The following is a 72,089-nucleotide window of genomic DNA, read 5'->3' as shown; positions in this document are numbered from 1 at the left end:
TAAACTTATACTAAACAGTGTTGTTTAAATTGACTCAAATCATACATAAACAAACACGTATTTAGCCTCACGAAAACTAACGTTCGATGATATTAGAGGTACATTGATAACAGAGGTACATTAATTTCTGTTTAAATATAAAACAATACTACTTATTAAATGTATAATGCACGTTGATTTACTTACTGTTAACATAATGCTGTTAACATTTACCGACAGTTAACATAATGCAATGTCGTGTTTACAGGCCCGTGTGTCTTTCTATTTGGTCTATTTATTTGGTCACATGGTCTATGTATTCACCATGGAGTTGGCAGTGTGGCCATGTAACGGTATCAAATGTGCAGAGGAACGGACTGGAAGTATTTCTATTCCCTTTCTACTGTCTAAAAACGTAACAGATATTCTTTGTATGAATCATTGTTTAGCAGTATACAAGTCTTAGTTTAGTGATTCGTCCTGATATACATGTGCAATTCGTTAATGCCGACAGCTTACACCTTGTATTGATCATTATAATTGTTTAAGTACAGGAATCACTTTTGTCGTATGCTATTATCACTTATCAGGATGCGGACAATATAAAGTTTCCCATTGTTTTGGCGAAAATGTAGGTAAACACGTTTAGAGAATGGTTGAGGTGATATTTGTGTTCATCGTAACAGTCAAGGTTATCACTTCTGTAGATGATATTCAGCAGTTTATCAGATGAAAGGTAACCAGTCATATGAAGTGATAGCTTCTTTATTGCAATAGCTGCGATATGTCTGCGCGTGGAGATGCTATTCCGTGATGCACAACAGGATGCACAAGGTGGATGTATGCATGGAGGATAACTTGTCAGATATTTATGTACGTCATGAGACGTTAACATATATTTCACAACGGATGTCCCAAGGTTGTAATTAGGATTGTATCCAAGAGAAAATTACCATGGGGTATTAAAACATGACGAAGAAGGCACACCTACAATCGCCAAGCCGGATAAGGAATAGGGTCAACTATGAGAACCGACCTGCGCGTACTGGTCTTAGGAGGCGAGTGAATTGAATGAGTGGCCAGACACATTGCCTTGGTTGCTCGGCCATATCCCGAGCGCGTGAATTGTTGTTCATAACATCAAACCTTGGTCAAAACCCACAAGTCAAAATCACATACAACCTTTTTGCACTACAGTCGTATTATTCACAAAATAGCTTAGAATTTCCCATGGCATTTCTGCTATTTCACATTGAAACATAGGCCGCATGTGATATATCCTTTGGGGCATGGCTCATTTAAATTTACCTCGGTTCGTTCCGGGTATCCGTTGATACAATTCTAAAATCTTTCGATGCCGCTTTAGCTGTGATCTCCTTAGCAAGCTGCTCAGGTTGAGATTCAAGTGCACATTAATCCACTGAATATGGTGATGTAATCCAATCCCTAAGTAACTCTGAACGTCCTCACCAACCTTATCCAATCCCACCGTCTTTTGTACTCCATGGAAACTATATCACCTTCCTGTTCGACTGTAAACATCACTAAGGTAGATGTCTAATTATTTCGTCTCTGACTCGTAAGACTTCTTTCAGAAGAACAGCTCTGTCTTCAACCAAATCCTTATAGTCAGGCATGACGTCTCTGGACACTTCACTAACATCTCCAGAGACGAACGTACCAGAGTTTTTTAAGGAAGTACATACAAGATTCACTCATCACTAGAAACCTCTTCAGAAACAGCGTCTGAGATCTATATTTCACCTGATGAAACATGATGCCTCACAATGGAAAGCACATAGTTTATATCTTCAAAGTGATATACATGACTTACACGCGACTACCTTGTCCTTGATTCAGTCACAGTTACTCCCTAGTATTGACGTGACATGTGTACTTGAATCGAATCAATGTTTCTGTTGGGCATGTTTCTGAAGTACCCGATGTTCCATCATACGCTTAAAAAGAAGCTGTTATCCAATGTCAGTTTAAAGTGAAATGTTTGTCTCGAGAGTGTAACTGACCCCGTGTATTTTGTTTGTACAGACATGTTTTAAAACGTTTTCCTCGGCTATAAAGAACCATCATCGTTATCCTTAGTTGGACCGCATGTCAAGTGGTTCCCCAAGTGTGAGTTCCCGACAGTCCCGCATAGGACTGGTTTACTTTGAGACCAGAGGATACTAGTAAAACGACACTTAGACAAAGGCGTCTCAGTACATTAATTTTTCTAGACAATAGTGGCAATAGATTTAGATGCGCTTGCTTTACGTCAGAAGTTCATATAATAACAGGTAAGCACATTTCACCACCTACCGTACAGACCAGTTGTAACAGTCCATGAGGTAGGTGTTGCCATAACAGTTTACCGCAGGCGGCGAAGACCGAGTGGGCTTACTACACCAGGGACGGGGTGTGCTTGGCAGCGTAGTGACCCATGATAAAAAACACATGGCAAGCTTGCAAAATGACATGTGTGATTGGCCAGGGACACACAGACAAAATTTAATTCCGGTCATAGTTCCATCAGCAAAAAGTATCGATATGCATTTGAACTGCAAGATCACAATGCCAGATCACACCGTGCCCAGGTCATCAGCGATTATGTTTGACAAGTACGTTCCCAGATATGTCCTAGTGGATCATCTGTCGGATGTTCGAGAGCGGAGAGTGGAAGGCAAATTCACGAGCAAACAGCAGGATGTCTTAAATGCATGTCCCATGATTATGGAGAATCAGCATCCTCTGAAATATCTGTCTCACAGGCATAGTGGGATATATAAATTATCTGAGACGCTCTCTATACTAGCAGAGGTCACAAAGTTACTGTTAATATGACCTTGACACTCTCCTTAGTATGTGAGGTCTAAAGGCTACCTCCGTAATTCCTTGACACTTTCTCTACTATGGGAGATCTCATTGTTACCCAATATTACCTTGTTGCTCCCTCCAGTACATGAGGTCATAGGTTAACTCAGATATTAATTTGACCTTACCTATTACCATACGAGATCTCAATGTTAACTATATCTATCTACCTTGGCGCCCTCTTAGTATCTGAGATCTGATGGTTACCTTACATATCACCTTGACACTTTCTCTCGTATATGAGGTCTTAAGTTCCTTACATATATATGCATATCACCTTGGCACTCTCTCTGTTTTCTGTGGTCTTATGCTAGCTCACATGCTACCTGGACGCTCTTTCTGTTATCTAAGGTCTGAAGTTGACTTTACATTTCACCTTGACTTCGACTTATACGAAGTTTTTGCTATCATGAAAGTTTAGCAGACTCTAAATACTACATATAAAGCTTTCAATCTCTCTCTCTCTCCCTCTGTCTGTCTGTCTCTCTCTCTCTCTCTTTTATCTGAGGTCTTACATATCGCCTTGACGCTCAAGGGTCTTAAAGTACATATTACCTTGGTGCTTTCTCTTGTATCTGAGGTCTTAAGTTATCTTACATGTGGCCTTGATGCCCTCCCTGTTATCTGAGCCCGCAAAGTTTTTCTACATATTCCCACTGTTACGCTTTCACTAGTGTCCTGTATCAGATTCTGACAGGACATGGCATTTAACAGAAATATTCTTGGGGTTCCCAGTTACAGCTGTTACCTCTGACACCTATACCACAAACACTGACTACAAGGATCGTGTTCAGTTTACGTGGAGTAACACCGTACTCGACGGCATTGGTCAAATGGTCACGTCTTTTGTCTTTTGGCGTGGGATTTAGAAACAAACCAAACGCACTCTATAGCCTCTCATTTAGAGTGAAAGCGAAAACCGCCCAAGAAATTCAGCAAAACAATGGAACAATGATGAGGTCCTGTTATAAGATTAAGAGAGCTCCTGCTGACTGCAGGATCATATTCTAGTCAATTCCAAAGAATTGAACCACCGAGGTACCTAAATCATCAATATTGCATGTTATTGTGTTAATGCTATGCTTTTTCTGTGGGGTTGTTATGGTGAAATGAACACATTAGGAAGTCAAAATGAAACTATTTATGGAACGAACAAGCCTTCTCAGGTTTAAATACTTGGTGATGGTGAACATTATTTGCATTTTAAAGACTTGATTCTTTCTGACACATACATATTCTTAAAGCTGCGGTACTTACGCCTTTCACACATAGACGACTCGAGATTGAAACGTTTTCGTTGTGTAACAAAACTATATTACAATTACACGACAATAATAAATCAAAATGAAGCTTAGGTTTATATCTAAATGAAACACATGGAAAGAAGTTTGCGTATGTTCAAAGTTTATTGTATACTTAACTCATCTCTCTTAATGAGCGAAACCAAATGTGACTCAATGAAATTGTGCGTGTTGAATTAACACTACATCTAATCTGACGGCAATTATTTTATTTAATATAAGTATTAATTAGACCAATTATTTGTTACAATTTCACTGTGCACCAATCATCATTCACTGGTGTATTTTTGTGTTGGGATAACATATGGGTGTTTCCATTTCGACGTCAACTTATAAATTGTCGTTTTTAACAAAGGAAATCTGAAAAAAAACCCAATCATTATTATAAAGTTTGTTATTCAAAAAGTAATCCACGTGCAACGGAAGGAGATCGAGCTGTCTTCTTGGTTGTAGTTACTATGTTAGTAACATTCATGACCATTGTAATTCCACGCTCCCGAGGGAGCTATAAACCAGGTTGTCTGTAAACAGGTTGGCCAACGGGCCCATATAGACGTCATCAGGTGCTCAGGACGCCAGTATGGGTATCTTTGTGTGGTGCGTAGAGCTTTGTCTGTAGTATAAAGCCCTCACCTCACACCGAGACAGTCACAACGGTAATTTAGCTGGAATGTCAGTTTTCCGCGGGAAGAGATTGATTACTAGTGGAACTGATCGTAGGTGTGTTCAGTAGTGGAATCACATACAGAGTTGGACTAGCAGTGATTATCGTGTTATTACCGACTTATCCAGCTGTAGCATGCAAGTGCGTGCGTGCGTGTGTGTGTGTGTTTGTATGTGGATGGGTGTAGGTGCATGTGTGCGTGCATATTTAGACCAGCTGCATCTGTTTCAGCGAACACTTGAGACATGTTGATATCATTTACATTTGACACTTTCTAAAAGCAATTGTCTGTACCATCAAATGTCATCTTCTCTGCTTCGTGATTCCCTCCCTGCGCCGACTGTGCCAAGGCATCGTCATCTATTATTACTGTATCAGACCAAAAGACCCGATCATGTCTGTCACACAAAGATACTTATTATGTGTGTCAGACAGTCAGATCTCAAATTGCAAATTGTCTTTTTTATAAGATTCACTTCATTACTGCCAAACTAAAACATTAAACATTTAAAAATGTGAAGTGTGGTTCGTGTCCATTTCAGAAAAGGTTCAGCATCAGCAAAGCAAAATGTAATATTGATGATTTAGGCACCTCGGTGCACTATTCTTCTGAACTGTCTTGAATATGATCCTGCAGTCAGCAAGAGCTGTCTCGCTTTACAAAAGGACCGAAACATTGTTCCGTTGTTTTACTGAATTTCTTCTGTCTATGTTTGCTTTCATACAAAATGAGAGGTCATCGAGTGGTTTTGTTTTGCTTCTGAATCCCACGTTCGACAACATTCCCATTTGTCACATTCCCACAAACAGTGACTGGCCATTTGACCGACGTCCTACGCTGTCGATAATATTAACATTTTCTAGTCAATACAATCTTGACATGCTGCGCACCAGATCCATGTCGTTATGGTAATGGTGTCAGGGGACCATCTGTAACTGAGAACAGCTTGTGAGTTTACTCGAAATATACATGATTGAATCACAATATGTATGACCACATTTTACATGTTTGTATTTTTTACAAAAATAACAACTTAGAGTTACCTCCCTTGTTTCCAGTTCCTCGCTACGTACGCTACAACCGTTTTGAAAATAAATATTATGAAATATTCTAACAATAAAGACGGCAAAAAAGATGAATAATCTTCAACATTTTTACGGTAAAATTGGGCAACATATTTCTTTATGTTTCCTGCTTATTCGTGTCCCTCATTCCGTCTGAATCTGACAGGGGTAATGGAGGCGAAGAACGATTTGATATGCTACGAGGAGCGCTTACAATATTAAATCAAATATATTTTATATCAGTATTTATTAATCTTGGAGCAAAACCTTATCAGGAAATGCATGTCTACCCTTGATTGTGGCGATAATCTATTAACATTAAAAATATATATAAAAGCGAAGCGGGCGAAGTACCTTGCTAACGTTGCTTTGCTTGCATATAGGAAGACTGGTCATTTTCCTCTCTGGTGCGCAACACTTTTTGCGCTACAGTTTGCCAAAGTGTAACAGATATATGCAATTGAAGACGCGAGGCAAGAGCTTTGCACACTAAAGGGAAAATCATGACTTCTTTCTTTATATCACATGTACAATGTATCACATTTTACTGAATATTTATCGATCAGATGTGAATCGCTGTTCAGTGCCAACTTGCACTCGAACTCGGTGGGATATAACTGACATGGCGTGCGACATCTCCCTCCAATCAGTGTCAGCTTACAAACGTGTACAATGTATCACGTCCAGACCTTTGATCATGACACCCGGTGTCTAATGGTTAAATATCCATAATAACACAGTGTTTGCTAAATTTCAAAATCCTTTCACGTGCGTGAACGACACAACAAGTTCTGGTGATTAAACGTGAAGATGAAACGCTACCTCTGCATATAATCATTCACAAGAGGCAGGGGGTATTCAATTTGAAGATGGTATATCGGTGCATTCAGAGATGCCCAACCCCCTACAATGCATGGAATTACCTGCAGTTGTTACAGCGAACAATAGTGCACCGTATCGACCACGTCGTAATGTAACACACACCTTCGATGCCTTAATCACGTTTACACAATGATTACCCTCGACTGCAACTACGGTTCTAAACGGATTTACTTTTTTTGGTGCTGCGGAGTGATCTAATTCAGTGTTACTGAACAGCGTAATAATTGTTCAATTGTTCAGCTTCAGTTTTACACGTTTTTAAATATTCACGTCCGTGATGATTTTATGACTTTTTTGTTTCTGTATTACGTTGCATGAGTGCACATGTGCAGGTTAGAGCCCTCGAGACCACAAGTGTAAACTGCCGACCAAAGGGAAGCTGCATTGATGCTGGCTAGAAATGATGAAGTGACAAAGATAATATATTCGGTGATAGTGTATTTAATGTGTATTTTCATCATAATTGTCTCTATATTTTCTGTTACCATCAGTGTATGTTTTGTAGCTATGCACTCTTATGTCGAATTGTGGTGTGTTTGTGTAATAAGTGGAGAGATCCGGCTTGTGCGGAGTTATGCTGTGATGTCGCAAGCGCAACACACTGCATGCTGGGCACTTATTTGGGCACGTTTTGGCCTAGGGTTAGAGGTAGGGGTGTGGGTAGGGATGGGGATAGGGGTGTTGGTAGGGATGGAGTTCGGGGTATGGGTAGGGATGGAGGTAGGTGCGTGGGTAGGGATGGAGATCGGGGCGTGGGTAGGGATGGAGGTATGGGCGTGAGTAGGGATGGATGTAAGGGCGTGGGTAGGGATGGAAATACAGGGTGAGTAGGGATGGAGGTATGGGCGTGGGTGGGGATGGAGGTAGGGGCGTGGGTAGGGATCGAAATACGGTGTGAGTAGAGATGGGGGCAGGGGTGTTTTTAGGGGTGAACGTAAGAGTGTGTGTAGGAAGTTAGGTAGGCAGGTGAGGATTTAGGTAGGGAGGTGAGTCTAGGGAGGTGAGTTAGGGTTGAGGTAAGTAAAGGTTAAGGATGGAGGTAGAGCTGTGTGTGGGGAAGGGATGGAGTCAGGGTTAGAGAGAGAGGAAGAGAGGGAAGGGGAGTTGACGGGGAGACAGGGTTATGTACTACAGTCAATCTGTGCGTATCCGTGTCGACAACACGGCAACTAGCCTTTATATATACAGTCAACGTTTCCTGAAAGTTCGAGCACATACGACCATCGCCATCAACGAAGAATCTTCTCGGCCAGCCTCCCGGAAGTCAAGGAGGGGTAGGGTTAACTCTAAAGCACTTCCTTAAAGGCCTGAAGCCAGAATACTAAAAGTACCTATAATTTATGATACGAAATGTGACCCATAATAATTTTCACTTAAAACAATCCACGCTGCGACCAAATAATAATCATTACTTAATTAATAATACACAATTTACAGAAAACACACACTCGTAACAATATACCTTATTCAAAAGAAAATACGTAAGTTTATTAAGTTTACAACATGAAATAGAAATGTTCGAACGAATTGAAGCAAATTTGCATTAAATCGACCCTTGCGCCTTTCCCCGGATGAACATTATTTCAAACGAATCCCCGTATAGTTATTCCCTTGGAGCGCTCTTTACTAATATCCTACGCACAATTTGTGATTGAAACCAGTTCGGCGAATTTGTTCCAATATGCCAAGTGTTCATTTGCCAGGAAGTTCAAATCATAGATTTGAGGCAAGTCTTAAGGGATGATGAGTCTTTCATTGTCTCAACAGGGAGCTACAATGAGCATATATGCCTCCAATATATACAATATAGGCCAAAATATTGTCGAAAATGTATTATTATGCTTTTAAATATATTTCTAACATAGAGGCAAACGTTATCGAGATACGGATGTATTTTATTGGTTGTCATGTGAAAGAATTGGTGGATTTGAACCAGAGAAAGAGTTTCTTGAAATAGTCCTTGAATCGACGTTCTCGGAGATTGAATGATCTCGGGGAGTTTTGTCGACATCTACTTGATTGAATGGAAGGAAGGTACAAGGTGACACACTCACTGGCGACATGCTTCACATTTTGTCTTGTTCCCTCTTTGTCTCTGACGTGTGCTGTGCATAGACTGTCGGTTACCCCGTCCATGTCATTAATAGTTCATTACTGATTCTGATTGTTGCTGGTGGGAAACAATACTATTTACATTTGAGTGTATTTACTTACATACATGCTTTGTTTTTCTTTAGCGCTTCTGGGCCGCCGATCGTAAAATGTCGTCCTCGGTGTAAAGCCGTATGCATAATGTAAGGGGTATGCCAATTAAACAGCAAATAGCGTGAATACGTGCACGAGAAGAGGTATTCTGTGTTTTATCTTGGTCGAAATCATTACTGTATGGCAGTCCCTCAATTTGAGATCGGCGGTTGAAACATTTATACAGCTTTTAGCAAAATCAAACTGGAGCACTATATCAGCCAAACTACAGAGACAACACTCCGTACATGTCATTGAAGCGGTTGACAGATTTATCGATTTAGCTGTGGCTGTACGGATGTATTATTTTATCTTATATAGCACAGCTTACGAGTTTAGTTAAGCTGTGCTGTAGGAGGAAGGACAGATCAGTGAAGGCTCGTGTGTCCGTCTTTTAATCACCACCGCGTATTTCATCACCTTCAGGTAGGAAACAATTCACTGTGTATCACCGAGAATCGTGAGTTCGAAAGCAGGTTCGCAGCGTATCGGTTTCTCTGCACCATTAATGTAATCAAGGACCTTCCTCCCGTATGTAAATGATATGGCAAAATGAAGGTCTTAAAACTGAGAGACTGAGTGACCGCCCCACCCACCTACATTCAAACCGGGCTTGGCCTTGCGCTCACCCGAAAGAATGCAATATTCACTATTTCTTTACCTTTCCGCTGTATAATTACTTACGGTTTTCAATGTAGTTTCATCAATACGATGGATACAACAGACATTTGGTTTTATATGGTAATTTTGATACAGACTCTGAAACTAACAAACGGTTTATCTCCTCTGTTCATCCATTTATGCAGTTTTCCAAAAACATTTAACATGACAGATGAAATTATTCATGAAGGTCAGCAATTAAATACCCTATTTTATTCAAAGAGCGAACATGCTGTGCCAGTGCATTCTCTTACTTTATTGGCAATTGATTACTTGTAAACAGCTTCGGCAAATATGAACATGTTCTGGAGAGGCATTTATATAAGCCCAGTTAACTTGTTTGCCAATCCTTTTTCGTTCTCTTGAAATATGATTTGTTTAAAACCAATATGATGTCTATTACCTGTGGTATTAAAACACATTTGATGTATTTGAATCTGTATCCCTACATTGCCTATGCGAGGAAGATCGGAAACTTTACAGAGGAAAATAAGTATAAACAGTTTCTACACATGCTTGTGTGTATTTCTTATTCAACAATGAAGTTTCGTTCGTTTCCTTAAAACAGCGTCGGTCCACATTTTTTCTCGGGCAGTTAAAATACATTAATATTGTACATGCAACACAGTGGTCACTGCTCCCTTGCTGTAAGCCGTGTTTGGTGCTATAAACCTACAAATGTCATCATTCACATGATATAACTTATAATTAGTGGTAACACACCACTCAGACTAACCGACAAAGGTTCCTATTTGGCATTTCTCCTGTCTGGAGTAAGTGCTCAGCATTGTTAATTAAAGTCTGACGTGACAAATGTATTACATGTTATATAATATAAGCGGGAAAATGCAACGAGACATATTATCAGCTAAGTTACAAAAACAAACATCGATCAAAGGATTGACCGGTAACAAGCTACCTGATGTATGACTTTTGTCTTGGACAACGGTTTTGTCAAGATTTAGTGTTTATGCCTGTAGATTTACTCATCTATACTGAATATACACCCAGTCGTGTCTCTGTAAAAACAACGTCCTTCCTTTGGAGGACTAACCGCCAATAAGTATTTCTCATTGTTGGCTAACTAAATTGCCTTTGTTAATAATGGCGGACAGGTGTGTTATCTTTTGTGATTAATGAGACTACACACCAATGTGAAATACCTAAACGATATCTCACTTTTTCGCATATTAAACTGTCAAAATACACAAGACATTGGGTTATTATTCTTAACTTGCTACAGATGAATGGCATATCGTTGCTTTATGTGGATATTGATGGATCACTAATGTGTTGAATGTCTTAGTGAAGAGCGTCATAATTGAGCAGGGACAGGGAAACAAAGCTTTTGATTCCGTTTTCAGATAATATTAGACTGAAATAATATTACCCACTAACCAAACTCCAAACCTCCAAAACGAATAAAGCAGACTATTACAAACACGACGAAACAGAAACTAAACTGTGACAAGGGACAAGTGACAAGTTTATTTTTATTTGGGACCACGTGACCAATAGTGCTAGTGTATAAACAACTGCACACAGTGCACATACCAGTATGTGATTCATTTACAACGAGATCAAATTGACAGAAATTAAGTTTTGTGTCCGTGGATGCTAATAACTGACACATTTGCAAGCGATCGTGTTCTGATAATATTTAGGTACCCATATTACTGGTACATCAACAACTGCGCACAGTGCACATACCGGTGTATCATTTATTTATAACGATATCAAACGGGCAAGTTTCTTTTCAAATACGGCAGAGATTTAACAGGTTTTGTGTCAATAGATCCTAATAATTGATACATTTTTAAAATGAAGGGATTCCGATAATAATATTCAGGTGACTCATATCACTAGTACATAAACTATTCCGGTGTATCATTCGTTTATAACAATATCAAATTGGCAAGTTTCTTTTCAAATACAATGACAGAGATTTAATAAGTTTTGTTGCAGTGGATGCTAGTAATTGATACATTTTGTTGGAAGCGGTTTAGGTAAAAGCACTTCTTGCTTGTCTTATAATAAAGACACATGAATAGGAAGTGATGTTCGTCATCAATACAACCAAGGAAACATTTTGTACATGAGGGTTATCATGGGATTTGGATATTTCTAATTGAACTTTCAATTTCGGAGATGCACAGCGAAACTTACAATATACCCTCAACAGGTCCTTTTCGGGAAACAATTCCAGAAAATAATTCCCAACATCCAAAACAGATTTAAAACCAGTATAATGTGTACACTACTAACATCACAGAATGATGTTCCTGTGATCGCTGAACACAAATACAAACCTAACCTAATACTATAGCCACGTTTAAGCCCAGTGAATAACATATATCTTATCAAACTGGGCCCTCTAATTCGCGTATAATTCCACAAAACCAACTAGTGCAAACTGAAGATAACAACATAATGAGGAAATACCAAACAAAAACTAACAATAGTTCGGCGAAGAAGAAAAAAATGAAATGTTAATTTATGTCATTAAAATACAAAACCAAAACATAGAAATAACAAAACAATGACCAGTTCGTAGTTCCTCTATGACCACTGATTACACGATGCCATTTAGAAAGTGGTCAAATTCAACATGTGTCATATTTGGGATTTCACTTTCTTAGTAGAGTACAGATTGGTTGAGTCCCATCCGGGATTCCAAATGGAAGTGGAAGTCGCGGTGGCTGAGCGGGCGAGTTCGAATCCCGGATTTGACTCAACCAAAAAAGCACTAGAATCTGTACTCTACTAAGAAAGTGAAATCCCAAATATGACATATGTTCCATGACCACTTCTGGTAAATTTCCAAATTCAAAACCTATAGAATTTTCAGCATGCAACTGTGGGATTTTCATCGGTGCATTTTCATCAGATTCAACTGAAACTTGGTCCTGCGGTACACGCATGGTATACGCGCTATGTACACCAGGTGCACACCTGTTGCACACCCGTGTCCGTGTCACACGCGTTCTGAACGCGTTCAAGGGGAATGAACTTGTAGGCAGTGGTGTACCCATCCACCTACTTACCCAATTTCCACTCACTCACTCACTAACTCACGTCTTTTTCACTTTGGCTGATACTTAGACTCAAAAGAGGCTGATATTGTAAAGTGAGCCTCGTGGGTATGAGTATGTGTAATTCGGGTTGTGCTTCGTGGAACATCGTTTTCCTTTCTTTTCGTCTACCTATCAACCCGTGAAGGTCCCAGGGTAGAATAGGCCTTCAGCAACCCATGCTTGCCATAAAAAGCGACTCAGCTTGTCGTAAGAGGCGACTAACGGGATCGGGTGGTCAGACTCGCTGACTTGGTTGACGCATGTCATCGGTTCCCGATTGCGCAGATCGATGCTCATGTTGTTGATCACTGGATTGTCTGGTCCAGACTCGATTATTTACAGACCGCCGCCATATAGCTGTAATATTGCTGAGTGCGGCGTAAAACTCAACTCACTCACTCACTCGTCTACCTATCTAAAATAGACATATATTCACATTGATACACTCATGGAGAGACAGTTACTTCACATTCAGATTGCTGCGAATATCTGAAGACTGAGAGACTTGTTCTGACACATTTATACTTGATTGCTATAAGTGCAGAGGTGCGTCTTCTTCGGAAGCGAAAAACAAAACTAGATTATTTGGTTGGAATCCCAGCTGACCAGTATTTTGTGACGGTGTGTTAACATAGCTTCCATGCTCGTAAGCATCCCCGAACTAGTAAACGTCTCACACCTGTGTCACTTTCGGTGGTGAAAGGGGCCGTGGGGTTAAAACTTTCGCTCGTCACGCCGAAGATCTGGGTTCGCTTCTCCACATGGGCACGGCGTACAAAGCCCATTTCTGGTATCTGCTTCGTGATGTTACAGGAGTATTGCTGAAAACGTCTACACCACACTCACTCAATCACGAGTGAAATAAATGATAAAAATGATAATCAAATTAATACGATGATGTGGAACGGCAATCTGGGGTGTTTGTATGTCGACACTTAAAGCCCTGTGGAGATACTGAGGCATCTCAAGGTTGTCTCTATCTTTCTCAGAAAGGACAGAAGGCACAGAACAGATTCTTGATCTTTAAAGGCCTTCCAGTACTGCGACAGTCAATAAACTAAATACACTGGACAAAACAAGAAACGCAAAGGGGTAAAATTAAGGTATGCTGATGCTTAAATCAAAATGGGTTTACTCAATACATATTGATTGCACAAGTATATGATTTCACAGGAATATAGCAACATGTATCCCGATCCATGCAGAGTAATTACAGGTTTCAACGTTGGTGTCCGCCACGTCGTATCAAAGTCCCCATGCCCCCACAGCAGCAGCCATATCTCTGCATCTTCTGGGTATCAATGTCCTGTTTCGACGCTGTGGAATTCCCCATCCTTCATCAAATGCTCGACATAACTGTTGAAGTGTCTGAGCTTGCGGCCGTCGTGGTTGGACGTCTCTTGAGTTAGTCCCATAAATTTTCGATAGGGTAAAGATCAGGTGATTTTGAGGGAGCACGTTCACGTTGTTGTCAGCAAGAAAACTCTCTGTAGCACCATTGTCTTGTTGGAATGTCTCACGTCGGGCGTTGATAGAAGGAGTGAGTGAGTGATTTAGTTTATTTTTACGAAGCACTCAGCAATATTCCAGCTATATGGCGGCGGTCTGTAAATAATCGAGTCTGGACCAGACAATCCAGTGATCAACAACATGCGCCTCGACCTGCGCAATTGGGAACTCATGATATGCGTCAACCAAGTCAGCAAGTCTGACCACCCGATCCCGTTAGTCGCCTCTTAAGACAAGAATGGGTTGTTGGAGATAAGTGTGGTTGTCTCGTTTGGATAAATATCCGAGTTCCATCAAAGTCGGCTAAATGTCGGAAGAATTTCTAAAGTAAAGCAGGTGTTTCTCTTCTTCCGTGGTATATTGCGTCCTCAAGAGAACCACTTCTGCTTTATTGGGATTGACTGTATGCTAATATTACTGTTCCAGAACATGGATACGCACATCTACCGTGGACACAACCAGTAGCCAGAAATCCAACAATCTGAAAACAGGTACGTCATCATAACATTAGAAACAGTTTGCTTTACACACTGCTACATGAAACTGAATTGTGACCAAACATTGTTTGATATATCCTTTGTACTTCCCTTGTTTACTGACATGTGTATTCAAGTGAAGCATGTATGTAAGTTTCAGTTGCTAAATGTTTGCTCTTGTAGAACACAACGCTACAACGTGACACACATTGGAGGTTTTCGTGGTACAGATCTAGTATTTGAACAAGCGAATGTTGACAATGCTAAGTTGTACGAATGTTGTCGCATTTAATACATACCCTGACAAGATGTTTTTTATCTTTACATTTATTTTCATGTCGGTATTTGAAAGTTGATCACATGCTGTTTGGAGCTTGTATTTAAAGCATTCGCTCGTCTCCCCGAAGAAACGGGTTCGGATTCCTACATGGCTACAGTGTGTGGAGCTCATTTCTGGGTTCCCCGCCTTGATATTGCTTGAATACTGCTTAAAAGATGCGCCAAACTAAACTCACCAACTTACTGTTTTTTAATAGTTTTGCAGTGGGGTAAAACAGGTCAGAGAAAAATCTGAGTGGACGTCTTCATGCTTTATTACAGAGGTTTATGAAATGTAACTTTGGGAACGTGTCAACATGTATAAAGCGTAACACTAGAAACGTGTCGATGTTCAGGAGATGTAACACTGGACACGTGCCGAGGTGTATCTGACGTAAATCTGGATCCGTATAGAGGTGTATGCGGCTTAACACAGGATACGTGTCACGGTTTTTAGGGTGTAACACTGGGTATGCGTCAAGGTTTATAGGGCGTAACACTGGGTACATGTCACGGTTTATAGGGTGTAACACTGGGTATGTGTCATGGTTTATGGGATGTAACACTGGGTACGTGTCACGGTTTATAGGGTGTAACACTGGGTATGTGTCATGGTTTATAGTGTGTAACACTGGATACGTGTCACGGTTGACAGGATGTAACACTGCGTACGTGTCACGGTTTATAGGGCGTAACACTGGGTACGTGCCACGGTTTATGGGATGTAACACTGGTTACGTGTCAAGGTCTATAGGGTGTAACACTGGATACGTGTCACGGTTGATAGGATGTAACACTGGGTACGTGTCAAGGTTTATAGGGTGTAACGCTGGGTACGTGTCACGTTTTACAGGGTGAAACACTGGGTACGTGCCACGGTTTATAGGGTGTATCACCGGATACGTGTCTCGGTTTATAGTAACACTGGATACGTGTCACGGTTTATAGGGCGTAACACTGGGTACGTGTCATGGTTTATAGGGTGAAACACTGGATGCGTGTCAAGGTTTATAGGGTGTAACACTGGTTACGTGTCAAGGTTTATAGGGTGCAACACTGGGTACGTGTCACGGTTTATGGGGCGTAACACTGGGTACGAACCACGGTTTATGGGATGTAACACTGGTTACGTGTCAAGTTTTATAGGGTGTAACGCTGGGTACGTGCCACGCTTTATAAGGTGTAACACTGGGTACGTGTCAAGGTTTATAGGGTGAAACACTGGGTACGTGCCACGGTTTATAGGGTGTAACACCGGATACGTGTCTCGATTTATAGTGTGTAACACTGGATACGTGTCACGGTTTATAGGGTGAAACACTGAAGACGTGTCAAGGTTTATGGGATGTAACACTGGACATGCGTCAAGGTGTGTGAGTGTAACATTGTACATGTGTCGAAGTGTATGAGTGCAACACTGCTGGACACGTGCCAAGGTGCATGGGATGTAACACAAGACACGTGCCATGGTGCATGGGATGTAACACAAGACACGTGCCAAGGTGCATGGGATGTAACACAGGAAATGTGTCGAACTGTATGGGATGTAACACTGGAGACGTGTCGAGGTGTATGGGGCGCAACACTGGACACGAGGCAGTGTACATGGAGCGCAACACTGGACACGTGTCGAGGTGTATGGGGTGCAGTACTGGACAGGTGTCGAGGTGTATGGAGTGAACACTGGACACGAGGCAGGGTGTATGGGCGTAGTAATGCAGCACACATATGGGTTTAAAATAACATGTCAAAGGGAACCAAATGGACGCAAGCCAATATATCGGGAATAAGGCTATTCATGACGGTTATGAAAGAATGAAGAGTATATTACGCATGACGACTAAGGGGTGCACCATCTCAGATGTATCAAGTTTAATAGGTGCAGCAATGCGCATACATATTCACAGATATACCAGTGGAACCTATTAAGCCGCTTGTGTAAGAATGGTGCAATAGCTGACCAGAGAAGAATGCTGTGTTGAAATGACAACGTGTTAAGTTGAATAGGTTTAACAATCGACCCTTTAAACACGTGTTTGTTGTCATAAAGATATTCTAAGGTGTATGAGCGTCACTTGTAGACAGAGTGTTTTGATGAGCAGAATGTGATTGTTGAATACTGTCACCAAGAAAAGAGCAAATGATTTTATTGTGGGTGGTTGACTTATTAACAAATAATGTAGTTCATTATCTGTTCGACGTATATGTCCTGAGCTGTTACTTAGTCTAATTGAGGAACTGCTGTTTCTTAGAACAACAGAACCGCTATAGCTGTCCAGAGCAATTAACTAATTGCCAGAAACACATACACATCACCTTGATTCGAATTCTGGACAGGTTCTTTGCCTTACATCTTGCTGGAAAAGTACGCAAACAATCACTATACAAAGTACACGTGGTCCACCTTCGGTGTCTCGGGATCGCTGCAGAAAACGTACAGCAGCACGTGAGCATTGATCCATGAAAGAAAGGTTGGATATATTAACAGTGGGTGATATCATCGAACAGCTTCAATCATATGTACTTTCGACTTGTATTCAAACGTATATGCAAGATTCGTTTATTTGCTTTAAACTGTATCGTTGTTTCAAAGACAAATGAATGATGTTAATACTCCCTTCCAGAATGAGTCGGATTGGTGTTGGATTGAAAATTTCTGGAGATTCTTGAAAATTCGAAGTGAATTCCAAAAAAATTCTTTATGCATTCTGCATGCATTCAAGCTAGTTGGGTCAGTTCATGTAACATGGCTGATTGTTTTTAACATGTTTCAGGTACATTCGAAGTGGAAAAATATCGAACGGCATTTGAGGTGCATTAATTCTGCATTCTAAGTATTCTTACAGAAATCTAAGTATTCTTACTGCATTCGAAGTATTCTGAACGTATTCGAGGGAGAAAAGAAAAGACAAGCCACTTCAAAACCTGCCAGGATGTCTCGAATACGCCTCGAATGAGTCGGAATGTATGTCGACTGCTGAGGACTTCAGGTGGAATATTCTTCAAATGTTGTGGAATGTTTCAACTGAAGTTGGAATACAGCTGCAATATACCCCGAATACAGGCAGAACGTCGCGCATGCGCTTCAAATGAACCTTGACGTCACCAGACCACCATCGAATCGCATAAAAACGTGACCACCTGTCACAGAAACATCAGATAGCATTTGGGACCGGCATTCTGAAAAAATAGCTTGAAAAAATGTTCACTTTGCCATTCTCTCCCGAATACGGATCAAATGTTAAAAATATTTTTTCTGGCTGATTTTCCTTGATTCCTGTCAATTCGAAATATGTGCGAGGGGTTCTTAAAGTTGCCCCTTCACGAACGTATTTTGATAAGACCTAAATATCGAATGTACAATTCTGATTCAACAGACATACTGTGGGATAAAAGATACTTTACCTCATAGTTGATATCATACGCCACAAAATAGTCAATGTGTTCCTTGAAAACACACACCTGTATTAGCACCACATATCACAACATAACTGTATTAACAGTACTGCATACATCACAGCACAGTTGTATTACGGTCTTACATCACAACGCACCTGTATTAACTGCACGCCTGTATTGGCGTCTTTCACCACAGCACACCTGTATTGGCGTCTTACACAACAACGTACCTGTATTAACTGCACGCATCACAACACTCCTAATTTAACTGCATATATAACAACACATTTGTATTAACATGATACATCACAGCGCACCTGTATTAACGTCACACATCAAAACACACCTGTATTAACTTCACACATCACAACACACATGTATTAAAGTCACACATCACAACACACCTGTATTAACGTCACACATCACAACACACCTGTATTAAAGTCACACATCACAACAGACCTGTATTAAAGTCACACATCACACCACACCAGTATTAAAGTCACACATCACAACACACCTGTATTAACGTCACGTTAATGATACATATGTTTTCAATCAACATAGCCCAGCAAGATAGATACACAAAAATACAACATGTTGTTTTCTCCATTAGATTTAATATTCATCAAATTAATTTGCGTTACTCTGTCAAGCTGTCTATGTATCTCTTCATTCAATCAGCAGCATCAGGGTGAAATATCGAGTGGAATAAAGTAAAGTGGATTAAAGGCCGGCCTTATAAAGCACGACTGTTCGTTTATCAGGACACATATCAGAGCGTTAATCTAGTCATTATGCCACACATTGGAGAGTTGAATGACGACTGACTGGTCAAGTCATGACCTCTATTAGTTCTCAAAGACGATGTGATGGATGTATGAGGCGACAGTATTTCATCTAAATTTCTGAATTAATTTCCGCCTTGCTTCGAGAACAAAGCAGGAGAATAACTAGCCTAGTTGGCATGCGCAGACATTACCGAATGCAGTATTGCCGGGATGGTGTAAAGCTGAACGTGCATGTAAGTAGTTCATTTTATACTGATATTATATATCAATAGCTTAAAAATTCATTTCACAATCTTCTGTAAACATTTATCAAAACTTTGCAACGATTTAGCAAATTTATGATAATCTCAAAATGTATGATATTTCAAATTTTGAAATATGGTATATGAAGATATACATTTTGATGTGACATGACGAGACATGATGTGGGGTCCTTTCTGGTTTAATGATTGATGAAGGCTCAGTTAGTCCATGCCTGAAGCATACACCTTCAACATGTAACCAACTATCACCACATTTTCCACTTGCTATTATCTATTCATCTAGTCTCAGTGTCGGTTTACCACAACACATGTAACTGTGTACAGAGTCATGGCTGATGTGGTTTGTGACGAAGGCGCTGGAGGAGAAGTACCTTCGTCTTCAAGGTGACTGTTTGCCAATCGCATTGCGAAGGATTGGGGGAACATGTTCACCTTCAACATAATCGTACGCTTTTAGAGACGTGTACACCCTCAAACTGTCAATGGTGAATTGTCCTGGCTTATCCAGACTGATGGAATTAAACGTCTGTAATTGTTATGGCCTACCACGAAGACGGGTCGTCAAAAAAGCCGCTCGCCAAACAATAGGGATCTATCTGGCAAACTGCTCGTGTTCTATATATAACTGTATTTCATCTTTTAAACATCGCTCGAGATCTTCAACATATACCTTGAGCATATAACCTCACCATTTTCACTTTAACGCTGCATCGTTGTTGATAGTCACTGGTGGTTTCTCGTGACGTCACGTTGGGCACGTAGTGTTGTGAGAAACCTTGAGGACAGGATGCAGAAAGCTTGGGGACACAATATCCTCGACATGTTTAAACCCCAGAACACGCTCCTTGTCAAATGCATCAATGTGTTCGTACTACGGATCTGTACACACTGTCCCCGACGAGCTCCAACAACCGGTACTTGTTTTGTCCTTATAATGATGCGATTAAGGCAGGGAAACATTAAGCACCATCTTTAGACCTCTATATAGATAACGTATCAGGTTAGACCTTCCGTTCTTGGGTAGAGGCCCTTCAAAACAGAGAGGAGTCCGGCTGGTATCAGAACGAAAGGCACCACTTTTATGGTGCACTTGTTTCTGGAAGAAGCGTTATACTGAGATATATTCCAGCCCCCTCAGTTGAAGGTATATAAGTATGCAGTACCCTACTCATCCGATTCTAGAATTCCGATCAAAATTTAGCCATGAATGTTTCTGAGTTGTATTCCTTAGAGAATTTGAAAGTGAGCTGGTATACACAGCAATCCGTCTTTACATACTTCATACATACATATATACCTTCAGCTGAGGCGTTGGAATATATATTATTTGAACTTCAACAAATGTGGCCTCGTAATACCATGCTCACTATCAACCAACATTTAGCCTAAAAAGTTGGATAAAGTATGAATGGTAAAATATTTATACAAGAAATAGGCATCCCCATGGGTTGTAATTCCGCTCCCCTCAGAACAGGTCTGTCTGTGTATACTTTATTCATGATTCAGAATTTCTGATCCAGTTGACAAAATCAAAACTAGGTAACTCGGAACACCATGTTTCGGGGATCGTAAACTTCGTTAATGAATGCAACGGTTCGTTCATCACTTGTTTGATAGCGATGTTAGAGTCGACACCGAAATGTCGCATTCACTGCAATAGAGAAGTTGACTATTTGTAGGTTTTCGTTTATCATTACAACCTCTAGAGTGCCTCACAAACAAGTAACATAACTCTTGTTGGTTTCCAGCATCTAGTATTCCTGACGGGGCCAGACAGAGGTATATGTATGACCAGTGCCTCAACACAGAAAATGGAATTCAACCCCACATGAGGGGCAACTCGACACTTGTAAAGTTGTAGTCATCCCTGTTGTCATTCAGCCTTGTCCCTCTGAATATTTGTGGATAGATATAAGTATATGGAGCAGTTTGACTTGTTGGATTTTGTGTGTGTGTGTCTCACGAAGTATTATACCTCCTCTGAGAATATCAATTAATCTCGCCTTTGATTATTATCGCAATCGTTAGAATCGTCTACATCTACTCGACTTCATTGTGTCATATTAAATCAGCTGCTGCAGTTTAATAGTCCTGCACTCTCTCAACTCTCTGATCAGCGTGCGATGACCCAAACGCAACTGGAGCTATTTAATTATGCTTACATTCTTCGGTCGCTTGGAACGCCGTTGATTCGGGTAGGTGTCGTGCGTGCCTCGGGAATTGTAGCGAAGGCTGATGCTGCTGGTTGTTATACATTTAAACAGTTGAAAGAGAAATATTGCTTAGAATTGATTTCATCAATACAGGTGCACCGAGGTATGTCACTCTGTGCTACATAGTCAAGCTGTCCTTCTATTGATGATCATTTTCGATCCAACATCAAACTGATCGATGAGGCATTTAAGGCTATGGGGTATATCCACGCAGAATGATATAAAATAAAAGATTCCCACTGCACATCAGCAGATCACCCCCATCATATTATGAAATTGTTATGAGTATGATGCAAATCATATGAGTACTGACGAACTATATAGATTCATTTGTAGAGCACTGACTGGGTGATAAGTACAAAAGGCCTCGGGAACAAAATGCATGCTTCAACAAATCACTGCTGATAGCTGTGAGGTGAATTTGGGCTATCGTCTCATGGATTGGTAAGAATTGTTTTACGACACTTATGTGGCACTAATGTGAGTCGATCCCTCTGTGTTTTATCCTATTAATATCGTGGCAGGGTAACACGAAGTATCATCATTTAGCTTCCTTTGGTTTGGTTTGACACAGCCGGATCGAACCACCACCTTCCGCTCTCCTGTCGAACGGTCTATTCACTACATCAAAGATGGGGTCCTTCTGTTATCCACACTCTATAAATGTGAACTCTCGCGTCCAGTCCGAGACAGGTAACATCGTACTATCCCCCGTTGTGTTATCCTCACAAGTTTCAGATTACAGAAGTAAACACGATTGAATGCGACATCCACTCGACGCTGTGGGACCACTTGTCATTAATGAAAGGTCGATGTTTTAATCAGGCAATTGACTTGCTTTCCACGATGCTCTTCATGAGGGAACATTCCTCTTTCTTTAAAAGAATTTTTAATGAATCATCAGGTACGGTTTAGGGTCCACTGACGTCGAATGCTTCCTTTAAACTACAGTTGTTTTGCCCGGTATAAAGCATGTCCCAGTACCTGGTGAACTGAGACATTTGATTAAGCTGTATACATCTATGATGGACAATCCCCATGGTGGACATCGTCGCGAACATTGTCAGTGTATTTTGTAACGGGCCCAACTGAACATGACCTTATGGATACAGGTCATTCACCTATAACCATAAGGAGAATTAACGTTGATAGACAAACAGCCATGATAGATTATTAATGGCTGTCTTCTGTACATTCAAAACAGTTTTATACAAAAGAAAATCGAAAGAAAGTACGGAACCATTTAATAGAATTAAGAGAGAAACGTCTTTTCTAAAAATTCACATACCTATGTACGATGTATGTTTAACGCTTTCCAAGATTATGATTCAAAAGCAGACTTTAAAACAAAGTTTTAAGTATACATACGCTTGACTAGACCTACTAAAAGGTGAACGAATTGTGGCGTGTTGTTATTGTGTTTTGAACTGAACGTACCCAGAGTCTTCTAGAGACCTCTCATCAGGTTAATACGTTGTTGTCCCCGTTCATCACTGAAATGATTAGCACGTACAATATAGACACACTTAATGGACAGCAGGAGCATGATGCTGATCCCTTGAAGATTTAACGTTTGTTTTGTGATGGAGGATGTGTGTGTACTGAACAACAACGCAGTAACCATAACTGACTGGGCAGCATACTGATAAAAACCGTGAGAGAACAGGGGTGAAGAACAGAGCCGTGCAAAGCAAAGGTGTGGTGAAAAAGGGGATCATTAGGGGTAGTTTTTTTTCTTACTGATCAGTGATAGTGAAAGCTCTAATCCCTAAACAGATACACATACAGTCAAACCTGCCTCCTCGTGTAGCACACATGGGGCAGCGTAGCTCTGATCCCTAAACAGATATACAGTCAAACCTGCCTCCTCGTCTAGCACACATGAGGTAACGTAGCTCTAATACCTAAACAGATATACATACAGTCAAACCTGCTTCCTCGTGTAGCACACATGAGGCAACGTAGCTCTAATCCCTAAACAGATATACATGCAGTCAAACCTGCTTCCTCGTGTAGCACACATGAGGCAACGTAGCTCTAATCCCTAAAACTATATAAATTCTTAAAATCTAGGCATGACAGTCACTAACTGGAACGGACCATATTAAACGTCGAAGATACGGTCTTCTGAAGGATCATTCCATTGATCTCAGTTTAGCTTTAGCTCTGTCTCACTACAGTTTAATATCCTGGAAACAGTAAATAGCGTCATTGTCTATGAATGTATTATTGATGTGTTATGTCAATAACATATTAAGCTTCATAAACAGAAATGTGGCTTTCTTTACATGTGCTATGATGGAAGGCGGGTTATTGATTACTACATATTTGCATTTTCGAAGTTCATGTAAACAGTATGAACAAGTATAGATTTCTTTTTCATTGCGATGATATCTCTGTAGCTTTGTACAAGTCTTCTATCGTTTACATTACAAGTGTATTGTATTTCTGGTATTTGGTAAGCACACAGCGCGTGTACAGAGAACAACTAACTATGAACGCTGACAACACGAGAATATACAACTGTGTACTGGACAAATCGCTAACTGTGGATTTAGATAAACCACTATTTAGTAATCTAGTGTTCAAATGATATCGTTTGCCTTATTAAAGTATTTTCGCAGCAAAACCACTGCTACTGCTAACCGTGCTTTTGGAAATCAGGAGGAGTCTCACTGGGACCCTGGTAGCAGCTTAGCATGTAGTTATCCCGATGTAGTCGCTGAAAATTATATAATTTGACATCCGGGTGGTGGGGAGGTAGCCTAGTTGTTGAGGCGTTTGCTCGAACATGTCCAACAGAAAGTACTAGAATTTGTACTTTCCGAAGAAAGTATAATCCCAAACTTAACACATGCTTCATATCGAATTTCCCTCATTGATGTAGGTGCAATAATGCTAAGTGTATAGTCAAACCATAGTCATTCACTCATGCTATCCAAGTACTGCGGGGCATGTGGGCTTGGTTCATAGATGTCCTCCTGTTGTTCACGGTGGAACTGTTGTGTGTGAGGACCTCTGAAGCATCCTCATGTTGGTCTTTGGAAGATCACAGTCCATACAAACAGCAGCAGTTTCTTTCACATATGCCTCCATTTACGATTTAGTTTGGGTAGATATTCCCATCTATACTGTGGATGTGAGTCTCATTTGGTGACTTCGTGACGATCCAGATACATGTTGTTAACGGATCGGGTGGTCATCTCGCTTGCTTGCTTGGGCCGATCTATCGAACGGATATCTGTCCCCATTTACGCAGATCGATGCTTAAGCTGTCAACCACTGGATTTGTTTTTCCTGACTCGATTATTTACAGGCAGCTGCCATTTAGTGGGAATATTGGAATAAAATTCATTCACTCGGCTGGTGATGGAATTATCGGCAGTGATGATGATTGTGGAAACATTCCGTTTGGATAGACAAAAAAGCAAAATTTGGAACTCCAACAAAATGAAAATACGTTTATACATGTTATCTGTTCCTTCGAGTGGAATGAGTGTGAAAATGTTCGATTTCCCATAATCAACCAAATCTGAAAATTCTTGATATTTATCGACTTGATAGAGACAAAAAGTTGGCACTACTTTTCCGTGACACATTTTCTTATAAGAGCCCGAACGTCTAATATACCACAATCAGTCGATTGCTACATTAAATCGTCGTCCGTTGTCATATCTTTCATATGAAAATAGATGCTGGCGAAGCGGGGACGTGTATTTACGAGTGACCTCGGGAGATCAATATGGATCATCACAGCCGCTACATGCGCCCGTACACTTATATGCAGTAATTATTCCCTGTCATGCACAGAGGTGACAAACTTTGTATTCTTTATCACGCCAACTTGTTTTCGTAGAACAATATAACCCAGAAAAAGCATGGGTGCTGGTATGAACAAACATTCAGTTCTGACTGTAAATTATTAATGGTGCTGTGTACCATACCGCACGGGTTGGATGTACCACGACATAATTACCTGTCACAATTTAATGATCAACGTGTGCATTGTGAACCTGTGACAGCCATGTCAAGCGCTGTGTGAGCTACAATGACTGATCAGCTTTAATCGTAGGATTGGCTGATCAGAATGCAGACAATAGGTTCTCCTCGTAGGATCAGTCGTTCACACATACAAATGAAAAGTGCTACAAATACTGAGTGAAATTGTCTTTCCTTGGGCGTGACAGGATCTTGTAAGTCACGGAACTACATTACGTGTTTGTTCAGTTTGTAAGCATTGTTCAGTAATACTCTAGAGACACTAGTTGCTATTACGTTGTTAAAGTGAATAAAATAGTTTCTTCTAATGTATGACGAGATCATAGTATAATGTTCTTTTCCAGTGAAAGTCCGATATGAACTGTTATAAACATGAGTAGTCAGAACAAGGATCCTTGAATTCTGTTTAAAGCTTGTTGTTGGTGATATTTATTGGGAACACAATCTAAAAGGTTAAATAATATGTGTTTTAGTTTGTATTTTACAATCATATTAATCGCATATTTTGTTTTCTATCTGATCATTTCTCGTGTAACAGCTGAGTGCATATGTATGAGCATGGGTGCGTGCGTGCGCTCGTGTGTGGTTAGTTCTCTTGACTTTGATCATCAAGACCTTATACTCTCAGCTTTACTGACCCTCAGTATAGTATACTGTTCGATCTACCTATCATATACTCTGGAATTTTGAACCATCGGTTCTATCTATCATGCTCTCTGGTATCTTGAACCCTCAGTTCTACCTATCGTGCCCTTTGTTATCTTCAACCATCAGTTCTACCTATCATGTCCTCTGTTATCTTGAACCATCAATTCTACCTATCATGTCCTCTGTTATCTTGAACCATCAGTTCTACCTATCATGCCCTCTGTTATCTTGAACATCAGTTCTATCTATCATGCCCTCTGTTATCTTGAACCATCAGTTCTACATGCCATGTCCTCTGTTATCATGAAGCATCAGCTCCACCTACCCTGCCATCAGGTGGTATTACAACCCATCAGTTCTATCTATTCTGACCTCACTTATCGTGAACCATCGATTCTACTTATTCGGACTTTTATTATTGTGCCAGTTCTCCCTCACACAGAGTTTTACCTTGCTACAAATCCCGCCTATCCTGACCATCGCTTATGTTGACTCAGTCCCACAGTCATCCTCACCAGCCTTGACATCTAATATCTCCGAAACAACAAATGAAGACGCAAGCTTATTCGTAGCGTATTGATACATCAGCCATGTCAGAGGACCGACATTGCTCTTCAGACATGCTTGTATACAACAAGTTGGCTATCCATGCCTTGCTTGATCAGTCAAGGCGGACATTGTAAGTGTTCTTCCCTCCAGTAAAGAGGGATGTTAACGTACAACTGTCCGCTGTCAATGTATCATAGATAACCAGTGGCGTATACCTACCAGTGAAGTAATATATCTTTGACGAGCCTACTAGCGAAATCGACCTTACACAAATACATCGATATTCTAGGTAAAGACTGTCAGACCATGCGTCTCGTCTACTGAAAAGGATCTGGCAACAATCAACAATACTAGAACGAGAGTGTGTTCAAGTGGATGTTAGAAAAAAAAACATCGATACAAAGGACTTTTTGCAACTCAATTACATTTATGATAACAATCTCCGCCACATAACGAAATGATAACGATGGGCTAGCCCAGTCCCATAAACACAGTATAATGGTCGATAAAAATGTTGATGGATTTTCCGAGTAGGAGTTACTTCTATTTCTCCGATCGTTGCAATATTCGTTTGCTCAATTAACTAGTGGATAACATCCAGAATACGTTTGACGTTGCCTGTGCGCCGGAGTGCTGGAATAACAAATGGCTACCAATGTGTCGGTTCTACAGAACAGATTGATTGGGTATGTCACACATATATAGGTATGATAGACATTTGAGGGGCATATTCCCCATCTTGACTCCATTCCAGTGTTTTGTAATTATTGTATGTGTTTATGACGTATGGCACCGGTAGGGCAGGTTACGCTCATCTGTTTCCCCAATATGTGACAGCGTTTTGTAAATACATGTACATACTTAGGACATAGTGGAAGTAATACAATCAACTCTGCAAATTCTTATGATTCGGAAAAGTGTTTTATAATATATACGCAAGTTATCCCACAAATAGAGCCAATTATCCTATAAATGATAGAAATGAAAACTCCCTTAAATTTGTGAGGGGAAGTGAACTTGGGTTTGAACGTAGCGTTATAGAGGAATCCATTACTAAATAGCTCTATGACAATTGTGCGTTTCCATATCAAAGCAGGGGATAGCATCATGCTTAATGTTTGGCTTGGTGCTTCATGTTGGAAAGCGTTTTATAAGCTTTGATAAGGTGCCACGCTCTCTGCAATCTTCGTAGATTCACAATGAATAGATTGTATACAAAGTTGCGAAGTCACACTGTATCGAAACGACTGGCTAAAGAAAATAAATGTATACGAATTGCTTAAATATTTAATTGCAAACATTGTTGCGAAATATTATTATGTATATTGTTGTTTACGCCTGCTAAACTGGTAATGATTAGTCAGTGGAAAGGCAGGTTTTTGGGGAACAGGTGAACATACCCGATGTGACAGAGACAAAAACGAAATTTCGAGAACCATGCAAAACAACAGAAATAAACCATCAAACAGCGATTTACAAATAATATATTTTAGCGAAGCGGCACCATAAGTATGTCGTGCTTCTACACAAACATAACGCGTGTTCCAAACAACAGGTGTAATTAATCTAAGCTCTTTATCCCTAACTAATGAAATTAATGATGGGATGCTGTGTCTAATAAACACTACCACATGCATCGTGCCGGATACATGAAATGGCCCAAAAATGGTTCATTTAGTTTTAGATCTTGTTGCTATGGGGACAGGGCATGCTTATTATGATATCACTATGTCTATGTCCACTACACCTGTAATGAGCGTTATCAATCATTTTCATTCCCCTGAATATCCTCTCTTGCTGAGATGATCGTCAAGAAACAAAGTCTCAATGCCACATGAATAAGATAATGGCCAACTGTATTGTAGTGATAGCAAGCCATCTTATGGCTCTACTGCTTACGGGATAGAATATCCTAGGGGAACCATGCACACATAAATTTAATGGAAACCAAGGGGGTATATAATAATGGCATGATGGTTATTATTTAAATATGTCATTGCATTTCACTGCCGGAACTTCATGCACGCGCTGCCTGTCAGTACAACGGTGAGTAGTTCAGAAGACAACCAAGGCAACGCTGAAGAATACCTTGCCAATGACGGTTCCTTACATTTACAATTCTGTGCATAATTCAAGGTGCTATTGGCGTTGTTGTGCCATTGTCGTCATAAAGATTCACGGAAATTACAGTTTCATTCCATCTACAGGGATTCAGCCATATTTTATTAAATAGCTCAATGCCGTTACAATGGGGAATTGCATTATTACTTTCATATTTACTGTTTGGTCATAAGTGTCTGTGAATCGACCGTTCGACTCTGGAACCTTGTTTGGTTCTGCTAATTAAGCTATATCTTGTTGTTTCTAGCGTATATGTCTCATTATGTTATCATGTGTCCACTGATCTACGTTAACTCGTATGTATGGAACCGTGAAGATCCCGGTTCGAACGGATCTTCAGTAACCCATGCGGCTAACGGGTTCGGGCGGTCAGGCTCGCTAACTTTTCTGGCACATTGCATAGTAGTTGATCGATGCTCCTGCTGATGATCACTGGATTGTCTGGCCCGGACTCGATTATTTACAGATCGTTGTCATATAGCAAGAATATTGCTGAGTGCAGGGTGAAAGAAACAACAAACATCAAACAATCAAAATCACACGGTAGCAGGATTACCTTCTACCAAGTAGATATTGCTTGTGTATTTATGGCTAGTTGGTTCTCGGCATTTATCGTATAAATGCCTCGTCTTGTAGTCATCACCAGAAATACCCACCTTTGCGTACTGCCTTTATAGTCAGAAGGTAATTTTGGAGACGTCTGGGTCCTGTTCAGACTGTGATGTCGCTGTACTTATCTACTCGGCTGGGGTAGTCCTCCCGTGATCCGTGAATAATTACCTTTTTCAGGATTATCCAATGTAGGTCAAGTTATATTTTGTTGCTAGAAATCAAAAACGACTGTTGCTGAATTGTCTGTATGATATAGCCAATTATTTCCTTTACTTGAAAGGAGACTTTCAGGGATAGGTCCTCAGTGGCTCTTGTCCCTGTCTGTTAAAGACCAGGATATTCGTCCCTTTGACAGTGATGTTATAAGCGCCTACATGTCCTGTCATCGATGTTAACTGGAATAAAGTTGCTACACTGACACATTTTCATATTCCTTCAATGGACATTTATCAGTGTTTATTGTCAGTGGTAACTGCACCCAAATGCCTATAGATAGCTATATAGATAGCTGTATCTAGACTGATGGCGTGGCGTCACTTTGTGTGAATGGCCCCTATATATTAACGCCCTAGCTTCAGGAGCACACCTTCCTGGCGGACATATCAAATAATGTCACATACAACGCCAATACATCAGTTAGAGAAGAAATCTTCCCACACTATGCCTCAGTACTGACAGTTCACTTGCTTCCAAAGCTTCAAAGGGAATCCAAACAGCATATATACTTTCTCCCGAAACCATGATGTGTGTTGTGGACATCCAGAGGCAAAGAAAGATCATTTTGTCTGGCAACAACTGCAGGAGTATATAACCCTGGGTGGAGCTGGGTTAGCATAGTTCCCAATGACATAGACGCCTCTAAATTGGTTTGTATGGTCAATATGTCTTTGCTGTATGCATGTCAGGAAACATCGATGATGCCGACCACGGCAGAGTCTTTCGTTAGTGTTCCAGTTTGAATATGTCAGAGTGCAAACTTAACTCTTGCAAGACTGCTGTTGTGTTCCAGGCAGATGGCTGTTGATCTTCTCGGCCTCCTAGTACTGTGCTGGCTGCTCACATGGAAACCAGCAGCTGCTTGTAAGTCTAACCATATTGTCACGCCATGTAGTGTATCCATCTTCCTCTTTTCACTCTTCTCTTTCTGACTCCACATATTCCCTTTGGTGTAGTGGAGCAAATAGTGGTCGCTTACTTACCATGTTGACATCATCCTATATGCATAGACGTATCCATAGGCTTGTCTATCGGGCTAGGTCAGGGGTTTTCCGTAACGTCTGATTCACGTGCAGATTTACATGTCCATTCTTGGTCATCCATGACCTCATTCACGCAATGAGAACTGAATATATTGTAATACTGAATTTGAATATTGCTCATTACTAATTACATGGTCTTACCCTCGTGACGTACATCTGCACAAAATGTACTTTTAGTAAAGACATTTCAAACAAATATAGCAGTTTAACAAGGTACACTATTTTAGTTAGTTCTTATTCTTATGTCGAAAGCTGCTGGAGATTGCACTGAGCCCGCTCCCGTTGCAAACGCTTACCGGAAGTGGGAGGGCGGAGCTGCCAACACGTGGGTCAGTTACACCTGTCTAGCAGGCTACGATCACACATGGGGAAACTTAACCAGACAGTGCCAAGGAGGGGTATACTCCGGGGATCCCCCCACCTGCCTATGTAAGCATACAGGAAGAGATTTCCCAAGCAAGGGAGTATAATAACAGTCCATATACCATGCACATTTCAATGCACAATACATGCTCGAAGCGCCCAAAGATTCTGATTATTATTATAACCCCGGGCACATGAACAGACATCATTGAAGATGGTGTGATATCCAAATGTCCATGTCAGTATAGTATTGAGTATTTAGAGTAGCTTTTGGCTTTTTAAGTGGGACAAGGGCTGTGTAGAAAAGAATATGATTGATGTGGTGCAGTGACTGTGGGAAAGACTGAGTTATGAGTTGGTTCAACCTACTTTTGTGCTGTCACGCCAAAGACCAGGGATCTTTTCCTGAATCCTATTTCTGATAGCATTTCCGGAATATTAATCAAATATGTGAAACCGGATCTCTCTACTATTTCTAAACTTTGTAGAAGTCCAGCCACATATACACAACATGTTAGAGGTGCGAAGTCTATCCCCAAGCCGTTATCTATTCCAGTAAACTGTGGACCACCTTTGAACTACACTCATTCGCAGCCCAATAGCACATCCACGTTGTCGGATGCGTATGTCAGCTACACGTGCCTGGGAACAACCAATCAAACGAAAGAGTCTAACCGGATGTACTGCGACCCCGCGGATGGGCGGTGGGAGAATCCCGTCTACTGCGCAGGTATTGTGGAGTTTCACATCGGCGCATTTGTTCTTTTGAGCTACCAGTTAGCACAATGCGATGATTAATATTGTTCACCTTTGATATTCCAAATATGTTCTATGAATCGCCACCCGTTAGGACGGTGGGGGTAATCCTGTAGTTCAAGTGTTCGTTCGTCTCGCCAAAGATTCGGATCGATTCGCCACTTGTACAAGGTCCAAATGCATGTTTGGGTGTTTCCTGTCGTGAATTTGCCAGGACTGTGCTGATAAGCAACCAAACATCTTACTTATACAAATTATAAAATAAAACAAACGTTGTTTAGTAGCGAGACATTACTATTTACCACCCGAATTCAACCCAAACATATTGAGTTACAAAATGAAGATTAATACTGTTCAAAGCTTTGCCACTATACAATACATCCATATTCTCATTCATGAATGCAAATGTTATTCAGAATATTTGTATCATCGTATCCTTGCACGAGGAGATCTATTTCATGTCCACAGATAATGATAAAGGAATGTCAATTTACATTTCAGAAATAGAGACACTGATACACAGTATAACATTTCTTCCTCTATCGTCGAGAGATAGCAGCAGTAACGAAGTGTCAGCTAACGATGAAACAACGTCATCCGATGACGCCACCAATTACATAAGCATCACCTCCAACAACATTCTCATAACGAAAAGCCGCACAGCGACAATGGCTTTTACTGATCTGTCACCCATGCACCCTACGGTCAGCGCTTTGACTCCCACGGCCGTCAGTTCTCTGCATAGCACTCTCTACACTGCAGGAACAGGTCACGCCGCTTCTATAGAGAACGACAGCAGCTCTAGTTATCACAGGTCACTTTACGACACGTTTCAAGTCACTAGTGAGGTCACTTCCGTTTATCCAAATGTTTCTGATCTTTCTCTGTCAAGTGTCCGTAATTCCCTGACTTCAAGCGACCTGAGTTCTCTTAATCCTACTCAAAGCTACCTCAGTTCTTGTTCTTCTCGAAGCGACCTCAGTTCTCTTTATCCTACTCCAAGCGACCCCAGTTCTTTTTACCCCACTTCGAGTAGCGTCAGTTCTCTTAATCCTACTTCAAGTGGCGCCAATTCTATATATTTAACTTCTGGTGAAGCCAGCACTGCTTATTTTTCCAGTTCCTTTAGCTCTGTCCAGCACACATCACATGACTCACAGAGTACAAGCGCCCCTTCCACCGAGCACCTGTCTCTGCAGCCCTCTATGTCAGGCATCTCAATTCCCATGACGTCACTGACAACAGATGTCACTTTGACGCCCTCGAACGAACTCACAGTTGACAGCAGTACTGGAATGCACACGAACATCAACGCCTCGTCAGCATCAACATTCAGCGTGTCCATGAGCTCCGAGACGTGCCCGAGGCAGGATCGGCTTGTTGTCAACCTGAACGGGGGTCCGTATGAGATCCTTCATGTAGCAATTATACGTCCATCTGGTAGGTATCTCCTTGTATCCTAGCAACGATAGAATTTAAACTGTCCGAAAGATTTGTTGTGGTTTCCTGCTTCATGAAATGAGGAAAATAGAAATCAATGTTAAACAATGGTACACTTGTACTGAAAGCCCGACATGCCAAACACAACAATCATGAAATTATGGGTGTTTCTGAAACCAAGTACTTTCATACCCGTTATGTTGCAAACATTTAAGTATGTACTGGCTTGGTCAACTATTGACGGTTTTCAGTGATATGCCCCTACTTTTGCCAACATATATCATATCTGCTCTGAATTAAGGCTTTTCAAAATGAATTTACATTTACAGTTAAGATCTCTCAAGGATAAATATAATTCCTTCTGATTCATAGATGTGTCGGGAAACACTTCCCTGTGAACCCCGAGTATTGCAAGTGTATACCGTGTAACACAAACTCGGTATACAGCTCAGATTGTCTATCGTGTAATTCAACCATAACAACCACTACCAAATCTTTTCATACCATTCCCAAGCAATGACAGTAAATTCTTTACATTCACATTGTTATTCCAGCTTAGTCCGGCTCCACAAAAGCTATACTGAATGAGTGTTTCTGTGACATAGCCCAGTTCCACAAAATCTACACTGAATGAGTGTTTGTGTCATATTGCCAGGTCCCCACAAAAACTATGCTGAACGAGTGTTTGTCTGATATAGTGAGTGAGTTTAGTTTTGCGCCGCACACACCGATCCCGGTAGTCGCCTCATACGACAAGCATGGGTTACTGACGACCATTATTCTAACCCGGACCTTAACGGGTATCATCTGATATAGCCAGGCTCAACAAGACTATACTGAGCGAGCGTTTGTCTTGCCTATACCTATAGAGGTACTATATCCTCCATATGGGGTATTATTCATGCTGACGCCTAGACATTTTGCCAAGTTATGGGTCTACATAAGTTTCAGACTAACCTGGACGTGTACACATATTTCAAACGAGTCTTCCACAGTCACTGACAACCAAACCGTGAACTGTTGTTCCCGTCAAGTGAGAATATTGCTTAGAAGAGTAAGTTGCACAGCCTGTATCAATTTGCACTGGCAAGTTCCCCATCTTTCAGAATAACAGCAAAGTTTAAACACTTTAACTGAGTGAAACGGTTTGATATATTGCCCTTTTTGTCTCAAAGCTATGATAGCTAAGTATTAGCATGAGATGCTAATGTGGGTTCGATACATGTTTGAATGTGAAGACTAGTTCTCGATAGAAAGGGGGTTTTCATGGAAGACAATTTCTCTATTACGAGGTACACAAAGTTTCGGAGTATATATATATATATATATATATATATATATATATATATATATATACTCCGAAACTTTGTATATATATATATATATACCTATTCCTTCATCAGGTGCATGCATGGTAGACAGAGAACATACGAGGGGATGTCAATAAGTTTTGAGCCTTGAGCATTTTTCATACCCAGGTGTCACATGGTACGACATTGAACCTTGGGGTGTAGCTGATGTGATATATAAGTTTTGGTATCCTACTCTCAGAAGTTACTGAACAGCTCACATTGACAGAAGGAAATTCGGCGAAGAACATTGAAGAAAGGCTTTCAGCAGTTTATGGGAAGTCTTCCCCTGCATCAAACGCTGGGTCAATGAATTTAAGCATAGTAGAGAGAGTCTTGAAGATGACCCCCGTCCAAGCACTTGTCAGGAAAACATTGACAGCGCATAGACTTGTGCTGGAAAATCGTCGAATCACACTCCACAAGTTAGAAGAGAGCACAGGCATTTCACACGGATCCATCGAGACAATTCTTCATGAACATATGGGTGCCAAGAATGCTTACAGATGAAATGAAGCAAACAAGGGTCACCATAAGCAACTCCATGCTAACCAGTTACAACAAGAATCCAGAAGATTTTCACTTTAGGCTAGTAAACTGTGATGAAACCTGGATCCACCACTATGATCCTGAGAAAAGATGGAACAAGTGTCTTGACTCACAAGGGGACTATGTTGAAAAATAAATGCGGTTCATACCAATATTTTGTGTTTTCTATGCAAGGCCCAAAACTTATTGGCATCCCCTCGTACATATATCTATGTAAGAACATCAAAAGGTAAAGAGACAATAAAGACGCAGGCTAAACAATGGAAGCCGAGTGTTAACTGGCAAGATGTTCTAAAAACTGTCACGATGTTTCCTCATGTATATCAGGTCTAAATGCCACTCAAACATCTTATAGCTCCAGATACCCATCAAATCACATAGTTGTATCAATACTCCCATTACAATACCAGTGTACCAAAATTAATGTATCTTGGGATTTTCTGATTTGATGGAATAAGAACAGGGAACCGTCTATCTATAGCTTTCGCCAGCCACATCTGTCTTTAGATGCAACAAAATAACGTGAAAAATATTTCTTTCTGAGGTTCTGTGATGGCCTGTTGTAATCAGTCCTAACGTGCACAAATGTGCCTACGAGCACACAACGTTATGCTTGAAATAGCCCAATGGGTTTTTGTACGCTAAAACCACACAGACAGACTACATATACTGTGTTTCAGAGGACGATCTGTATAACTTCCGCCTGTACGTTCATGAACCAAGGCAGACTTGCGATACCGCTTCTAAACTTCCTCGGGAACAGCGTACAACTGTCGATTGTGCCGCCGAGAGATTGTTTCCGACTGGAGACCAGCTGATCATACAAGGTTCGAATCCGGAAGAAAAAACAATCAAGATATGTGATGTTGAGGTCTATGGTCGCAAACCATCAGGTAAAGGACATATGTTTTTCAAATATACGTGTATATTTAAATAGTCGAATGTTAACACTTCATCTCGATCTTCATCTCTTTGTCGTCAAAACTGCCCATACTGTTGATGCGAATCATTATAAGGATCACGAACACCACTTAGTTCAGTCGCAAACCAAATGTAATATATGAGAGTGAGTGAGTATGGTTGTATGCCGCTTCTAGAAATATTCCAGCAATATTACGGTGATGGACAAGAGAGATGGGCTTCACACATTGTATCCATGTGGTGAAATAATAAACTGAAGGGTTTGTTTACCTCAGTCTAGGTTTGATTCCCTCTCAGACACAATTAATTCACTGCCGTTACACAATACTATGGTATCAGGTGATCTATGATCTTTACAGTGGACTGTGGGGTACCCAGGCCCTTCCCGGGGAGGCGTGTGGTGTTCACGAATGCGTCTCTCAACAGCACCGCCACCTACTACTGCGAGGAAGGCTACCACTACAGAGGGGGAACTCAAACCGTCGAGTGCTCGCTGACGGGATACTGGAATAACTATGGCCTCTATTGTTCAGGTGTAGTGGTCACATGGTCTTTCAGCTCCACATCACGTCGTCTTGACTTCGAATCCCACATTTGCATGAGTTTAACATTTGAATTTTTAACTCAACAACAATTGTAAAATAAAAAGCCCCCAAAACGTAAGTAATCTATCCTCCAAATTCAAATTGTCCACTATGTTTGAGTTTAATATCGATTTCAGTTCATTCTGAAAAAAGGTTTTTCCTGAGTTTTCTCAAATATTTCAATACAAACTTCCACCAAAGTTAAAACGAAGACTTATGTTTGTTTCGAGAAATCGTAGTCTGATATACTTTAGGATTGGTATGCACCCGTTCATCTGCCTTTTAAATGCAGATTTTTGCACGAGTGTCTGTCAAATGCCACAACATGTTGTTTCTGAAGGTGCCTCAAGGTCGATAATATCTAACAGACACGAATAGTTTTCATCAAGAATTGCAACAATTGCAACAACATCTAATCCCTGCATCTAGTTTGTCTGGTATTGTGATTTCATCGCTACGTAGCACAAAGTCAGAAATGACGGCAGACTACTCTCATCCAGTGCGACCATCCATCCACAAAACGATGGACGTTGACAAAGTGATGTGACTGTATGTCACATGGAGTAGCCAGTCACTGAGATGGACGTAGACAAGGTGATGTGACTGTATGTCACATGGAGTAGCCAGTCACTGAGATGGATGTTGACAAAGTGATGTGACGGTATGTCACATGGAGTAGCCAATCACCGTGATGCATTTGACGAAGTGATGTGACTGTATCAGACAGGCGTATTTAAGTGGAAATATACTATTTTAGTCATATTCTCTTAATTATTCCCCTTCTCTCCTTTTTAGTTGTATTATTATTAGGCAGGGTAAGGGTTAAGCTTTGGAGTTTAACCACACCGACTAATTGCCCAAGCCATAACGCTTCTCACCTGATTGGTCTCACTAATTTCCTACACAACTACACTCATTCCGCTCTGAACCTTTCCCACCTGAAGACAGCTTAGACAGACAGTGTAAGATCAAGATAAGTCCCTGTCCGTAATACTGGCGCTGTGCTCGATTGGTGACGCTTACTAATCTTATTTCACGCCGAAATAAAAAACCTCACACCCAGCAGAGTGTTGGCACTATTTTGCCTACGTTGACGCTGCTATATGTTTGCCCCAGTCCACCCAGCTGTGAAAGGGTACCTCGTAAGGATGGGAAAGCCACAGTAACTCGGTGCGCCAAGTGGCTGCAAGCGTTGTATGATCCCCAGGGAGTTGAGACTGATAACAGGCTGTACCGTTGAGATTCCCATCTTAGGGTCGAGTGGATAACAAAGCGCCTGTGAGCAACAGAGCTGGAACTCGGCACTACATAAGTTGATAATATCAATAATAATAAATCCACGTTAAACCAACTCTCGCAACAGAATTAGAAAAATAAGTTTCCATTGCCACTTGTTCAGGTGAACAAGTGATCTATAGCCTGAACATAACCTGAGTGATCAGTTTGATCATATCTGAACATTTTGGTACCGACGAGAGTTGGCTATGGATGGCGGTTTTCAAATACATTTGGCTTCTTCTCCTACATATTTAAATGTTACTCCTTGTATGTCCTTCAACGACCTCTGTGACGAAGTTTTCTAAACAGAAACATTATATGAGGAAACATAAGGGGGTTGCATTCACCCAAGCAGAACCATTTGCAATGTCATAAATTAAACATTATCTTTATAAAGTATTCAAAGTAATTTCACACCACTGTAGTAATGTCTCCCATGATGAATTGTGTATGAATTGTGATGAATTATGCAGCCAAACGTAGACTCGTTAGATACACAGTTTTGGTTCTAGGTTCAAATCAGTTCCTTAGAGACTCTAAGAGTTTCCTTTGGTTTGGCAACCTTTATCTCCAACGGTATGGCGAAATATTATGGATGTTATTTAGTACTGATGAGAAGTGAAAACGGGTGTAAAAAGGGATGTTCTATTTCTCATACATTTTTCCCAGTGGTTGGGCCACAGCATGTATTATATGTGATTATATATAGTCCCCAACCACATTCTATGTCCATTCATTTCAACTCTGAACCTGTTTTGCATGCACCATGCAACAACAAACAAAACTATTTCTGGATGTGAACGGTAACGTCAGTGTTACGAGGGACGTGTGTGATTTAAACAACAGTCAGAGTTTTGTTTTGCCTCAACCTGTTTGATATATTGAATATCCAACAAATAGCTCGGCGTCTTTCCTAACAGAATAAATAGTGTCTTAAAGTCTGAAAACATATCCTCTATAACACACATAAAGCCGTATATCCTTGAATATACGTCAGCTACGAAAACAACCGCCAGCCTTGAACAGACATTTGCCTTGAACAATTGAATTCCTTTCTTGGTCCTTTCGAAATACATAAGCCCCGAGCCTTTGTTCCCAGATTTACCGTAATTATCATTTGTTTCAGACAAGGAAAAGATTGAACCTAATGTAACATCAATGGGAGCTGTACATGAGTGGACGGACAACGACGTCGGCACGTGCTCAACCGTTAGCGGATCTACGCTCGATCTGGCGTTTGACCTTAGTGGGAAATACGAGGTTAAAATGGTGACCATCACAACCCAAGGTATACGTAATTTTCTTGTTGGAAGTGTTAAAAGAATATTCAAAGTGAACTGAGTGGTCTGCAGTAATTATAAAAGATAGTGTTCTGTGTCTGTGTAGAGGTATGTTTATATGTATCAATGGTAACTATTTCAGCATTTGCCTGTTGTATTTCCAGCTAACACTAGCGCTGCGTCTCTCACAATAGTCATCAGTCGGGATGGTTTAAACAAAACTTGTATTGTCTCAAGTGGCTCCCAATACGTCCATCAGACAGGGGAGATAACTGTGGCCATACCCTGTGACACTGCGCCTGTCGGTAACCACCTGGATCTGTTCATCTCTGGACTCACTGGCCACCTTTGCGAGGTCAAGGTATTCGGAAGACCATACACGGGTGGTGAGTCTTCTGCGTGTGAACCGTGTGTGTCTGCCAAAGGTGTGCACATGCTTGTAAGAGGATGAATAACCAGAAAGTATCCCTGTCTGAACTGGTATTGTTTTTTGTGTGTCTTTTGTCATTGTGTGTACGAGCATGTGTGGGTGTTTTTGACTTATCGGTCTGGATAAACACAAAATATGAAATGGAAACATGATGGCCCTTACGGGTCAGCTATAAGTACCAAACAACAGGAGCGGAATGGAGCCTCGCCCTTCTCAGCATTTCGTGTACAAATAGTATCACGTGAATGAGTGAGCGAATTAACATTTAACGTCACCTCGACAATATTTCAGCCATATAGTGACGGAAAGGTTTTGCATAAACGGGTATCAAATGCGGAAGAATAGCTAAATGTGTCTGTCTGACTAGGAAGGCTTACTCGAGGACAAATGGTTTTCCTGCCAGGACAAGTGATGGAGGCAAACCAAGTTACTGCTTCAAGACTACAATCGTGGCCTCGATCATAATGCCACATTCTCCAGAGTAAAGAAACATTCAGTTTCTTGCCATTACATAGTTTTGAACTTGATCACCTCACAACTGACAAAATACATGACCCAGAAATCAGTCATATTAACATGCATGATGAAACCCCTGTGCGACTTTATCTTTCTCGAGCTGAACCGGTATTGACTGTTCCGAAATCCCAGGGCCCATATTGGTTCTTTATCCTGCTACCCGCACCTATCATTTGATGATAATCAAATTCCCAAAATAAATGCAAGTCGGTTGAATTGTTCAGCAGTCTCCATTAAAGAGTCTTTTCTGTAGAGGCGTGTGGTTCAGTGCGTAGAGCCCAGGTGATAAGTCCGTTGAAGTCGGGTTGGTCCCACAACGAAACACACGTGACACATGTGGTCTCATCCCAGATAAAATGCCACTGTTCACCCTGCAATGAGTGAGATAAGTTATATGACTCTTGATCTCCTTGCGGCTCACAGACAGTTGGGGTTCTGGGGTAATAAATACATCAGCGCCTTCAGCATGCATGGAAACGCTTTATCAATAACCCTTACTGTGCATTACACATTGTTATTATTATGCATCTGGATAATGTTGAAAAGCTACACGCCACATGCATGGCAATATAGAACTGGGGATCCTTTCACGGTTTCAAAGCATTATTTACTATGGTTAACCTTAACTCCCATACTTTAATATTGCACTAAGATTACCTTTGTGACTTACTATCACCTTAGTGCTTTCTGAAAGGAGGTCCATATCTGTATAAGCGGCTTCCCAGTGGCATGCTGATATTTAGATACTGGTTCTTCAATATTTATCAATCACGAACAAACAGTTCAGAAGATATAGAAAAAGATAGCTTTGATCACATGTGCAAATGTGCAGAATGATATAAAGCACCTGTTACCCTTCTCTATCAGAGGGCGTGGAATGCCGCCAGTCTAACAAAGGAGTTGAGTTTAAGGGGAGCGTCAACATAACTGTCAACGGTCTTCCTTGTCATCCCTGGACCACGGACACCTCTCTCCGGCTGGACCAGTTCCCGGATATGACGTGGGGGGAAGCCTCGAACTACTGCCGCAACCCAAACGGCAGGAGCAAACCATGGTGCTATGTGGACCAGGCGAAAAACTGGGAGGAATGTCCTATCGTCCATTGTGGTATGTAGTAAGTTTAGACGTTTCAGAATGACATTTTTATGAACACGCTTGATCTTTGCATTTTCAGTTTATATGCATTAAATGAGTGGCCTACCCGATAGCTGGAATAGCCGTGATGGTGAGAGAGAGAGAGAGAGAGAGGGGGGGGGGGGGGGGGGGGGGAGGTGTAGAGAAAGAGGGAGAGAGAGGTGTTAACATTCTACAGTCAGTTGTATGAAATATTGACAAACAATGTATTTTGCTGAGTGCGGGGTTAATCAACAAACCGAATCATTTATAAGATAGGACAGCATCGTGATCGAACTCTACACACATAGTCTCATACCGTTAATCATCCACAACAGACAACACTGGGAATCAACTTACATCTCTGCATGTGACATCCTTTTTCAAAAAATTACCTTGCACATATTTATTTATTTATTTGTCTGTCTGTCTGTGTTCGGTCGTTTCTTTGTTAGTTTTGGGTTTGTTTTATTTCATTTTGGAGAGTGGGTGGGGTTGGAGGTAGGGGGTTGTGGAGAGCGAATGCATGTACAGCGAAATAAAATTAATGTTTCTCCCAACACAGATTCGATCTGCCGCCGTTATCAGGATGGTTCCACATACTCAGGGGACGTCGGCACCACGGAGAATGGTCAATCTTGTGAACGGTGGAGCCATGCGGTCATCCCTTTCAAGAGGACAGCGTTGTACCCGGGAGGGTCCGCGAGTATGGGGAGCTGTCGCAACCTCCTATCGTCCATGACCCGACCATGGTGCTACACTAGCCTCAACCCCCTGCAATCCAACTTCTGCAACATCCCAAGTTGTCGTGAGTTCCTCGATTCGTTTGGTGTAGAGGAAAATATAGGAATGAAAATTATATGAATTAGTCATTGAAAATATGACCTTTACATAGTCAACAACTGCAAAATCATGGAAGACACTGGTATCAGTACTGTAACGATAAAGATATGGAGGTGATCAAATTATTTAGACTATATTACTTTGAAAGTCACAATATGATAAACAAAACACTAAGCAGGTTCTTTTGCATCTGGCGATTTTGACAAGTCTAGTTGAGTTATGTATGGTATATGTCCCTGCTTGTGGTGACAGATCGTGTTTGTCTTATATAGTGTCGGCGTATTTCAAAAAGTACATATCCCTGTAGTCAGTTGATACCACGGTCACGGTTGTCGTGGAGACCTGCTATGTGATAACGCGGATCTTCACTACCACCCCAATTTACATCATATACGTTGTTCACTGGTCGCGAGGGGGGGAGGGGGGGGGGGCTCGTGTACCCTCGTAGCTAAGATACATAAACAAACCTCGAGGGTACATGAGCCCATGGCCCCGAAGGACCAGTGAACAACGTATTTATCTTAGCGAACACCTGAATTCTAATTTTGAACTGCTTGAAGCACTTCTGTTGAATGCGAGGCGAATCGCCATTTTGCAGACGACACAAGGTAAACAGATTTAGACTTATCTCCCGTCCGTCGATTTTCAATCGCAAAACATCGGTAATTTCCGTGCTTGATGCGTGATTCAATGTCATTCGAGACAAAGACGTACTCCAGTAGACTGGAGACCGATCACTTTACTTAATGCTATTTACAAAATTATCAGCTCCTGTATAGCACACAGATTAAAAACTACCCTAGACGAACTCATTCATTCTAACCAAACTGGTTTCATACCAGGGAGGACAATTAGTGAAAATACAATATTATTATATGATATTATGTTCGAAACAAAGAAACAGAACATCCCTGGTTTGCTAATCCTTATTGATTTTGAAAAAGCTTTTGATTCTGTTTCAAAAGATTTTATCAATCTAGTCCTCCATAAATTCAAATTTGGCCCCAAACTGATAGGATGGATAAATACACTAACTTATGAAACAACATCTTGTGTCATCCAGCATGGTAACTTATCTGAGTTTTTTTCAAATGAAAGGGGCTGTAGACAAGGAGACCCTTTATCCCCATATCTTTTCCTCTTTGTAGCTGAGATTCTTGGTTGCATGATAAGACATAATGAAAATATCAAAGGTATAGTTATTTATGATAATGAATATAAACTGAATCAATATGCCGATGATACTGAACTATTTCTGAATGGAACTGAAGAGAGTTTGTACTCTGCAATAGACACAGTTAATACTTTTTACAAGATGTCAGGTTTGAAAATTAATGTGGATAAATCAAAAGCAATATGGATTGGATCAAAAGCTAAATCTACTGATATGATATGTCATGATCTAAAAGTTGAATGGGTAGTTGGTGAATTTGATGTACTAGGTATCAAATTTACACCAGATCTTGAAGATCTATGGGTAATTAACACTAGGAAAAGACTTGAAGAAATTAATAGACTCCTAGCATCTTGGAGAAAGAGAAATTTAACACTTATTGGTAAAATAACAGTAATAAAAACTCTAGCAATCTCCAAATTGGTTCATATTTTCAATTCCCTGCCCAACCCACCAGCAGATTTTATTACTTCTATTGAAAAAATGCTTTTTAAATTTGTTTGGAATGACAAGAATGACAAAATAAAGAGGAATATAATAAAAAATAACTATAAAGAAGGAGGTTTGAGAATGATCGATATTAAAACATTTATAGACGCTTTGAAATTATCCACGTTGCGAAGATACTTCGGAAAAGGTGATAAGGAAAATCCATGCAACATACCTTTCAAAGACATATTTAATTTAGGAGCAAATTCTGAGGCCTACATTAAGATTGAAAACCCTTTTTGGCAGGATGCACTGAAAGCATGGCAACTATTTCACCAAAAACATTATATTGACCCAAATAACATCAATGAAATTCTATCACAACCATTATGGTTTAATCACAATTTCAAAAATTCATTAAACTATATAAAGAATTGGGCAGATAAAGGGGTTATTAATATTAGGGATATTTGTGACGAAAATGGATTATTGTCATTGGAATCTTTAAAAGAAGTATATGATATCCAAGGTACTTTTTTAGATTATAGATATTTACTACACACATTTCCAGATTCTTGGAAAAATACTCTAAATCAATGTCATTCAATACCAGTGTGGGATTTAAATATTAACCATTGCCAGACTTGTCTCATAAAAACATCTAAAGGATGCAGAACTTTTTATGATAAACTTATTTCCAATGATATATACCAAAATGTTTGTAAAAAGTGGCAGCGGTTTTTCCCAAAAACAGACTTTGACTAGGAAAAAATATTCACAGGATACAGAAAAGATTTGCAAGACACAAAACTCACAGATTTTCAATATAGATTTCTACAAGGTGCTATTTATACTAAAAGAGAATTGCTTAAAATGAAGAAAGTTGATAGTTGTACATGCTGTTTCTGCAAGGATATAAATGAGACTGTTTGTCATGTGTATTGGGAATGCCAAGTGACACAAACATTTTGGAGAAAATTACAAATTTGGCTCAACAATTCATTCCCTCATCCATTTCACTTTACAAAACATATGGTTTGGTTTGGTACTCTAAACCGAAATACATTACTAAACCACATCACCCTTGCAGCCAAAAGACACATTTACATATGTAGTATTAAGAATATACATCCTGATATGACTTCATTTACAAAAAACCCTAAAAGAAATATTCTTTGTTGAGAAATATATATGCCAAAAAACTAATAAAATAGATCATTTCAGTCATAAATGGGGCCCTCTTTTCCCAGTACTTGGATAAATTTTAATCTTCCTATATACCCACCAATCACCTATATCAACCTGTATATGTCTATTACCAAAATGTTGATATGATTTCTGTATATCATCCATCCATATGTACCTGTGTTTTGTACTATGTGTAATCACATGAACCAATAAAAAAAAATAAATAAATAAAAAAAAAGAATTAAAAAAAAAGAAGTACTACCATGAAGCACCAGAAGAGTTCGGAATTCCCAGCGGTGTACATTGAAAATAATTCATTACCTGTACTTTGAAAATAGTAGAATCGCGCGTAACCAATCGGAGAGCGACATTATTGTGGGAGGTAAGATAAATATCCTTAACTATTTTTGTCCCGTATATAATATTATATCAGCTGTTCAGGAGGTCCATGTCAAACGATTAAGAACGATAGTAAATATTACACTTATCATTATATTGCTGTGCCCTTTATGAAACTTGAGTTTAAGATATTTATCAGAACAGTATTGTCCTTGAGTAAATATCCTTTGAAGTCATCGAATGGAGTAAACATCCAGTAAACAACCGTTGTGCTGGCAAAATTCACAGCCCAATGGTAACTGTGAATACCGTGTAGAAAGAATCAGATCAAACAGACGGCTAACGACTTGCCTCGGGGTCTGAGCACACAAACGAGTACAAAGCCTTTCCAAAGTGATAAATGTTGAACAATGTCAACAATCCAGTACACTTCCCTGAATGTACATTAGAGCAGCGATAACTACAACATATAGTCTCCCTGACTCGAGCACTAGCCTTGTTAATAAAGCCTCCACTCTTGACGCCATATGTTCCATGTCCTACAGAGGTATAAATATGTGAAGCTGATTTTTTGTGTGTAAAGGCTCTCTCACTACTGTTCCAGTGTATACACCAAGGAAAGAGCTACCTACACTTTATATAACCAGATACTGCTCTTCCCTGTAATATTTGGAAATATGTGTTAACTCAATTCAATGACTCACTCCGATAGCACCTCCGATATCAGACATATTTAATGAATGAGTATGATTTTAGACCGCTTTTCCTGGGTTGTTTAACACTGTGTGAGAGTTTACTTTCTAGCAATACTCCAGAAATATCTTGGCTGACCACAACCAATATTGGCTTCATACATTGTACCCATATGGGAAATCGAACTCTGTTCTTCGGCGTGAAGAGTGGCCGCTTTAACCATTAGGCTACCGTAACAACATAATTGTCACTTACCTGGAATAATATTCAAACCTTACATTGACAACCTACCAATAGTACAGCACTTTAGGTATACGTGTATGAACTAGGCACATGTTAAGGACCCAGGTACTGTTTCATAAAGCTCTCGTCACGCTAAGACTGCCGTAAGACGATCATACAGTATAGGAGGTAGGAATGCTATAATGAAAGTTCAGAGATCTAGGGCTTACGAAAACATTGTGAAACGGGGCACTTCTGTCGTTGAACAATGAGCTCATGTTATTGTTGCTCGCATAGACAGAACCTGTGTTCACACAGTACGTTAACCACGCATCATGGTGGCCATGGTCTATTTCTACCAGTACTTTCCTCTGTGGGAGTGTTTTGCTATATTCTTTGAAAATACGAGAATGGGAGTACCTTCACGCTCTACCTGTTGTATGTTTCAGCGACTGCGAGTGGTTACGTGACGGAGTACCACCTCCTCGACCACCACGGTGTCCTGCTACACGTGAACGAATCCAACTTCACGGAATGTTTCCTGTGGACAAAGAAGCAGAATTCGGCCGTGCGCTTGAACAAGGGATTGGACATTGAGAATCGCATCCTGGGTTTGTGTGGAAAGACCTACCGTCCCAATATGACCATGATGTGTTCGATTCCTGCTGGTAACGACGCAAGATGGGTTTACTCAATACTAGAGTGTGGTAAGTCATCGGGTATTAGAATCCAGTATGATTCCATACGTAAGCACGCCTTCGTCATTCCAACGGTACATCAGCCTGGCGAAATCAGTCGTGTGAAGATGTGAAGTTTCTATATTTTTATTAATCCTAGTACCACCGTTTACATTAGTTTTTATAGGTTAAGCTCGATGTAGACTATGTAGGTGATGTCATGAAAGATGGCAATGAATAAGGTTGTACGTTCCAAATCTCATAGAGAAAACGGAACAATGAAACGTGAGCTGTACATGGAGATATTTTAGTGGGGGGAGCAGGAAATGCTCAAAATTCCGCGAAGCGATTTAAAACCACAAGCTTCGCCATCGTATTACATACTGACATAGTCACGTGACTGTCTGGTCCAGGACTCTGTTGTTTACCACAACTGCTGTAACAAACACATCCTCATGATATTGTCAGAAATACACAATTTACGCTGCTTGTTGCAGAGAATTCTTATGGATGTGGAAAGGGTTTTTGTAATTGTAGATTCTACCCCAGTGTAAAGTTTATAAAACAAATGAAGCTCAGACAGCTTTACAAACTAGTTGACTCTGAATATTTCGAATGTCAGTGAACTGCGGCACGCCGTCCGTGCCAAAAGGGATGCAGGTCACCTATACCTCCACCTACTTTTCCGCCGTGGCTACCTATGTCTGCGCTGAAGGATACGTCCGAGACAGCGGCGCCGGCAACTTCTCATGTCTGGGGACTGGAAACTGGGATAACGCAACCCTCATTTGTAAAGGTAAGTTGTTGTTCGGGGCCGTTTGCCATAGACTACTTACAGTTGATCACCATGGACGTTGCCATCGACTGCTGAATGGATGTCTAACTAACTGAATAAATCTAATGGTCCAGTGTGGGATATTCGGCCTAGTCCAGATTCATGCATGCAGTCGTTGCTTCGTGTTGTGCGTGGCTGCACGTAATCTTGGGGATAGTTGTACGTGTCAATGACGGGCAGAGTTTGGGTATGAGGAATCTATGTGTTAATTGATGTTAGTATGGCTATATCGTCATATATGTAAACACATTGCCTGCGATTCAACAAATGACACCTTTGTTCGTGTAGGATTTTTTGCTCTTAAGGATTTCAGATACCTTTATGTAATGTCGAAAATAATCTACGAAATACGCTGTGAAATAGTAACAAACAATTTTCATGTGGAATTTACTTCCATTCAGTTGACTGCGGTCGTCCTGCCGAAGTTATTGGTGCCAGTCTAAACTACAATCAGACTTTCCTTGGCAGCATTGCTTATCACCGATGTCTCTTGACAAACGAGACTACAAACGTCACTTGCAGATCCTCCGGGTCATGGGAATCGCCCGCGTGGCTTGACAAGTGTTTAGGTAAGTATTTGTGATGTGTGTCTTGTTTCACATTATATTCATCAATACAACTGACTGTTCGTTGGCTATCCCATCGTTGAGTCGCTACACCGCAGTGAGGGACAGCGGGCACTACTACTGCAAATGCATTGGAACCTGGACTACCCTCATTTGTGAAAGAACATTACCCGAGTAAATGTTCCTTGCGAGTGATCCTGGAGTTCAGGCTATATATATATAGTTTTGGGGTTTTTTATTTTGTTTATTTGTTTGTGTTTGTTTTTCGGTTTGGTGTGCGTGTGCGTGCGTGCGTGTGTGTGTGAACGCTGAGAATACCCTGACAATAACATATTCATTAAACGAACTCCATTTCTGGTTCCAAGGAAGCGGTAAGATGTTTTAGCCTCTTCCAAAAGTTGATCATGGCACTCATCATCAGTTCAGTCTATGCAGACAAATGGAATTTCTCCCAGGAAACGCTGCCTTGTTGAACTCAACAAGAACTTTCCGGAGAATATATAGACTCCCCAAGACTGCACACGTCAGAAGGGATGTGCTCCCGGTGGAGAACACGGACACCAAATGTACCGAGAACAACAGTGAATCTGACGACAGTGTACCTGGAATGAAAGCGAGGTCCTCATATTTAGCATGCTTTATAAAATCTTGCCTATAACAATACTGTTAAAAGAGATAGAAAATTCAATGATATATATTAATTTATATTTTTTCATCTTATCCAGAAGGGCAAGATCCGGTTGTTGACAGGAATTCTGCTGGTGCTGTATATGGACCTATTCAAAGAACTTAAAAGCATCAGTTTCCATGACGCCCTTCACATGTTCAGGGCTGTTATTAGGTCTTCAGACGAAAGTCTGGAAGACCAACTATTATTATCCGAATATTATTAATTTTTTGTACGACTTTTGAAAATAATCTTGGTCGATTTTCGCGTTTCGACGGTGCCTGTATTTGAACATCTTCTTGTCCAGAACGGTACAATCGTGTTCTATGCACCGTTGGAAAGGTCATACCCTGGAATACTAAATTTGATATTGATATCTTAAATAATTTTTGAGTTATCGCCTTGGGAATTCGGTCAAGTTTTCCAAGATGTGTTTTCATAGGGTTCATAAAAATGTCACAGCTATAAATTTAATTGTTCAAGGTAGCAGACTCACGATAACTGAATGGGAAACTCTTTTGCTTCACATAATGGTGTTGTAAAAATCTATACTTACGTCACTATTACGACACAACCACATACATTACGATTTTTCACATTTCCGGAAGTTTTAACTGTGCCAGTGTTTGCAAATCCCCTCCTCCTGAACGGGAAATAGTACCATTGTGTTTGATACATCGTTGTAAAGCCCACACTCCGGACTGCTTATTGTTCATGTCTTGAATAGTTTTTGACCTTGGAAACAGGTCAATTTTGCCCAAACCATTTTGGTACTGTTGACAAAGATGTAACAACTCTGCAAAAAAAACGACGGATTTTATTTTGAAGGTACGAAACTGTAGATAATGAAATGGGAAACATTTTTACTTCACATTATGGTTATGTAAAAGTCAATAATTACGTCACAATTACGTCACAGACAGGGAAGGACATTGGGATTTTCACATTTTGTGACTGACGAGATAGCTGTACGAAGCGTCTGTACAATAAAGTGATAATCCCACTTCCAGGTTTTTCAATGCCGATAGAAACAGTTCCGTCTTTTACAAGCCGCAACTAGTGTTCTTGAAATGTTAGGATACAGTCTCTCCAGCGGTTTGTTTGTTTAACTGTGCGTTCCTGTTTGTTTTTCCGCAGTTCGTGAAGTTTGTGTCAGCAGCATATAATCCGTGGGACATTAATGTCACAAACACTGTAATGGACGCTCCAGCAGGCGTCCAAAGAAATTATGCCAGTAAAGATAATCACGGGGAGTGCATGGTGAAGTCTGAAGACTTTCAGTATTGCCCAAGAGGCAATCCTATTTATGATTGTTATTATTACTATTATTACAGTTGACTGTGGCAACCCGCCCAGCCAGACCCACATGAACGTGACGTATAACTCGACGTTGAGCGGAAGCGACGCAGTGTATGAATGTGTTGACGGCTACGTGACTGCGAGCGGCTCAGGGAATGTTCAGTGTCAGGACAGCGGCAACTGGACAAGTATCACTCTCATTTGCGTTGGTAAGGATCCTATCTGACACGAAGAACAGATTACACAGTTACCTACTGTCCTTGTGTGCAGTAGGAACATGAAACGTTATCGACATACAAGGAGCATTTCGAGTACCACGTTTTAAATCGATTAACACTATAAATCCTTTATAAGGTTAAACAGAAATATGGTACATTGGTAAGTAGAAAAGAATTGAACGACTTTGAAGGCGTTTATTGAAACTCAGTAGAATCAATAGATTGCCCATGGTCTCGGCATGTATTTCTTATGGAAGCCGTTCACCAACATTTGATAGTGATTCACAGCTGCAACCATTATGTATCACCAAATAGTAGCTTATTGTTTAATGAAGTAATTAACCCTACGTTTCATGGATAATTTGTGTTGCTTTCTAACATTCATCATTGACTGTCTTTCCCAGATTCAATTACTTACATATATTTACATTATTCAGAACTCTGTTTGTTCCAAGCAACAGAAATGACGATAATGTTTTATCTAGTCTTTTTTGCACTTTCAGAAATGAGCGTCACGCCATCATCATCATCATCATCAACATCAACAACAACAACAACATTCACCTCCCCTTCTTCATGGTCATCTTCTGAACAGTCATCAAATACAGATGTCACACCATCACCAACCTCCTCACAGACATTGATAACTTCATACTTCTCATCTTTTTCATCGTCTTCATCATCGACTCTTCCGTCCTCCTCTTCATCTTTTGTATTAGCAGCAACATCATCATCCCCTCCATATTTACAATCGCCGTCATCGGCATCACTATCACCATCATCAACAACACACGCAGCTCCACTTTCATCTCAACTTTCAACCTCAGCAACATCCACCTCTCTTTACCCGTCGTCTTCAGTCTGGTCGTCAGGCATGTTCAGCCCATCCTCTACAGCACGAGTCGTAACGTCCACCTGTCTGCCCTTGTGTTTTTGTGGTGCGAATAACTTAAATTCCGTGGAGTTAGAGGAAGTTACGAAAAGAATTAGAGTAGAGCTTTTATTGGACAAGAACACACTTTCAAAAGAGAAGCGGAAGTTGGTGAGTGCACCGGACGAAAGACCGTCCTCTCAGGCGATTGGTCACTCTGCTTGGATCATGCTGGTCATCGTGCTTGGCGTGTTACTCCTGACCGATATTATCAGCATGGTGAAGGGCGTGGTCAGAGTTGTCCGAAGGATCAAAAGAGGAAAGTTTGCATCACGATTTTAGACATACCATGTGTTATGCTGTTATTTGTTATGTTTAGTTTGAGCACATTTGCCCCCTGTGCCTCAATAGTCTCAACACTTAATGTCATCACGGATATCTGAGACGCTTCGAGAAGGGCCGTCACGTAGGGCTGACTATCAAAATACGTAAACCATTCGATAGTCGTTAACTCACTATCAATCGATAAATATTGCATGCTTAACTCTGGGCAAAAATGTCTGAAAGAAATGGATATAATTCACGTCATTGATAAGTGGTGATATGGTTTTGAATGGATTATTAACAAACAGTGTCTTGGACATAATTTTGAATAAGGAATATTTTGTGAGGAACATTAATGAAAGGCTTTAGCTTTTTTCGGTCATAAATGATATCGTACAATATAATCAGTCATAGGTTTTCTTGTCGACAATATTTTCGATAATAGACCCTCTTACCCAACCCTAGCTGCATGTGACGAGTTTGATGCCAGTACTTCAGCCCCAGTGAACTGATGCAACCCGTTCGTGATGCAGCTAATGTAATACTAGAGCGGGATGCAGCTGATGTAATACTAGAGCGGGATGCAGCTTGACCAGAAAGATTCCGAACACAAGGCTGAATCCCCACATAGACAAAGTGTGTGAAGCCCATTTCTGGTGTTCCCCGCTGTGATATTGCCGCAATATCGCTACAAGCGGCGTAAAACAACACTCATCTCTCACGAGGTGCACTATTTATTTAAGACAGCACTATTTTACTGAAGTCAGCAAACTCAACTGCTGCCATGTAATCCACCCTTCCCAACCTTCCCAAAAGCATCCCACATCTAATTGCCCTTTAAATATTTGATTTGTCATATAAAGTGTGACACGGATCTCAGTTTTCTAGAGATTATCAAAGATGCAGTATTTACCTCATATCGTTCCAGAATGGCTTCCACAGGAGCAGTGTTTGCAATACTTCAGTTTGCCAGTCGGCCATCAGGGCCTGTAGGCTTTAATCCTACACGTCCTGAATGAAATCTGCAGGCACAGTTTGTCAAACCAATAATAAAATAGACCATACTTTATACACAGATTCAGACTGTTTCTAGAAAATCAATTAGCGAAACCTAATTAAGAAGAGAAGTATATATTTGTTAAAGACTGGTGTTGACAAAGCGCTGAGATACTAGGAAGTGAAAGTGTTAGTTACCGTAACACGTTGGATCATGAATGATTCCCCAACGTTAAGGCAGTAAAAAAATTGTGAAAGATTCCAGCTGACAAAAAGACGTACTGAAGGCCACAAGGGCCTACACATATTTGAAACTGGCGGTCCGATACAATAACAACCGACGCTAGGCCTGTGATATAACTGCGGATGGATCAACTGATGTCTTATAGATGTCACTTGAATGAAATAGCAATTAATGTTTTGCATACCACCATGACGTCATCGTTTAATTTACGTCCTAGTCAAATGACATAACCTGTTGAAACGGAGTTTCACTAAAAAGTAAGAACGATCTGAGATGAGAGATACAACAGACCCCAGTGTGCTGTTTCCAAATTATGCGTGCCAGAAAGCTTCGATCCCACAAAATAATTCACTAGCCAGAAATTTGAATTGAATTGAAACTAAACAAACAATTGCAAAAAAAACCGAAATAAATGAGAGTAAGAGATCGGAGATTTACTGGCCCGAATGGATTTTTACAAGTCACAGGGCTAGTGGGCAAATGGCTGTTTCGCAGACTGTAATAGTATGTCATGTCCGTAAATACCTAGAATATCACATTCTTCAATAAAAGAATGAGTTTTGATTTTAATCCTCTCATGTTGCTATATTTGTTTTTGTAAGACAATCGGGTACAGTACTCTCTTGAGTCAAAGTTGTCATAACTGTATTTTTAGAATCTGACAGAAGACCGTTCAGTGTGACAGATGACCAATGATCATAACATGCAGCTGCATAGGTCTTCATCGTGCACATGCATTGAAGCATTCGAGTTTAGTGTGTCATCGTATCAACTAAACTTCGATTGAAGCTATATGTATCTTATGAATACAATGTTGTCTTCATCGTCGGTATATGGTAGCTTAGGGTCAATTATTCAGATATATTTTCATCGGTACGAGCACGTGTTCCGGGTGTTGTACATAATACATGTATTTTCCTACAAAGAAATCTGTGATATTGCTGATAATAATGGTAATTTGGGAATCCTGGGAATCGATATTTCATTCTTGATTTGATTGTTTTTGAGTGTTTGTAATATTATCATTAATTTCAGCACTGTAAATACAGGTAATTTCACTGATTTCTTTTATGGTGAGCGAAGCCCTATTCTCTGCGACATTCGCAGTCTAATACAAAGTTCCGGTAACTATCGTAAATATCAGATCATGACATGATATGTGCATCCTAGATTATTCGCTTTAGACAAAGTATGTAACAGCTATTATATTTACTTGTCCCGTTATGGAATTCAAACGCTAATGTCAGAGACTTTGTCCACAAGACCAAAGTTTTAACCTAATCGGCATGATAAGGGTGTAATATTGTGCTACACGTATGTTTGTGGAAAATTTACAATATTTGGTCCTATTAGATTTAAGTTTAATAAGGGGCGGTTGGGTAGGCTAGTGGGTAAAGCATTCGTGCGTTACGCAGAATATCTGGGTTCGATTCCTCCACATGGGTACAATATGTGAGGTCCAGTTCTGGTGTCACCTGCCGTCATGTTGCTGGAATAATGCTAAAAGTTACGTAAGACCATAGTTCTACTCATTCACTTCAAATTTGATAAGGTTAGCATTTCTTCTGGATTTGCTCCAAAACACAAACCGTTATGTACTGACCTGTCCAACATAGTCAAGTGTCTGTTGGAAAAACTTCATTGATTCACATCAGACTAATTGTCACTTATAGTACGTTGTTTCTAAATTACCCAGAACATTGTTCAATGAAATTCAAAAACATTATTTACAGAATATAATTTGTCAAATGAAATTCTGATGATCTGGAAAGAATGTCATTGACCAAATACAATGTCCAGTTCTTCAAGGTCCTTTTCCTGCATCAATAACATAATGTTGCAGACCAGTGTATTTGTATGTGAGTGTCTTAATTGGGTTTAACATTGTGCCAAACTGTGCAATCAGTCACCCGATACAACCAAACTCGTCGAATGTTCTCTTGACATGGCTTAGGATTGTGTTTCTCCTTGAAGCGGACGTAAAATGTCTCCTCCCTCTGTTCCTATAGACACTTGACAATGTTGGACAGGTCCACTTTGCATCAACATGGATGCATGTAACGCTGTATATATATACTTCACTATGTACATCTCAACAGCGACTTTGGCCATCCGTCCATGTAGACATGTTTGTTTCAATCAGATGTTTCGCAGTGAAGTTGAATTAGACCCTTATTTTATGGATTTCATCAGTGGACATTGTACTATGTTTGATATTTTGCTTATAACACAACTTGTTGCGTGATATAAACATGTACATACACTAAATCCAAATTATTCTCGTCATGTTAATGTATATTATGTACAATAAAATATTTATCTCATCCGAATCTTAAATGTATTATTTCATCTTATTGTCTTGTGTGATTTCTGAGCTGAGCCAGTATATCCTTCACATCACACTACGAGCGAAAAGCTGGCTACACATGGATGTCTGAGCTGAGTCAGTATATCCTTCACATCACACTACGGGCGAAAAGCTGGCTACACATGGATGTCTGAGCGGAGCCAGTATATCCTTCACATCACACTACGAGCGAAAAGCTGGCTACACATGGATGTCTGAGCGGAGCCAGTATATCCTTCACATCACACTACGAGCGAAAAGCTGGCTACACATGGATGTCTGAGCGGAGCCAGTATATCCTTCACATCACACTACGAGCGAAAAGCTGGCTACACATGGATGTCTGAGCGGAGCCAGTATATCCTTCACATCACACTACGAGCGAAAAGCTGGCTACACATGGATGTCTGAGCGGAGACAGTATATCCTTCACATCACACTACGAGCGAAAAGCTGGCTACACATGGATGTCTGAGCGGAGCCAGTATATCCTTCACATCACACTACGAGCGAAAAGCTGGCTACACATGGATGTCTGAGCGGAGCCAGTATATCCTTCACATCACACTACGAGCGAAAAGCTGGCTACACATGGATGTCTGAGCGGAGCCAGTATATCCTTCACATCACACTACGAGCGAAAAGCTGGCTACACATGGATGTCTGAGCGGAGCCAGTATATCCTTCACATCACACTACGAGCGAAAAGCTGGCTACACATGGATGTCTGAGCGGAGCCAGTATATCCTTCACATCACACTACGAGCGAAAAGCTGGCTACACATGGATGTCTGAGCGGAGCCAGTATATCCTTCACATCACACTACGAGCGAAAAGCTGGCTACACATGGATGTCTGAGCGGAGACAGTATATCCTTCACATCACACTACGAGCGAAAAGCTGGCTACACATGGATGTCTGAGCGGAGCCAGTATATCCTTCACATCACACTACGAGCGAAAAGCTGGCTACACATGGATGTCTGAGCGGAGCCAGTATATCCTTCACATCACACTACGAGCGAAAAGCTGGCTACACATGGATGTCTGAGCGGAGCCAGTATATCCTTCACATCACACTACGAGCGAAAAGCTGGCTACACATGGATGTCTGAGCGGAGCCAGTATATCCTTCACATCACACTACGAGCGAAAAGCTGGCTACACATGGATGTCTGAGCGGAGCCAGTATATCCTTCACATCACACTACGAGCGAAAAGCTGGCTACACATGGATGTCTGAGCGGAGACAGTATATCCTTCACATCACACTACGAGCGAAAAGCTGGCTACACATGGATGTCTGAGCGGAGCCAGTATATCCTTCACATCACACTACGAGCGAAAAGCTGGCTACACATGGATGTCTGAGCGGAGCCAGTATATCCTTCACATCACACTACGAGCGAAAAGCTGGCTACACATGGATGTCTGAGCGGAGACAGTATATCCTTCACATCACACTACGAGCGAAAAGCTGGCTACACATGGATGTCTGAGCGGAGCCAGTATATCCTTCACATCACACTACGAGCGAAAAGCTGGCTACACATGGATGTCTGAGCGGAGCCAGTATATCCTTCACATCACACTACGAGCGAAAAGCTGGCTACACATGGATGTCTGAGCGGAGCCAGTATATCCTTCACATCACACTACGAGCGAAAAGCTGGCTACACATGGATGTCTGAGCGGAGCCAGTATATCCTTCACATCACACTACGAGCGAAAAGCTGGCTACACATGGATGTCTGAGCGGAGCCAGTATATCCTTCACATCACACTACGAGCGAAAAGCTGGCTACACATGGATGTCTGAGCGGAGCCAGTATATCCTTCACATCACACTACGAGCGAAAAGCTGGCTACACATGGATGTCTGAGCGGAGCCAGTATATCCTTCACATCACACTACGAGCGAAAAGCTGGCTACACATGGATGTCTGAGCGGAGACAGTATATCCTTCACATCACACTACGAGCGAAAAGCTGGCTACACATGGATGTCTGAGCGGAGCCAGTATATCCTTCACATCACACTACGAGCGAAAAGCTGGCTACACATGGATGTCTGAGCGGAGACAGTATATCCTTCACATCACACTACGAGCGAAAAGCTGGCTACACATGGATGTCTGAGCGGAGCCAGTATATCCTTCACATCACACTACGAGCGAAAAGCTGGCTACACATGGATGTCTGAGCGGAGCCAGTATATCCTTCACATCACACTACGAGCGAAAAGCTGGCTACACATGGATGTCTGAGCGGAGCCAGTATATCCTTCACATCACACTACGAGCGAAAAGCTGGCTACACATGGATGTCTGAGCGGAGACAGTATATCCTTCACATCACACTACGAGCGAAAAGCTGGCTACACATGGATGTCTGAGCGGAGCCAGTATATCCTTCACATCACACTACGAGCGAAAAGCTGGCTACACATGGATGTCTGAGCGGAGCCAGTATATCCTTCACATCACACTACGAGCGAAAAGCTGGCTACACATGGATGTCTGAGCGGAGACAGTATATACTTCACATCACACTACGAGCGAAAAGCTGGCTACACATGGATGTCTGAGCGGAGCCAGTATATCCTTCACATCACACTACGAGCGAAAAGCTGGCTACACATGGATGTCTGAGCGGAGACAGTATATCCTTCACATCACACTACGAGCGAAAAGCTGGCTACACATGGATGTCTGAGCGGAGCCAGTATATCCTTCACATCACACTACGAGCGAAAAGCTGGCTACACATGGATGTCTGAGCGGAGCCAGTATATCCTTCACATCACACTACGAGCGAAAAGCTGGCTACACATGGATGTCTGAGCGGAGCCAGTATATCCTTCACATCACACTACGAGCGAAAAGCTGGCTACACATGGATGTCTGAGCGGAGCCAGTATATCCTTCACATCACACTACGAGCGAAAAGCTGGCTACACATGGATGTCTGAGCGGAGCCAGTATATCCTTCACATCACACTACGAGCGAAAAGCTGGCTACACATGGATGTCTGAGCGGAGCCAGTATATCCTTCACATCACACTACGAGCGAAAAGCTGGCTACACATGGATGTCTGAGCGGAGACAGTATATCCTTCACATCACACTACGAGCGAAAAGCTGGCTACACATGGATGTCTGAGCGGAGACAGTATATCCTTCACATCACACTACGAGCGAAAAGCTGGCTACACATGGATGTTTGAGCGGAGCCAGTATATCCTTCACATCACACTACGAACGAAAAGCTGGCTACACATGGATGTCTGAGCGGAGCCAGTATATAGTTCACATCACGTTGCGAACGAAAAGCTGGCCACACGTGGATGTCTGAGCGGACCGAGTAGTGGTCAATTTCTTGTCAGATACTACGTCCAGTGAACCGAAGGATAGTCAGCCTCTTGTCAGATACTATGTATAGTGTACCGAGAGGTGGTCAACACTTTGTCAGATACTATGTTTTGTGAACCGAAGGGTGGTCAACCTCTTGTTAGATACTATGTCCATTGAACCGAAGAGTGGTCGACCTATTGTCAGATATTATGTCCATTGAACCGAGGGTGGTCAGCCTATTTTCAGATATTATGTCAAGTGTACAGAAGGTGGTCAGCCTTTTGTCAGATACTCTGTCTAGTGAACTGAGGGGTGGCCAGCATTTTATCACATACTATGTCAAGTGAACCGAGGGCTATAAGCCTATTGTCAGATATTATGTCCAGTGAACCGAGGGCTGTAAGCCTATTGTCAGATATTATGTCTATTGAACTTAGGGCTGTAAGCCTATTGTCAGATATTATGTCCAGTGAACCCAGGGTGGTCAGCCTATTGTCAGATACTATGTTTAGTGAACCGAGGGCTGTACGCCTATTGTCAGACATTATGTCCAGTGAACGGAGGGCTGTAAGCCTATTGTCAGATACTATGTTTAGTGAACCGAGGGCTGTAAGCCTATTGTCAGATATTATGTCCAGTGAACAGAAGTGTGGTCAGCCTGTTATCAGATGCATAGTCCAGTGAACCGACGGCTGTAAGCCTATTGTCAGATATTATGTACAGTGAACCGAGGGTGGTCAGCCTATTTTCAGATTTTATGTCCACTGAACCGAGGGTGGTCAGCCTATTGTCAGATATTATGTCCAGTAAACCGAGGGCTGTAAGCCTATTGTCAGATATTATGTCCAGTGAACCGAGGGCTGTAAGCCTATTGTCAGACACTATGTCCAGTGAACCGATGGCTGTAAGCCTATTGTCAGACACTATGTCCAGTGAACCGAGGGCTGTACGTCTATCGTCAGATATTATGTCCAGTGAACCTAGGGTGGTCAGACTACTGAAGACTACCGAGCGCATAATGACAAAGTGAGTTTCATCACGTTCTGAGCCGGGAACGCCTTAAGCTACATAGTCGCCTGTCGAGACGTCGAGGAGGAAACTGTTGGCGTCATCTCACATATGTATACAGCGGTAAATAGTCAAACATTTCCATATCTAGTGTAATTATCTACATTTATGGGGGGATGGGGAACAATGATTGTCGACGTTGTTCCATCGTGTTTTAGTTAGTGGTAATATGATGAAAGTTAAATCGTGTTCCATCGTGTTTTAGTTAGTGGTAATATGATGAAAGTTAAATCGTGTTCCATCGTGTTTTAGTTAGTGGTAATATGATGAAAGTTAAATCGTGTTCCATCGTGTTTTAGTTAGTGGTAATATGATGAAAGTTAAATCGTGTTCCATCGTGTTTTAGTTAGTGGTAATATGATGAAAGTTAAATCGTGTTCCATCGTGTTTTAGTTAGTGGTAATATGATGAAAGTTAAATCGTGTTCCATCGTGTTTTAGTTAGTGGTAATATGATGAAAGTTAAATCGTGTTCCATCGTGTTTTAGTTAGTGGTAATATGACGAAAGTTAAATCGTGTTCCATCGTGTTTTAGTTAGTGGTAATATGATGAAAGTTAAATCGTGTTCCATCGTGTTTTAGTTAGTGGTAATATGATGAAAGTTAAATCGTGTTCCATCGTGTTTTAGTTAGTGGTAATATGATGAAAGTTAAATCGTGTTCCATCGTGTTTTAGTTAGTGGTAATATGATGAAAGTTAAATCGTGTTCCATCGTGTTTTAGTTAGTGGTAATATGATGAAAGTTAAATCGTGTTCCATCGTGTTTTAGTTAGTGGTAATATGATGAAAGTTAAATCGTGTTCCATCGTGTTTTAGTTAGTGGTAATATGATGAAAGTTAAATCGTGTTCCATCGTGTTTTAGTTAGTGGTAATATGACGAAAGTTAAATCGTGTTCCATCGTGTTTTAGTTAGTGGTAATATGATGAAAGTTAAATCGTGTTCCATCGTGTTTTAGTTAGTGGTAATATGACGAAAGTTAAATCGTGTTCCATCGTGTTTTAGTTAGTGGTAATATGATGAAAGTTAAACAGCGGGTAAGGGATCTTGTCTTAAATAATAATAACCACTGCTATATTTTATGTTCTCTTCGTGGTTTATTTGTTTCTGTATGTATGTATTATTCGGTTGTTGCAGCATTGCTATGATTCAGAGTTACACAACAACACTATATTCGTGTTGTGCATACAATTACTATTGCATAAAATGCATTTGCACATACCGAATATTACTTTTACATAAAATCCATAAAAAGCGTTTGGATTCGGATACTAATTCAAATAAAACTTTACACACACGTGCGCGCGCGGGCTTCAACAACCCCAAAGCACAGGCCTACAGTTCAGAGTGTATTTTCACTTTTCCCTACGTCGTCTCTAATACACATTCGCTGAAATAATATATGCGTGGTTATGTCTGAAGTATTTATCCAAAATTGTGTTGGGGAGAATTGTTCGCAAGGTGTACTCACAGTTTTCATATCAATCCTATACATGCAGTTATACATCAAAGGAAATGTACAGGGGTGTTGGATTGAGATGCTGTTTAACGATGCAATACATACCCTGCAATACGTCTGACAATACCATTCAGTGATTTATTACACCGACTCAGGCCGGCAAGTTTCCGTGACACGCCATCAATCAAATCAACTAGCCTTACCACCCGATCAGTGTGGTCCGCTCTGACAACATGTGTTGCCGGGGGCCTGTTCTAACCCGTCATGCCCACGGCGGGTATAGTGATGTAATGTGTCCGTACTCAAAGGTATTTTACGGAGGGTTTCAATGAAGGCTGATGATTAGCGAGATTACATGATCAAGATGAGAAGCGATCGACTTCGAGGTCAGTCGTAGTGTTGCAGTCGGAACACATGCCTCGAAAACTTAAGCAATGTAAATCCTAAGTTTTTGACTCGTAAAATAAGACCAAATGTCCTCACAAAAATGACTAAAATTGAAGGGGGAAGGTGTGAGCTGAATCAATTGAGAGGTCGGTTGCTGATGACTGGAACTATGGTATCATGACAGTTATTTTCAATAGCTTCTGTATTTTATTCATAACATGTTTCCTATCTATTAAGTCGTACACACGCCGGCAAGTGTGTATCTATGCGATAGGCTGTGTATATTTCTTACATTTGCGGCGAAGTTCTCCCTGATAGCACTACAGCAGTTGGTATCCTGTCTCATTTCCCGCGTCACGGCTGTCACGTGACTGTCCACCTGTATTTGCCATGTGTGTCCAGTCCATTGTTGAATACCACGTCGGTGTAACATGACAACCGCCTGTTGTCCACTTTACCCTCTACTTGACCATCTTGGACAGAGAGGTCATCGTACCCAGTGTGAAAATATCTCCAAGGTCTGCATCACGGTTAATACACATCTGTTGTTTTTCATCCATAGCACGTGCAGCAAATATTACATTATCATGAAGAAGAAGTTCACATTCAAAAATAGGTGAAAAAACTGTTAGAAACCGTTTTGAGAGGTATTTTAGAGAAAGTAAACGTGATGTTTGGCCTGGTATTTTACTTGAATGTCTAACAGTGCAGATCACATTCGGTGTTGAAATATAAAAGCGAAAACAATGAAACAATGCCCAGTGTGAGTGACAGTTTAGAAGATGAGTTGTACCATACAGAACAAACGCTGTGGATAACACCTTCACATAATAAAGAAATTGTTATTCACAAAATTTGTAAAATTTATTTAAAATTTTATATTACACCTGACCAGTATATACACGTTCGGCATTGCCATTCAAGATCAAATCAAATATGCCTGTGCACAGAATAAGGGTTTTTTTTGGACACCTTGAAAACAGCGAAACACCTTGAAGGTTGACATGGATGGACAACACTCCAAGCCATTCAAGATCGGCTTGTTATGAAACTGACTGCTGGAGATACGTTAACCATGTTTGGGGCTGATCACAATGGCCCAGGTGGCCCCTAAACGGAATAATAAGTCAGTGAACAGGTCAGGTGGACGATGCAGGACAATTGTGACTGATTTGTCGTCTGACTCTCCAAGTGTCGACAGAGTAATGGCTAGCTGTGGACAGCGCCAGTAACAGAGGTTACTGCACGAGCGATGTCAACCTACTCAAGAGGATCTACTAGATCACTAACCTTGAGGGTTACATCACTGTATTGATGGTGTAATCTATCATTCGGTGACTGGACACTTACCGCGTTAGCAGTTGCATCTATAGACGTCGCGTCGTGACAGAACGTTGCGTATTCGTGTTATGCATCAAGTAAAGACGTGAAAGCTACTTAAAGGATTACATGGAGTGACAGGCGGCCAAGAAGGAGCCCACGAAGGAGAGATGTCCCCAGTCACCAAGAGGTGCATGAAGTGAGTTACTATGTTCGGTATCTTTGCCACATTGATTTAACGGATCAGAAGCTCTGTCAGTCTTAAAGAAGGACGTGTATTTTCAATCATGTTTGGAGCAGTTGCATCTTTCTTCGACGTGCATCTATCGTCATTGTCCCCGCTCCTCTGCGTGTGTGTAATAATCTTACTGGCTTGTTTTATATTGAGCCGGTCCCCAGCGGGAAAAGGGGACAATGCTCCCCCAGGGCCCTGGGGCTGGCCTGTGATTGGCAATCTCCCTCAACTCGGTAAGAAGCCTCACGTCACATTAACGCAGCTCAGGAAGAAATACGGCGACGTCTACAAGATAACTCTTGGCAGTCGACAGACAGTTGTTTTGAATGGACTTTATACAATCAAACAGGCGCTCGTAAAACAAGCCGAGGAGTTTGCTGGTAGACCCGACTTTTACTCCTTCAAATTCATAGGAAACGGGAAGAGCATGGGTTTCGGCGACTATGGCCCGCGGTGGAAGATGCATCGACGTCTGGCGCAAAACGCTTTGGCTGGATGCATCAACAAGAAAACCAATCCGATTGAGGAATCTATCGTTTCCGAAGCGGGGGTGTTGGTTTCTAACCTCCTGGCATCAAACGGTGCTCCTATAAACCCCCACAACGAGATCTACTTATCGGTTGGAAATATCATATGTGCATTGTGTTTTGGTAAACGATACAAACGGGATGACCCTGATTTCTTACAACTTATAAGAATGAACGATGAGTTTATGGCGTTTGCTGGGGCCGGTAACCCCGTCGATATTATGCCGTGGGTTAGGTTCTTCACGTTCCGTTCATTCAACACCTTTGTGGGTATCCTGAACACTATGACAGCCTTCTGCGTCAAGAAACAGAAGGAGCACCTTGACACCTACGACCCCGCCGTTGCCCGGGACGTCACCGACCTCCTCATCCGCGCTGTTCAGGAGACACCAGATGAAGAGAAGGAGGCGGTGGGTTTGACGGATGAGCACATCTTAACAACGGTTCAAGAACTCATCGGTGCAGGCTTTGATACAATAGCTAGTACTCTGCAGTGGAGTGTTCTGTTCATGATGGCTTATCCTGATCACCAAGACAAAGTTTACGAAGAGATCAGTTCTCACGTTGCTCACACCGGAACGCTAGATCTGGAGGACATGAACAATCTTCCATTCACGGAGGCCTGCCTTTTGGAGATAATGCGTCACTCTTGCATCTTCCCTTTTGCCCTGCCGCACAGCACAACAAAGGACACGTCACTGAAGAATTACCACATCGCCAATAAAACGCTGATCTTTGTCAACATGTGGTCTGTCAGCCATGACGAGGACCTGTTTCCTGACCCAGACAGGTTTGATCCCTACCGTTTCCTTGACGACACTGGACGCCGAATTGATAAGGCAAAAACTGAATTGTTCCTCCCGTTTGGAGTCGGGCGTCGACGATGTCCCGGGGAACAGTTAGCAAAGATGGAACTGTTTCTGTTCTTTGCTACAATGATGCTGAAATGTAAGTTCGAGAGCCCGTTAGGCGACGCTCCGGTGATCGACAGCAAATATGGCCTTACTCTCAAGCCCGTGGACTTCGAGGTAGTTGTTACCAAAAGACAGCCAAAGGATAACAATTGAGTAGTGACCGTTAGGTAGCAAAGGGACAAGTGAGTAGTTACCATGAGGTTGCCAAAGGACATCACATTAACAGGTGGAACAGACATGTCCTATTGGCAGCTATTTATGTAAGATATACCATAGTATATTGATAATGGATATGAAGACGATGAACTGACATCGAATTTTATTTACATGTATGTACTGAAATTGGAGATATTGATGTGTTGATACACAGACGTCGGATACACCACCTTCATGCCGAAGTTGGATTTACCAACAAAATACCAAAGTCGGATATGCCGATGTTGGATATACCAAATATATACAAAGGTCGGATATGCCGATGTTGGATATACCAACCATATAACCAAAGTCGGATATGCCGAAGTCGAATATGTATGTGCTTACTTATCAGTTTGTGTGTAACTAGTTTTATGCATTATGAAGTTTGTTCTGTCCATTTGACTGCGGTAGAATCTGATGTTAATAAACATATCCTCATTAAACATAATCGTCTTGTATTTATTTAACACAAAGCCACGAGGAACAGATGTGTCAAGAGTGGTTGAGTGTGGTTTTACGCCCTTTCAAGCAATATTCCAGCAATATCATGGACCGGGACATCAGAAATGGGCTTCAAACATTGCACCCACGTGTGCAGAGATGGTAGGCGCAAACAACCTTATTTATTTGGGCACGCTAGGGTTTAACTTAGATTTAGAGCTTATGGATACCATCAGGGTGGGTGCTAGAGTTAGGTTTATTTCCACCCTGATGGTAGTTTTGGGTGCAGTTTTCGTTTGTGCGTGTGCGAGGTTTATGTGCAGAGGTGGTAAGGGCAAATATTCGCATGTTAGGCACCTATTTGGGCACATTTTGGCCTATGTCGGCACGTTAGTGCAGGGCAGGAGGGGTGCGCTTTTCATTTGTGCGTGTGCGGGGGTTATGCTCTGATGTCGCAAGCGCAAAAACCACACGCTGGGCGCTGTTTGGGGCACGTTTTGGCTCTATTTTGAATGCATAGGACTGCATCTAGGGTTATCGTGATTTTGGCTAAGCCCGCGGCAATTAGTATGACGATGCATGGAAGGAATGTTGGGAGGGGTGCGCTTTTTCGTTTGTGCGTGTGCGGCGGTTATGTTCTGATGTTGCAAGAGCAAAGATCCGCATGCTGGGCACTTATTTGGGCACGTTTCGGCCTATGTCGGCACGCGAGGGTTTGGAGTAGATTTGGAGTTAATGGATACTGTTCGGGTAGGTGCTAGGGTTAGGTTTATTTCCACCCTGACGGTAGATCTGTGTGCAGTTATCGTTTGTACGAGTGCTCCAAACCACACCATGAATTATAATCAATTGATCTGAAATAAAACCTGAAATGTTGGGAAATGTGAATTTGTCGCTTTTGCCTTGAACGAATCGTAAACAATATGTTCGATTTTGGAGACTGACACCAGTTACTCTGTTACTACAAATAATATTACAAAATATGTGTACCTTTCTACATGAAATTTTGACGATAAATCTGTCTATGACCTTTGATATACATATTACATCGTGCTGACAAAGGGTGACAGAACGGATAAAAAAAACACAACATTATCCGAAATTTGAGAGATGAGTTACTGTAGTTTTCCCATACTAGTGTGAGTATATATCAAGTAATATATGTCAGATTGAAGTTGAATTTATTGGGATATACTGTAAGTTATTCACCATGATCTGAAGACAATGCACTGTCGATACCTGTCACTCACAAGACAAGCGTGAAGCTGTCAGTTTCACGTGCAGCATGGGAGACTCACTAGACTGCTGGCGTGGACGCATTGGCTGTTTTTGTCTCAGTCGAAGTGAATCACGACATGTATTGAAAAAACTTTATATTCAAGGAACATTTTTAAATAGACAACTGAAGCTATTACTTGTTCTAAACTTGATTATCCACGTAAGAGGGAAATACTTATGTGATCCCCACAGCCTGAAATATGATCTGTGTGTATGGACAATGAACACTTTCAATGTCGAGACTAATTTGATGGACGTTTCAAACACATCAGTTCCTTTCGTCCGCCGCCTTTTGGAAATATGTTCCGATGTGGAGAAGAAAGTAATAGTGTCCTTCATCTCATCAGGTCTGACATAACTAAACTGAACAATAAGTTAGACACGATGAGAAAGGAAATTACAGACGAATTCACGAAAATAAGGGCGGAATGCGCAGAATTAAAAGAGAGAGTGTCCATGCTCGAAGATGCAGTGGATAAATGTGAAGCCCACAGTAGACGACATAACCTTATCATTCACGGAATAGGGGACACCTTTGGGGAGAAGTGGGCAGAGACTGAACGTCTTGTGAGAAAGCGTAACTGATCTTGCCAGGCAGAGAGAGTTAGAAAGACAAGAGCAGCTTTAATTCCTTTCATGGTTGAGGCTCGTAACCACGATAAGAAATCTTTTCTCTCGTATTATAAACTAGTCATTGATGACGATGTCTATGTGTATGATAATGAGAAAATCAGAAAGATCAGTACACGATTTACCAACGCCAGACGGGAGTCAACGCCGCGCAGTTCTAACGGGGCCCATGGAGGGACGCCTCCTGGGTCCCGGGGGAGCGGCGGTAAGGACACCCAGGGGGCGTCTGTTTCAGAGTAGGGACTCGGCCGTGACCTACATACTGAGCTGGACACAAGATCTACACCCCAAGGCTCGGGAACTGATTCCATAATCAACTTGAACATATGTGCATGGAACACCCATGGTCTGCAGTCGCACATACAAGATAATTCATTTATGGACTTTTGTGCACAGTTTGATATATTGGGTCTTTTAGAAACGATGCAAAGCGATTCCACTACGCTTTATAGTCTATTCACAGAATTTATGTGTCATGTAGCACCTGCAAAACGGTTACGGAAGTATGGTCGGTACTCTGGGGGTGTGGCTGTTTATGTTCGAAAGGTGTTTGCGAAGGTTCCCCAAAGGATATGTCCCAGCTGGGAAAATAGCGTCTCTTTCCACTTTAAGAGTAATCTCATTGTAGGATTCCTTTATGTACATCCAGAAGGATACCCGCTTTATGTTGACCCAGATTCTAATGGCATTGAGGAATTTTTGACACAGCATGATTAATGTACGGAATGTAACAATATTGACCTTCTATCTGAACCAATTACAGGAACAGAAACGCGATCAAAGCGTTAAAATCTGGTAAATCCCCAGGTATTGATGGTACACCACCCGAATTCTTTAAACATGCCCAATGTTTACTTCCTTATAATTACCTAGATATATTGTTTAATGGTGTTCTAGATTGAGGTATTTTCCCTGATAGCTGGAATATTGGCTTGATCATTGATTCATGGAAGTACTCAGGAACCAAATAACTATCGTGGAATCTCTCTGTTAAATGTAATGGGGAAAATATTCACTTCTATCCTCGAAACCAGAATCCGTATCTGGCTAGATATGAACAAAATATTACATGAATGTCAAGCTGGATTTAGACCTGATTACTCAACAGTTGATAATATGTGTGTTCTGCAAGCATTATGCCAAAAGTATTTAAGAAAACCGAAACATCGGTTTTACGCAGCTTTCATAGACTTTCGGAAGGCTTTTGATTATGTAGACAGAAACAAGCTTCTATATGCTCTTATCTCCAAAGGTATACATGGGAAAATAATACGAATTTTAAAACGTATGTATGATAAGGTATCTGCTTGTGTGAAAATAGGTAGTGTGCGCTCAGACGTATTTTCGACATCATCGGGACTACGGCAAGGATGCATTCTGAGTCTTGTTCTATTCATTTTCTTTATTAATGAATTAGTTGATGAAATGAATACATGTGGCCTACGAGGAATATTCGTGAAAAATGGAATGAATGATATACTTTTACTGTTATTTGCAGACGACGTCACTCTTATCGATGACACAGTAATAGGTCCACAAAGAAAACTGGATACGTTAAATTCATTCTGTATCAAATGGGGTCTAAAGGTTAAATTGGATAAATCCAGCATTATTATTTTCAGGAATGGTGGTTACCTTCGTAATAACGAAAAATGGTTTTATGGCGGTATACGCATGAATGTTTTACCTCATTATAAATATCTTGGCATTGTCTTTACATCGAAATTGTACTGGTCTAAAGCATGTGAAACATTAGCATTACTAGCTAGGAAGGCTTCATTTCCTATTTTTTCTCTTTTCAAGATATATCAAAGTATATCTTTGTCTCTGGCATCCACTATATTCGATAGCAAAATTGCACTAATTTTACTTTATGGTGCAGATATATGGGGTTTTACTTATCGTGCAAACATTGAAAAAATTGCACAGCTATTGTTTCAGAAGATACCTTCGTGTTAGCAAAAACGTATCGTCAAATATTGTACTCGGTGAAACTGGTAGAAGCCACCTTTGTGTGCAGTATTTCACCCGTTGTATAAAATACTGGTGTAGACTCCTGAATATGGAAAGTTATCGCATCCCAAAGGCATGCTATGAACTGCTAAAAAGATATGACGACAGTGGTGGTCACAATTGGGTATCCCATGTACGTTTACTTTTATTTCATTCTGGATTTTCTTTTGTGTGGTTATCGCAAGATTGTGGCGAGGTAACAAGTTTTATTAATGTTTTTAAACAGAGATGTAAAGATATAGATTTCCAGAATTGGCATGCAAAAATCACTTCTTCGTCATTCTTAAATCATTACTCGTCATATAAATCTGTACTTGAACCTGAAAAATATATATCAAAACTTTGTTACGAAAAAGATCTTTTACGTGTAATATTTAAATTCAGATGCATGGGGCATAAACTTAAAATTCAACACCGTCGCTATAATAGGATAAACTCTGATTCCATTAAATGTGATAAATGTAACTGTAATTTAATACAAGATGAGTATCATTTCTTGCTCGTATGTCCATTTTACTCACAACAACGTTCTATGTACATTCCTGATGTTTATATTATATCCCCAACCAGATCAAAGTTTACTCAGTGACTTGCAACAAAGAACGTAAAACTACTAAAAAATGTTGCAATTTACCTGAAACTATGTCTACCCGTATAAACTTGTTCACCTGTCCATATGCTATATTATGCTCATTTAATTGTACTCTTGGTCATGTGGCCATAAATACCGAATAAAGCTCTTCCTTCCTATATGTCTGCCTCAAGTCAAGTGAAGTCAGGTATAGAGAATCACATGGAAACATCGCATGTGCATTGCGGCTTTAAGACGAGTTAGCCAGGAGTCTGACAGCAAGCAGAGAATTGTCCATGATGAGGCGTTGTTGGACACTTAAAATTGTTTCACACAAAACATCAAAACATAGAAATATGTACATTAAAAGCTTGAACGTCATCTTATTTGAACACGTTATTAATTCAGTATGCAGCTTTCTACCCGTGGGTTTACGGTGGGTTGAATAATCACTGTTTTTTAAGGCACAGTTTTTGCGGAGATGTTTCAATGACGTGTTTTAATGGTATGTGATAACTTGTCGTATGTAGTTTCCAGATGCTCGTCCGATAGTCCATAGATGTAATGCTGAACACAAGTACTGATCAGTGTTTATCTGCATTACTGCTGCAGGGACAGAGCTAGTAGTAGCTTCAGTCAAAATTCTACGATAGCTCGGAATGACAAGAGTTATACTAGGTCATTCTGAAGAATGATAATGCCAACATGTGCTGTTTGTAGACTACGTTAAAATGAATCACCAAGGGCTAAGTAGTTTTCAAAGCGCCTGTAAACTGTAATATATGTTATATTTGGGGTTACACTTTCTCAGTGAAGTACAAATTCTAGTTGAGTCCAATACTGGATTCGAACCCACATTCTTAGGGTCAGGCACCTAATCGCCAGCACAACAAAGTCAGCCTCCTCACCAGCTCAGCCACCGCGACATCCACAAAAATGAAAGTCGGACAACTTGTGTACCCTCTGATAAGTGTTAACTGGCACGACTCCCACTACCGAAGGCTATGATTACAAGATGCCATTTAGAAAGTGGTCACATGTAAAATATGTTATATTTGGGATTACATTTTCTTAGTAAGGAAAGGACTCAACAAAAAAGTACTAGAATTTGTGCTTTACTGATTAAGTGTAATCCCAAACACAACATATGTCAAATTTGACCACTTTCTAAATGGCACCGTGTAATCATAGCTTCATAATCATGCAATCATAGTGACATAGAATTTCACAAACAACTAACATAATTTATATTTCATTCGTCGTCAGCACAGATGAGAATGGTGACTTTGTTGCACTATCTCGCGAGACAAAACAGAGAAATTGTCAGGTGGCCTTCAGGGCGATCAAGCGGTATCTGATCAGCAGATGTATGCTGCGAGTAAAAGTAACTCAGTCGCAGTTGAAGATCCTTTTGCTGAATCACTGTTTAGCCACAACAAATCTTGAACTAGATTCAGTCTCCTGTACATTCCGAGATGTATATAAGGTTGATACAACCAGTGTCTGTTGTGGTATGATTTACTTTCAACACACACCCTCCATTCAGCTTGGAATGGAAAGCTGGAGACAGCAGCTACATGTATAGCTCATTACAGCTCGCTGTACATAGGTCTGCTCATGACTCTTTACTTAATTTCTCGTTTCTAGAAAGGTTTCCTACATGACTGCATTAGACCAAACACGGATTGGTTTTATCTTTCCTGACCTGGGACGTCCTGCATGAGTCATCATGGCTTACTATCATCTCATGGCGTGGATGAGGCAGTGTATTTCTCTTCCTTCCCTCCGGTTAGCAATGACAAGACCCCTCACATACTGTTGATCTAAGCAACATCATTAACAAAGTTTTACCGTCCATAAAGAAGAAGTTATCCCGTTTTTTCCGCCAGAGGAAGGATTGCAGGTAGGTGCACTGGTAGGCGAAACCGATAGGACTGCATGTGTGAAGAGTACAGCACATTCATGCCACATATTTCGTATGAAGCTTTCAGGTGTTTGTGTTCGAGTGTCGTTATTTTGTTATCAGGTAAATCAGTTTGACAGTCATTAAAGGTTATGCTTTCGTTGAAAATGTACCTTTCAGAAACATGTCCCCAAACATCGCTATAGAGATTGATAAAGATTTCATTCTGAAAATACTTTTTGCTTAATTTGTTGTGAGAAGTATACAACATGACAAGTTGTAATCAGGTTCCGTCTTCCATGTAATATCGGTACACTTATATGTCATGATGACTCACTGTCGTTACTATTCACTGATGATTTATTGATGTACGTACATGAAACAATT

At 40.9% G+C, this 72,089-nt stretch overlaps 1 protein-coding gene and 1 pseudogene across 1 annotated transcript; both read left to right on the top strand.

The window, feature by feature from the left end:
• Window positions 1–27,514: 27,514 nt before the first annotated feature.
• On the top strand, window positions 27,515–51,965 carry LOC137258659 (serine-rich adhesin for platelets-like; annotated as a pseudogene).
• Window positions 51,966–63,279: 11,314 nt separating this feature from the next.
• Window positions 63,280–64,821, top strand: LOC137258658 (cytochrome P450 1A1-like). Its single transcript, XM_067796355.1, has one exon. It carries the CDS (start codon window positions 63,280–63,282, stop codon window positions 64,819–64,821), a length of 1,542 nt encoding a protein of 513 aa, XP_067652456.1.
• Window positions 64,822–72,089: the final 7,268 nt, after the last annotated feature.

The sequence above is a fragment of the Haliotis asinina genome, chromosome 12 (genome assembly GCF_037392515.1).
Source record: "Haliotis asinina isolate JCU_RB_2024 chromosome 12, JCU_Hal_asi_v2, whole genome shotgun sequence".
In the NCBI taxonomy this organism is placed as follows: domain Eukaryota; kingdom Metazoa; phylum Mollusca; class Gastropoda; order Lepetellida; family Haliotidae; genus Haliotis; species Haliotis asinina.
This window is presented reverse-complemented; position numbering and strand designations above follow the sequence as displayed.

What these genes read in the sequence shown, in the direction of transcription:
- LOC137258658 (XM_067796355.1), top strand. Translation starts at nt 63,280, where the DNA reads ATGTTTGGAGCAGTTGCATCTTTCTTCGACGTGCATCTATCGTCATTG.